The sequence below is a fragment of the Phyllobates terribilis genome, unplaced genomic scaffold (assembly GCF_046119375.1).
Source record: "Phyllobates terribilis strain yellow unplaced genomic scaffold, ASM4611937v1 Scaffold_13__5_contigs__length_258822181, whole genome shotgun sequence".
NCBI lineage: Eukaryota > Metazoa > Chordata > Amphibia > Anura > Dendrobatidae > Phyllobates > Phyllobates terribilis.
The window spans coordinates 157,016,404-157,088,492 of NW_027362773.1; the positions used below are offsets into that span (position 1 = coordinate 157,016,404).

The 72,089-nt window shown below is 45.0% G+C and overlaps 1 protein-coding gene across 1 annotated transcript; it reads right to left on the minus strand.

The window, feature by feature from the left end:
* Positions 1-19,046: 19,046 nt before the first annotated feature.
* CCND1 (cyclin D1) lies at positions 19,047-35,390 on the minus strand. The gene is made up of 5 exons (XM_073658829.1): positions 35,014-35,390; positions 33,011-33,226; positions 32,382-32,541; positions 25,696-25,844; positions 19,047-21,917 (listed from the first exon to the last, which is right to left on the minus strand). The coding sequence occupies exons 1-5, from the start codon at positions 35,203-35,205 to the stop codon at positions 21,759-21,761; spliced, it is 876 nt and encodes a 291-aa protein (XP_073514930.1). The 5' UTR covers positions 35,206-35,390; the 3' UTR covers positions 19,047-21,758.
* Between the last annotated feature and the right edge of the window lie 36,699 nt (positions 35,391-72,089).

Sequence of the window (72,089 nt, forward strand, 5' to 3'; positions counted from 1 at the left end):
ATCCTGCGCCCCCATCCTGTCATGTGCTTCTGCTGCCATCCTGCGCCCTCATCCTGTCATGTGCTGCTGCTGCCATCCTGCGCCCCCATCCTGTCATGTGCTTCTGCTGCCATCCTGCGCCCCCATCCTGTTATGTGCTGCTGCCATCCTGCGCCCCCATTCTGTCATGTGCTTCTGCTGCCATCCTGCGCCCCCATCCTGTCATGTGCTTCTGCTGCCATCCTGCGCCCCCATCCTGTCATGTGCTTCTGCTGCCATCCTGCGCCCTCATCCTGTCATGTGCTGCTGCTGCCATCCTGCGCCCTCATCCTGTCATGTGCTGCTGCTGCCATCCTGCGCCCCCATCCTGTCATGTGCTTCTGCTGCCATCCTGCGCCCTCATCCTGTCATGTGCTTTTGCTGCCATCCTGCGCCCCATCCTGTCATGTGCTGCTGCTGCCATCCTGCGCCCCCATCCTGTCATGTGCTGCTGCTGCCATCCTGCGCCCCCATCCTGTCGTGCTGCTGCTGCCATCCTGCGCCCCCATCCTGTCATGTGCCGCTGCCATCCTGCACCCCCATCCTGTCATGTGCTGCTGCTGCCATCCTGCGCCCCCATCCTGTCGTGCTGCTGCTGCCATCCTGCGCCCCCATCCTGTCATGTGCTGCTGCTGCCATCCTGCGCCCCCATCCTGTCATGTGCTGCTGCTGCCATCCTGCGCCCCCATCCTGTCGTGCTGCTGCTGCCATCCTGCGCCCTCATCCTGTCATGTGCTTTTGCTGCCATCCTGCGCCCCCATCCTGTCATGTGCTGCTGCTGCCATCCTGCGCCCCCATCCTGTCATGTGCTGCTGCTGCCATCCTGCGCCCCCATCCTGTCATGTGCTGCTGCTGCCATCCTGCGCCCCCATTCTATCATGTGCTGCTGCTGCCATCCTGCGCCCTCATCCTGTCATGTGCTGCTGCTGCCATCCTGCACCCCCATCCTGTCATGTGCTGCTGCTGCCATCCTGCGCCCCCATTCTATCATGTGCTGCTGCTGCCATCCTGCGCCCTCATCCTGTCATGTGCTGCTGCTGCCATCCTGCGCCCTCATCCTGTCATGTGCTGCTGCTGTCATCCTGTGCCCCCATCCTGTCATGTGCTGCTGCTGCCATCCTGCGCCCTCATCCTGTCATGTGCTTCTGCTGCCATCCTGCACCCCCATCCTGTCATGTGCTGCTGCCATCCTGCGCCCTCATCCTGTCATGTGCTCCTGCTGCCATCCTGCACCCCCATCCTGTCATGTGCTGCTGCCATCCTGCGCCCTCATCCTGTCATGTGCTCCTGCTGCCATCCTGCACCCCCATCCTGTCATGTGCCGCTGCCATCCTGCGCCCCCATCCTGTCATGTGCTGCTGCTGCCATCCTGCGCCCTCATCCTGTCATGTGCTGCTGCTGCCATCCTGCACCCCCATCCTGTCATGTGCTGCTGCCATCCTGCGCCCCCATCCTGTCATGTGCTGCTGCTGCCATCCTGCGCCCCCATCCTGTCATGTGCTGCTGCTGCCATCCTGCGCCCCCATCCTGTCGTGCTGCTGCTGCCATCCTGCGCCCTCATCCTGTCATGTGCTTTTGCTGCCATCCTGCGCCCCCATCCTGTCATGTGCTGCTGCTGCCATCCTGCGCCCCCATCCTGTCATGTGCTGCTGCTGCCATCCTGCGCCCCCATCCTGTCATGTGCTGCTGCTGCCATCCTGCGCCCCCATTCTATCATGTGCTGCTGCTGCCATCCTGCGCCCTCATCCTGTCATGTGCTGCTGCTGCCATCCTGCACCCCCATCCTGTCATGTGCTGCTGCTGCCATCCTGCGCCCCCATTCTATCATGTGCTGCTGCTGCCATCCTGCGCCCTCATCCTGTCATGTGCTGCTGCTGCCATCCTGCGCCCTCATCCTGTCATGTGCTGCTGCTGTCATCCTGTGCCCCCATCCTGTCATGTGCTGCTGCTGCCATCCTGCGCCCTCATCCTGTCATGTGCTCCTGCTGCCATCCTGCACCCCCATCCTGTCATGTGCTGCTGCCATCCTGCGCCCTCATCCTGTCATGTGCTCCTGCTGCCATCCTGCACCCCCATCCTGTCATGTGCCGCTGCCATCCTGTGCCCCCATCCTGTCATGTGCTGCTGCTGCCATCCTGCGCCCTCATCCTGTCATGTGCTCCTGCTGCCATCCTGCACCCCCATCCTGTCATGTGCTGCTGCCATCCTGCGCCCTCATCCTGTCATGTGCTGCTGCTGCCATCCTGCGCCCCCATCCTGTCATGTGCTGCTGCTGCCATCCTGCGCCCCCATCCTGTCATGTGCTGCTGCTGCCATCCTGCGCCCCCATTCTATCATGTGCTGCTGCTGCCATCCTGCGCCCTCATCCTGTCATGTGCTGCTGCTGCCATCCTGCACCCCCATCCTGTCATGTGCTGCTGCTGCCATCCTGCGCCCCCATTCTATCATGTGCTGCTGCTGCCATCCTGCGCCCTCATCCTGTCATGTGCTGCTGCTGTCATCCTGTGCCCCCATCCTGTCATGTGCTGCTGCTGTCATCCTGTGCCCCCATCCTGTCATGTGCTGCTGCTGCCATCCTGCGCCCTCATCCTGTCATGTGCTCCTGCTGCCATCCTGCACCCCCATCCTGTCATGTGCTGCTGCCATCCTGCGCCCTCATCCTGTCATGTGCTCCTGCTGCCATCCTGCACCCCCATCCTGTCATGTGCCGCTGCCATCCTGTGCCCCCATCCTGTCATGTGCTGCTGCCATCCTGCGCCCTCATCCTGTCATGTGCTCCTGCTGCCATCCTGCACCCCCATCCTGTCATGTGCTGCTGCCATCCTGCGCCCTCATCCTGTCATGTGCTGCTGCTGCCATCCTGCGCCCCCATCCTGTCATGTGCTGCTGCTGCCATCCTGCGCCCCCATCCTGTCATGTGCTGCTGCTGCCATCCTGCGCCCCCATTCTATCATGTGCTGCTGCTGCCATCCTGCGCCCTCATCCTGTCATGTGCTGCTGCTGCCATCCTGCGCCCCCATCCTGTCATGTGCTGCTGCTGCCATCCTGCGCCCCCATCCTGTCGTGCTGCTGCTGCCATCCTGCGCCCCCATCCTGTCATGTGCTGCTGCTGCCATCCTGCGCCCCCATCCTGTCATGTGCTGCTGCTGCCATCCTGCGCCCTCATCCTGTCATGTGCTGCTGCTGTCATCCTGTGCCCCCATCCTGTCATGTGCTGCTGCTGCCATCCTGCGCCCCCATCCTGTCGTGCTGCTGCTGCCATCCTGCGCCCCCATTCTATCATGTGCTGCTGCTGCCATCCTGCGCCCTCATCCTGTCATGTGCTGCTGCTGCCATCCTGCGCCCTCATCCTGTCATGTGCTGCTGCTGTCATCCTGTGCCCCCATCCTGTCATGTGCTGCTGCTGCCATCCTGCGCCCTCATCCTGTCATGTGCTCCTGCTGCCATCCTGCACCCCCATCCTGTCATGTGCTGCTGCCATCCTGCGCCCTCATCCTGTCATGTGCTCCTGCTGCCATCCTGCACCCCCATCCTGTCATGTGCCGCTGCCATCCTGCGCCCCCATCCTGTCATGTGCTGCTGCTGCCATCCTGCGCCCTCATCCTGTCATGTGCTCCTGCTGCCATCCTGCACCCCCATCCTGTCATGTGCTGCTGCCATCCTGCGCCCCCATCCTGTCATGTGCTGCTGCTGCCATCCTGCGCCCCCATCCTGTCATGTGCTGCTGCTGCCATCCTGCGCCCCCATCCTGTCGTGCTGCTGCTGCCATCCTGCGCCCTCATCCTGTCATGTGCTTTTGCTGCCATCCTGCGCCCCCATCCTGTCATGTGCTGCTGCTGCCATCCTGCGCCCCCATCCTGTCATGTGCTGCTGCTGCCATCCTGCGCCCCCATTCTATCATGTGCTGCTGCTGCCATCCTGCGCCCTCATCCTGTCATGTGCTGCTGCTGCCATCCTGCACCCCCATCCTGTCATGTGCTGCTGCTGCCATCCTGCGCCCCCATTCTATCATGTGCTGCTGCTGCCATCCTGCGCCCTCATCCTGTTATGTGCTGCTGCTGCCATCCTGCGCCCTCATCCTGTCATGTGCTCCTGCTGCCATCCTGCACCCCCATCCTGTCATGTGCTGCTGCCATCCTGCGCCCTCATCCTGTCATGTGCTCCTGCTGCCATCCTGCACCCCCATCCTGTCATGTGCCGCTGCCATCCTGTGCCCCCATCCTGTCATGTGCTGCTGCTGCCATCCTGCGCCCTCATCCTGTCATGTGCTCCTGCTGCCATCCTGCACCCCCATCCTGTCATGTGCTGCTGCTGCTATCCTGCGCCCCCATCCTGTCATGTGCTGCTGCTACCATCCTGCGCCCCCATCCTGCCATGTGCTGCTGCTGCCATCCTGCGCCCCCATTCTATCATGTGCTGCTGCTGCCATCCTGCGCCCTCATCCTGTCATGTGCTGCTGCTGCCATCCTGCGCCCTCATCCTGTCATGTGCTGCTGCTGTCATCCTGTGCCCCCATCCTGTCATGTGCTGCTGCTGCCATCCTGCGCCCTCATCCTGTCATGTGCTCCTGCTGCCATCCTGCACCCCCATCCTGTCATGTGCTGCTGCCATCCTGCGCCCTCATCCTGTCATGTGCTCCTGCTGCCATCCTGCACCCCCATCCTGTCATGTGCTGCTGCCATCCTGCGCCCTCATCCTGTCATGTGCTCCTGCTGCCATCCTGCACCCCCATCCTGTCATGTGCCGCTGCCATCCTGCGCCCCCATCCTGTCATGTGCTGCTGCTGCCATCCTGCGCCCTCATCCTGTCATGTGCTCCTGCTGCCATCCTGCACCCCCATCCTGTCATGTGCTGCTGCCATCCTGCGCCCCCATCCTGTCATGTGCTGCTGCTGCCATCCTGCGCCCCCATCCTGTCATGTGCTGCTGCTGCCATCCTGCGCCCCCATCCTGTCGTGCTGCTGCTGCCATCCTGCGCCCTCATCCTGTCATGTGCTTTTGCTGCCATCCTGCGCCCCCATCCTGTCATGTGCTGCTGCTGCCATCCTGCGCCCCCATCCTGTCATGTGCTGCTGCTGCCATCCTGCGCCCCCATTCTATCATGTGCTGCTGCTGCCATCCTGCGCCCTCATCCTGTCATGTGCTGCTGCTGCCATCCTGCACCCCCATCCTGTCATGTGCTGCTGCTGCCATCCTGCGCCCCCATTCTATCATGTGCTGCTGCTGCCATCCTGCGCCCTCATCCTGTCATGTGCTGCTGCTGCCATCCTGCGCCCTCATCCTGTCATGTGCTCCTGCTGCCATCCTGCACCCCCATCCTGTCATGTGCTGCTGCCATCCTGCGCCCTCATCCTGTCATGTGCTCCTGCTGCCATCCTGCACCCCCATCCTGTCATGTGCCGCTGCCATCCTGTGCCCCCATCCTGTCATGTGCTGCTGCTGCCATCCTGCGCCCTCATCCTGTCATGTGCTCCTGCTGCCATCCTGCACCCCCATCCTGTCATGTGCTGCTGCCATCCTGCGCCCTCATCCTGTCATGTGCTGCTGCTGCCATCCTGCGCCCCCATCCTGCCATGTGCTGCTGCTGCCATCCTGCGCCCCCATCCTGTCATGTGCCGCTGCTGCCATCCTGTGCCCCCATCCTGTCATGTGCCGCTGCCATCCTGCGCCCCCATCCTGTCATGTGCTGCTGCTGCTATCCTGCGCCCCCATCCTGTCATGTGCTGCTGCTACCATCCTGCGCCCCCATCCTGCCATGTGCTGCTGCTGCCATCCTGCGCCCCCATTCTATCATGTGCTGCTGTGGGATTGTGGCGCCAGAATCAGCACCTGCGCAGTCTGCGCTTTCAGGCGCCATTTTGTTGAAGATACACTGCAAGTGTGTCTTCAATAAAACGGCGCCGGAAGTGCGTTATGTGCATGCGCCGTTTCCAACGGCGGATTCATCTCCCGGCCTCCTGCCCCCTGCCCGAAGAGGCCCCGCGGCAATCACGGATAGGTAAGATTTTGTGCTGGAGATCGTGGTATGCGTTCAGTGCTTACGCATACCGCGATCTCCTGGGCCACAATCCTCATCCTCGTTTAGGATATGGATGCGTTCCTCTGTGGGGTCCAGACTGCGCAGGCGTGTCGCGCTTGCGCATTCTATAAAGGCTTTGGACAGAGGTACTCTTCCAGGATTATATTATAGAATATATATACATACCCCTCAGCCCACTAACTAGTATCCATATTGTGTGTGTGTATATACTGTATGTACGTATATGTTCTTTAATATATGTTCATTATATATTATCTGATCACCTATAGAGGATGCCTGGTCAGGTTCAGTAGTGGTCGGGCTACATAGGGGCGGTCGACGTGGAGCGGGGGATCCATACCGATACTAGGGTGCCAACCTCCGCTGTCAGGAAGGGGATTGTGAAGGGTAAAACTCGTCCCCATCTCCCCTCATTTCTGCAGTTTTTTTTAAATCACTGTTTTTCTGTGTGAATGTGTGCGCATTTCTATCTTTATATATGGGGTTTTTAAATTGAACTAATTAATGAAATTATTTTTTAAGGTCTTTTTTTGTTATGGTTTACAAGAATAAGGGCCCCCATAGGTTGATCGCTTTGGTTGTTGATTGAGGGGACTATGTGGGGGCTCATACTGTATATAGGAGGATGTCAGCATACTTAATTGTGCCCAATATTAAGTCATACAATTAATATAAAAAAATCATTAGAATTAATATCGTGTAAAATTAATTTCAGCCTATTCGTTCAGCCTCCACAACAGTCACTGTCTATCACCACTGCTCTATTATGTATAGTGCTGTACATAAGGGATAAATTTGCGCTGTGCGTTATGCACGCCTCTATCTCCGTCATTTCCCATCTACATATGTGCACCAGAGCACCTGTGTGTTACATGACCTATCACATGATCTATCAAAGGGGATCATGTGATAAGTCACGTGACACATCGGGTACCTGGGGGGGCCCACACCTTCTATACTGCCCGGGGCCCTGGCTACTCTTAATCCACCCCTGTAACCTGGCTCCCCTTAAATCCAACTTGGAGAATACCTTAGCTCCCACAACCTGGCTGAACAAATCATAGGAAGAGGGTATGGATCACAGATGGTAATTTGATTTAATTCCCGGAAATCTAAACAGGGGCGTAGACCGCCATCTTTTTTCTCCACGGGTAAAGATGAGGGTCTGATATGTCCCTTCTCCAGACTTTCCACAATGAAATCCTTCATGGCTTGTCTCTCAGGGCCAAAAAGATTATACAGTCTGGATTTCGGTAGTTTAGCTCCGGGGGTCAGATTAATAGGACAGTCATATGCACAGTGAGGAGGCAAATCCTGACACCCCCTCAGAAAAAACGTCCTCAAAACCAGACAGAGAAGCAGGTAATATTTCCGTAGAGACTGTAGCAAGGGAAATATCTAAACAGTTCTCATGGCAGTAATCTCCCCATTCAATAATCTCCCTGGTTTGCCAATCCACCAACGAATTATGTTTAACAAGCCAAGGGATACCCAAAACAATCGGTGTGGGAAGATTGTCCAGGACATAGCAAGGGATTATTTCACAATGAACCAACCCCACCCTCAGTTTTACATTATGTACAATCTGAGCAAATGCTTTCTGTGCAAGTGGTGCCGAGTCAATGGTAAAGATGGAAATAGGTTTATCTAAAGTACAGCAAGCGAGACCATGAGTTTTCACAAACTCCGCCTTCACCATGCTGACTCCGGCTCCACTGTCAACAAACACAGAAATTTTCTCGGTTTTGCTCTCTTGCACCACCATTGCTGTATGAACAAAGCGGGAACTGCAGTTTGGCCACAAATGCACCCCTTGTTTATCCAGCTCCAGACTACCAAGAGTTAATCGAGTCTCCTTTTGTTTAGGAATTGAAGGACAGGTCCCAACAAAATGTCTCTTTTTCCCACAAAAAAACATACGCCTTTTTTCTTGAGAATCACTGGGGAGATGTATGATGTAGAGACACCCCCCTAACTGCATGGGTTCCTCCACCTCCCCTAGTAGTGGTTCACCCCCAGACCGCTCCCCCGGCAGAGGTACACAACCCCAACAAGAAGGCCCCGGAGAAGGTGGTCTCACCCGTCTATCCCGAAGGCGTCTATCATGACATATGGCCAAAGACATGGCAGCCTCCAAGGACTGAGGGGTTTCATATACGGCCAAGGCGTCTTTCAACCTTTCAGTAAGCCCCTCACAAAGTTGATGTCTAAGGGCTGAGTCATTCCATTTAGAAACCGTTACCCATCTACGGAATTCAGAACTGTACGTCTCCACTGACCGATTCCCCTGCTGAAGGCGACGTAGCCTAGACTCAGCCAAGGCGACTCGGTCAGGGTCTTCATAGATGAGGGCAAGAGCTCCAAAAAACCCCTCCAGACTGGAGACAAACCGAGTCCTGCGGTAACGAAAACCCCCACGATTGAGGATCGCCCTGCAGTAGAGAGATCACAATACCAACCCGTTGCTCCTCATTACCGGAGGAATAGGGACGAAGTTTAAAATACAATTTGCATGCCACCTTAAATACAAAAAACTTGTCCCTACCTCCAGAAAACCTGTCCGGGAGGGCAACCTTGGGTTCAGGCTGGGCAGGTCTACCAGCAGAAACTCCTACATTGGCGGCCTGTAACCGGTGATGCTGCTGCTGAACTTCACAGCGGAGATCATTCACCTCCAGAGACAGACTGCGCAGCCGCTCTGCAACTGAATCCACACCAAGGGAGAAAGGAAAAAAAAGGTCCACGTCCAAAAACACACAGAGAGAAAAAAAACAAAATGTCAGTTTTTTTTTCCTTTTCAAAACGTGCTTGGTCGGCGATAAAGTCACGCAAGGTGTGGGAAAGACTAAGTGCAACACAAAGGGAAAGGGAGCCCAGGCTCTAGGGAAAGGGGGGAAGTGGAGACCTCCTAGGTTGATCTAGTGTCACCCTGTCTCAACTACCGTCCCTATATTGGCTCTTCACCAATCACCGCACGTGTGCCTCGTCCTGACTTTCCCTGGTGTATGGCTAAGGCTAGGGAAGGGAGGAGATGAGCACTAGGCCAGGGAGGTAATTAGCCAGAGGGAGGTAGCCACTGGGTCCTAGAGACAGCCAGCCTCAAAGAAGGTGTCTGTAATGCCAAACATAGAGATCTTCTGCAACCAACTGCAGGGCGACTGTCACCTGTGACACACCCGCGACATATAGGGGCTCACTGATTAGCATTGTCCGTATCCAACCTTGGCTAATATCTGCATGGAGTTTATATGTGTACACCAACAGGCTAAAGTAATGCCCCTCCTCCAGGGTGATAGATGGGGGATCCCTAAATCACCCCCTACTCCCACTCGATTATCCAAAATCTAGAGCGCCTATTTCTCTGGAGGACCCGACATTGCACGAACAATCCATGCAGCATGCAATCCTTCTATTCTCCTCTGGAGGCGCCGTAGGAAAAGTGCTGACTTGCTTCCAGGTTACAGATGATCCTCTTATTTTAAAGGGTTCCTGCCAAAGAAAAAGGGAGTGTGAAATATTGAAATTATTTTGAAAAGGGGTTTTGGACAATCCTGGAAGGTTTTCCTAAAAGTGACCTCCTGCCATTTTTCCCTATACATTTGTTCTTACATTTCCAGGAGGAATAACAGAGGGACGAATCAATGCAAATTTATACAAAAAAAAAAAATGCTCCAGAATTGTTGTTTTACTAACAGGAGGGGCGTGCAGACTTTTTTGTAAAGTGTTAATTTGCAGCTGAGTATAACGAGCGCCGATATAAGGGCCGTGAGGCAGGGGCCGTGTAATATTTAGGGTCCTATTGTCCCGGCAGAAAGCTTTGCTGCCATTGTCCAGTGTTGGTCCAGCTCACGTTTAGTGGACTGTGGGAACGGATTAGAGTTTCATGCTTTTTTTTTCTTTCCCCTCTTGCAAAAACTCCTGATCAAAGGCATTCCTCAGATGACAAAACACTGTATACGGTGTCACATGGCCTGAGCCGACTGCACCAGCACCAGTATAAAAACACACGCTGCCATTGTTCCCCCGCCCGGACATCGTACAATGTAATTGCAAGAAAAAGTCCTCAGAGGTTGAAGGAAGAAAGAATTCCTCTTCTCCATGAGACGAGCCGGCGAGTGGCTGCAGCTGCCGCATGGCGGGCGAGGACGTCAAAGGGAAGGAAAATGCGGAGAAAATCGGAATAAGGCCTCATTCACATGAGCAAGTACAAGTACCGAGCGGGATACAGACGTGGATATACCGTATTTAGCTTTCTGGTTATGTCCGTAATCTATGCAGGATTATATTTATATATAATATATATATATATACACAGCACTGTGCAAAAGGTTTAGGCAGGTGTGAAAAAAATGCTGCAGAGAAAGATGTTTTTATATAAGTGATAATAGTTTATATTTATCAAATAACAAAATGCAAAGTGAATGAAAGAGAAATGTAAATCCCATCAGTATCTGGTGACCGCCCGTCCCCTCCATCATCAGTATCTGGTGACCGCCCGTCACCTCCATCATCATTATCTGGTGACTGCCCGTCACCTTCATCATCAGTATCTGGTGACCGCCCATCGTCTCCATCATCAGTATCTGGTGACCGCCCATCGTCTCCATCATCAGTATCTGGTGACTGCCCGTCACCTTCATCATCAGTATCTGGTGACCGCCCATCGTCTCCATCATCAGTATCTGGTGACCGCCCGTCACCTCCATCATCAGTATCTAGTGACTGCCCGTCACCTCCATCATCAGTATCTCGTGACCGCCCGTCGCCTCCATCATCAGTATCTGGTGACTGCCCATCACCTCCATCATCAGTATCTGGTGACCGCCCATCGTCTCCATCATCAGTACCTGGTGACCGCCCGTCACCTCCATCATCATTATCTGGTGACTGCCCGTCACCTTCATCATCAGTATCTGGTGACCGCCCATCGTCTCCATCATCAGTATCTGGTGACCGCCCATCGTCTCCATCATCAGTATCTGGTGACCGCCCGTGTCCTCCATCACTTCTTCGCGTCACTTGTACACAGGTTATGAAGGGTCTCGGCAGGAGTTTGTGCCAAACATCTTGGAGACCTGACCCCAGATCTTCTGTGTATGAGGCTTGTTTTGGATCCTTCTGTGTCTCCATGTGACCCCAGACAGACGGGATGATGAGCGATCAGGGCTCCGTGGGGGTCGGATCATCACCTCCAGGACTCCTCATTCTTCATGATATTGGCTGGATGTTGGGGGTTGTTGTCAGTCTACAGGATAAGTTTGGAGCCAATCTAATCGTAGGCTTCAGCTCCATTGTTGTGTTTTCTGCACAGCGCCTCCTGCTGGGCCGGGTACTGCTGTACGGGTCCTTCTAATTGAATAGGGCACAGCCAGGTGACCAGGTCCGCAGCTGCGCTCTGAAAGTGTAGAAGTCGCGGCAGCGCTAAATGACAATCACATGGATTTGCACCATTTCCTTTACTCTACATTGCTAGAATACACCATCAGTTTATTATCAAGGTGAGCCGACCCCACTAATTGTGGATAAAGGGGCCGCAGCGCTGGCTTAGTGCAGTGTCCTCCTCTGTTGCTCCCTGCGCTCCCAGCCACCCGGCTGTGCAAGGAGCTGCAGTCGGCCCCTTATACTTGAATGGAGCCGCACCGTAATTACCTGCACAGTCGGAGGCCCGGGAAGAGGACTGTGCAGGGAAATAAAGAGGGCGCTGCGCTAATCTAGCACCGTGATCACTCTACTACATGCACTAGTCCCCCATATGTCATCACTTATTGGAAAAATCCCTTTAACTGAAGTAAGGGAAAAGGAACATGGAAAAATGCTCAGGTGGAGACTTAAAGGTCAAAAGACGCCAAATTTATTATGACCCATGCAGTGCATATCTTACCGTATTCCCTCTCCAATTCGATGTAAAATTATGAAACTATGAAAAAAAAAATAACAAATGATTAGAGAAATTTAATTGCAACAATGTGACATCTGATTTTCACAAACTGAGTCCTGCAGTTCCAGACACTGACCAGCAGAGGGAGCATGTCAGCAGTTATCTGCCCTTTACTCTGTTGCACCTGCTCAGTCACAGCTGCAGAGTCCGCTCTCCAGCACAATCCGTGGGTGAGCGTTCACTGAGCCATTCTTAAAGGGATTGTCTGAGAGTGTAAGAAATTAAAGTCTTTAGAATGATAAACCGACTCACTTATCACAGATGACGCTCTGTACATCCATGTGACCGCTGCGGCCAATCACCGATCTCAGAAGCGAAGCTTGCATGTATAGCGCGAGATTGCTGAAACCAGTGATTAGCTGCAGCGGTCACATTGATGTACGTGACATCATAACTGCAGTAAAAATACACAAAGCCCAGCCAGCGACTACCAGAGCAGAGTGTGAATGGCGGGGGGAGTCATAGGTAGGTCAATCAAGGGGGGAAATATAGATAGAATGTGAAGTGAAGGGGGCACTTACCAATGATTGTGGCATATGCAAAATCAAATTGGCAATCGGTAAGTTGACCGACTTCTGCCAGGTTCGCCCAGTAACCGATCCCGTCTGCATTATCAGCCGCACATCTGTTCCAGGACTTGTTTCATCCTCCGCATTCTGTCTGTGAGACCCTCATTACATGGATGCAGCGTAAAAATGCACACTTGTCCTGTGCGAGCAAGAATCCCCCCGAAAGGAGCCTTCCGCACAGCTGTCAGGTCCCTGGCGGATAATTCACTTAGAAGTCGTGCTCATCAACACAGGAATAGTAAGATCTGTCAGTAGTAACTACTGATGGTTTCTAAAGTCTGGTTCACAGACAAAGGTTTTAAGGGGGGCCTATGAAAAAGGGTATTGAGAAAGTACCCCTATAAGACTAGGACTTGGTCAGCAGAGAGTCATCTCTTTGCCAACTTGGATGAAACTGTATCTGACTTGCGCCTCCGTTCTTAAACGTGACACACGGGACACAAGCCGAGAACCTGTTTTTTTTGCCTTGAGCGGTGGCGTCCACATCACCCATTGCCGTTCCTTAAAGTACGGAATTACAACATTGGGGGCAAGGTGGGCGCCTCCGCTCTGCAGAACATCTGTAATCTAAAGCCTCTGTCCAGATTGTTTCTTTAAATCTGACCAAAAATGGTTCTGAATTACCGTGCAAAGAATTTTCCGCCAACTTATTTAATTCTTTTCCTGCATCAGCAAATAGCGGAGCATCAATCACTCGCCGCTGCCCACTCAACAATTTGTGACTGCATAAACCGGGGGAGGAGGAGGGATGACAAACTGCCCAAAAAGTCAAAAATTACCAGCCTGAGTCTGCGACTTAGCATCTAACCCATCAAATAAAAGGCCAAAACATGGAGGTGCACGGTCCAGGAAGCCGCCGAGTAGTGAAATATCAACTCATAGGTGCTGAGGTAGGATGCATTTTCAAGTACCCCATCAAGACCTTCTTCATAAATGATCCCTTTTTCTGGAGGACCCAACGCGTCCATGCATTACACAAGACATCCCATTGATTTCAAAAAGGTGTAATGCTCTACTTCTCCTGCGGGGGGCACTGCAGAGAAATCAAACATTTGCTGCCAAGTTCTCCCACATATTACAAAGCGGCAGGACACTTTTCATAAGATCATTTTTAGGGGAAACATCTAAAAATTAAGGGGTTGTTCAAAGCAAAAAAAAAAAAAATCCTTTAAAAAGAGGAGTTCTTAAAATTGCAGAATTGCTAGAATGAAGGGCTAGAGATCTCTTAAAGGGATTATCACAAGACTAACCTTGACCACAGGATAGATTATAGATGTATGATCTGTTTAGGGTCTGACTGATCCCTAGAAATGAGGTCCACAAGTCGAATGTAAATGGAGCATTAGCATTAGTGCGCATGCATGATAGTCAGTGAACGCACATGAGCACTACTGCCTAATTCCCATGGGGTACACAGGACCCTTTGGGGTCTCCCCACCTGATTATAAATATACAGTGGCTTACAAACTTATTCACCCCCATTGACATTTTTCGTGTTTTGCTACCTCACAACCTGGAATTTCACTGTTTTTTTAGGGCTTGCATCAGTTCATGTAAAGAACATGCCTACAACTGTGAACATTTGGTTTTATTTTTATTGTGAAGCAAACAACAAAAATAGGGCAAAATAACTGAAAACTTCAGTGTGCATAACTATTAACCCTAACCCTCTAAAGTCAGTACTTTGTAGAGCCTCCTTTTGCGGCAATTACAGCTGCAGTTCGCTTTGGATAAATCTCTAGGAGCTTTCTACATTTTGCCACTGGGATTTTTTCCCATTCCTCAAGGAAAAACTGCTCCAGTTCCATCAGGTTATTTGGTTTCTCTGGTGAACAGCAGTCTTCAAGTCTGACCATAGAGTCTCCATTGGATTAAGGTCTGGGCTGTGACTCAGCCACCCAAAACATTTCCACTTTTCCCCCTAAACCACTCAAGCGTTGCTTTAGCAGTATGTTGCTTTAGCAGTATGCTTTGGGTCATTGCCTTGTTGGATGGTGAACCTCCATCCCAGTCTCAAATCACCTACAGACTGAAACAGGTTTTGCTAAAGAATATCAGTATTTCGCACTGTCCAACTTCCCCTCGACTCAGACCATTTTCCCTGTCCCTGATGCCGAAAAACATCATCACAGTATGACGATGCCACCATGTTTCACTGTGAGGATGGTGTTCTTTGTGTGATAAAAACAAACAGCATAGCCAGAACAATAAACAGAATTTTTAAAAAAATTCCAAAGTCAAATTAGAAAACAGCAAAAAGGCAATGGTACTCACCAGCCAAGGGTTCAAGAAAAATGCACACCAGGACTCAGCCGGCCCCCTTTTGTAAGAAGGAGGTAACACAGGTGCAGAATGCTGATAAACAATCACTCTCAACCTCTCATTGGAGGAGCGACTACCTAGCATTAAAACTGCACAAGATGAAACTTCCACCTAATCGAATAGGAGGGGCGTGTAATAGGATGCTGACCAGGCACGGTTCCGTGAGTGTGAATTGCACCCTATTGCAAGTTTCATCTTGTGCAGTTTTAATGCTGCGTCCTGGTGTGCATTTTTCTTGAACCCTTGGCTGGTGAGTACCATTGCCTTTTTGCTGTTCTTGGGGTGATGAGCCGTGTTGGTTTGGCGCCAGACAGCGTTTACCTTGGTGGCCAAAAAATTACATTTTAGTCTCATCTGCCCATAGGACCTTCCGCCATACATTTTGGGAGTCTCCCACATGTCTTTTGGCAAACGAGCCTTACACACAAAAATTATAAGGAAAGACTTTATTCTACCCACTCTACTATAAAAGTCACCTCTATGGAGTGTACGGCTTATTGTGGTCGTATGGACAGATACTAGCGTCTCTGCTTGGGAACTCTGCAGCTTCTTCAGGGTTATCTTTGGTCTCTGTGCTGTCTCTCTGATTGATGCCCTCCTTGCCCGGGCTGAGCGTTTTGATGAGGCCTTTTCTTGGCTGGTTTATTGTGTTACCATGTTCTTTCCATTTGATTATATATATATATATATATATATATATATATATATTTTTTTTTTCTTATAACCCAGCCCTGTCTTGTACTTCAACAACTTTGTCCCTGACGTGTTTTGAGATCTCCTTGGTCTTCGTGGTGTTGTCCGGAGATCTCCTTGGTCTTCGTGGTGTTGTCCGGAGATCTCCTTGGTCTTCGTGGTGTTGTCCGGAGATCTCCTTGGTCTTCGTGGTGTTGTCCGGAGATCTCCTTGGTCTTCGTGGTGTTGTCCGGAGATCTCCTTGGTCTTCGTGGTGTTGTCCGGAGATCTCCTTGGTCTTCGTGGTGTTGTCTGGAGATCTCCTTGGTCTTCGTGGTGTTGTCTGGAGATCTCCTTGGTCTTCGTGGTGTTGTCTGGAGATCTCCTTGGTCTTCGTGGTGTTGTCTGGAGATCTCCTTGGTCTTCGTGGTGTTGTCTGGAGATCTCCTTGGTCTTCGTGGTGTTGTCTGGAGATCTCCTTGGTCTTCATGATGTTGTTTGGTTAGTGGTGCTTCTTGTTAATGGGTGTTGCAGCCTCTGTGGCCTTTCAGAAAAGGTAAAGTGTATATAGTGACAGACTCGTGACATTAGATTGCAGACGGGGACGTCCTGTCACTAAGCATGGGACTTATGAAGGGAATTGCTTGCACCAGAAATTTTTAGTGGCTTCATAGCAAGAGGGGTGAATACATTTGCACATGCCAATTTTTAGTTATTTGATCCCATAAATTTAATTTATGCCTATATTTTTCTCACTTCACCAACTTAAGACTATTTAGTGCGGATGCACTAAAGAACCACACCCACTTGGCTAAAATTAGACCAGAAATACACAAGGAAGAAGAGGCCATATCTCAGGAATGGAGATGCGCAGGAGCAAGAGAAAAACATTGTCGGATTCAGGAGAACAGTGGCTTTTACACCAGGTAAAAAAAATACTCATTTATTAAAACTCTTAAATAGTTTTGAACCTTTTCAGCTCTTTCAATTGAAAGTTTTCGATCTCTTGAGTGATGAATTTGGCCTCCACTTTGACTTCAGTGGGGCTACTGCGATTGGCGTGGAGCAATGTCTGACCATGACAAATCAGAAGACAAGTAAATATGCACATACGCAGACCACCACTAGTCCTATCGGACATCTCTGGTATTTTCATCAAGTGTGAAGAAGAAAATAACACCACAAGAAAATGTTTGGGTTTTTTTTGTACGGTTTATTCCTAGTTTTTTTTTTTTTTTTTTTGTCATTCAACTCAAAAAGTAATGCATTACATAACGGTCTGTTGGTGACAATGTGCGTTTCAGACCGGCGATCATGAACAGGATGCACAAAGACGACTGATTGGCTAATTAACAATAACATTAATTAACAAAAAAAAAACAAAACACAAACCTGTAAATAAAGTAACATTAACCATCTATTTAGAACATGAACCAACAGACTTTGGCCTTATAGGAGTTACAATAAGTGAGAACAAGAGTTGTTCACATGCTGCCCCAGCAAATAAAACAAAAATCAAACAAAAACATACACAAAAAAAAAAAAAAAAAAATTACCGGGACGTTATTATCACATTTGGTCCAGGAGAGAGAGAAAGGAAAAAAAAAAAAAAGTTTTCGATCATACGGAAGCTTTTGAGGTAAACGGTAAAATAAAAGCAAAAATATTCCTGGAATTTTTGGACAGGATGCGCCACCGACTCGTGGATCCTGGCAGTAGAAAATAAAAAAATTAAATTAACCCTTAATTATTTTTGTAAGTTATTACTCCCTACCAATTTGGATTTTGGTTTAGCAGCATGCAGAACCCAGCTGAGCTTTTTAAATATTTTATTTCCATGTAAGAGCATTAGCTGGTTTGCGGTAATATATTTGAGATGTTGGTGCCTTTTTTTTTTGTAAATTTTGGCACTGAGCACCTTCCATCCGATCCAGTCCAACAGTACCTACTCTACTGACATTTCCATGCGACAAACTTCATCTACAAAAACAGTGGTATCAAATGTAAAGTAACATTCTACGAACACCCCAAAACTGAACTTCAATCTCGAAGAGGTGCAACGTGGGGTCTCCCTCCCTCCCTCGGGACTGTGCGTAGGCCTTGTGTAACTCACTTTACTGTAGTCATGTAGCTATAAATTCCACCATGTGGGCTTACAACAGTCCCACAAAGTTCCTAAACTCACAATGGTCAATTTAATTATTTTTTGCTAATAGTATTGACCCTTAACAATCAATCCAAAAATTCCTAAAAAGTACTGGCCCATAGCGATGCTAATTCCTCCCTTGGATTGTGCACGTTGGCCATGTCCCAATTTATTCCACTGAAGTCATGCATCTAAAAGTTTTCACGTACTGGCCTCCTCAGCCCCACAATATCTAAAAACAAAAAAAAACACAATGTATTGGCCCACAATAGTCATTCCAAAAATTTCTTAATAGCGTTGACTCCTAATGATGTCATCCAACTCACTCTACAATCATTGAGTGGCTTAGATTTCCAGCATGCTGATCCACAAAGTCCACCAACGTCTAAAAAGTTAATTGACCCCAAAAGGTCAATCCAAAAAAGTATTAAATAGCGTTGACTCCTAATGAGGTCATTGGCCTTATCCAACTCACTTTATGATCATTGAGTGGCTACTAGTTCCCCCATGCTGAGCCACAAAGTCCAACACCATCTAAAAAGTTCATTGACCTCCAAACATCAATCCAAAAATGTCTTGATAGTGTTGACTATTAATGACGTCATTGGCCTTATCCAACGCAATCTATGGTCATTAAGTGGCTACTAGTTCCAGCATGATGAGCCACAAAGTCCAACACCATCTAAAAAGTTCATTGACCCCCAAAGGTCAATCCAAAAAATTCAGTGTTGACTCCCAATGAGGTCATCCAACTCATTCTACAGTCATTAAGTGGCTCCGATTTCCAGCATACTGAGCCACAAAGTGAAACACTATCTAAGAACTTCATTTACCTCCAAACACCAATCCATAAATTTCTTAATAGCGTTGACTCCTAATGACGTCATTGGCCTCATCAAACTCAATCTATGGTCATTGAGTGGCTATGAGTTCCAGCATGCTTGGCCACAAAGTCCGACACCATCTAAAAGGTTAATTGACTCCCAAAGGTCAATCCAAAACAAGTCTTGACCCTTTATGATGTCATTGACCTCATCCATGCCAATCTACAGTCATTGAGTGGCTAGGAGTTACAGCACGCTGAGCTACAAAGTTGGACCACATCTAAAAAAGTTCATTGATCCCCAAAAGTTAACGTAATCAAAAAATTCTTAAATAGTAATAACCCATAATGATGCCAATGCAACCTCTGGACTGTGCACGCTTCAGTTATTGAGTGGCTACAAATTGCAGCATGTTATCCTACCCAATCCAACAATATCCAAAAAGTTTCTACACCCACAATAGTTAATCAACAAAATACCTTCTTAGTAGCATTGACCTAAAATGATGTCTTGTTGGATTGTTTTTTTTTTTTTTTTTTAGATATTTCCAACTGTACAAGGTTACTAAAGAACGATGGCCGGAGGGTGTAGGCCTCAGTTGCACCTCAACAACCAACAATAATGGGCCCAACCAAAGTGAAGGCCGGTAAAACCAACTTTACATATATATATTCTGGACCCAGGATGCAATAAAAAAAAAAACCTGGACGTGACAACAATGAGACATGAGGTATTGTGAAACGAACTTTTTTTTTCTTTTTGGATTTGAGCAGTAATCACATTAAAGTAAAAACTGACATATTAAAGAAAAAAAAAAAAAAACATGGAAGTCAACAATATAATTTTCTATGAGAAAATTTAAATTCTAGAAAATGGCAGTATAAGACAATACATAACAAAAAAGGACTACAACATAATAGCAGCAAAATAAAACAATGACGTAAGATACAGAAAAGCACTGTTTTTTTTTTTTTTTCTAAACCATACTGGGAGTTTAAATCCATAGCAGCTTTAATAAAACTGGAGAAATCCCCCTTTTTGTTTTTCCTCTTTTTTTTCTTTTCCTCATTTTTTTGTTAAACAATCAACACCGTAAGGACATTTTCTCACATGCGCAGCTCATCATCAATACATTCTCCTCCGAAGTCAACCGCTACCCTTCAAAAAAAACGATTATTTTTTTTTCAATAAAATACAAAGGTTCAGAGGTTCATTGTGCAAATTTTTTTTTTTTGTTAGATTTTTTTATTTTTGTGTCTTTTAGCGAAGAACAAAAAATGGTGGGACAAGGAGTTGGGTGGGATGTGAGTAGAAGGGGCAAGAGGCCGATGGAGGGAGAATTTTGAGACGGCTAGTTTCAAGTACACATTCTCTACGATTAAAATTGACAGTGCTATGTGTAAGCGACGCTGAATCGTCAGTGTCGATAGCCGCGATGGGCCGTGTGAACCTCCAAAAAATATATTTCAAGGGGGAAGTTGCAATATTTTTTTTATATCTTTTTTTTTTATTTTTTTTTTAAGGTGATACTGGCCTTGTAAGGATCTCTTGCAATAAATATTTACTTAAGCCTTAGCGATAAATTATATAGTTTAGTGTTGAAAAAAAAAAAAAGAACAAAAGCTTCTTTGACATAGATCTGTGATAAAGCCTTAACGCTAACTTGCCCTTACGCAAACATATAAAACTGAACACAGCATATACCGTAGCATGGCGATGGGAGGAAATAGAATAGATCTGTGTATGCTGTGTTCACATTTTCTAATACCTAGGCATGATCCCGAGACCATACTCATCACAGACACCTAACAAAGACGGCCATTTTGAACCCGACATACTCAAAAATGCAACCCTGTCGCCAATCCTATCCCTTTAAGACAGCAACGGCCCACAATATGGCCCCTGATACAAACTACAACTCCAAGAATACTCTGAGCCTCAGATCTCTCCTTACCCCCTTCCCCGCCTATATGAGCTTAATAGTAGTAATCACTTTCTTTGCCGTTCGGTTCCGAATTCCATTTCCAAACCATTCCATTTTTATTTTGTTAATTCCCATGTATTCTCTCTAAAAAAAAAAAAAAAAAAAAAGGACCCAAAGTGCTTTGAAATGGAATGGTTTTAGAATAGAACACACAAAAATTGGTCTGTGGATTAAATTCCTGACTATTCTAGGCTTGGGAGGAGGGGTTAGGGTGAAAATCGGGTGCCCAAGGTGGGCCGATGACAGTTTTTGGAAATTTTTTTTTAAAACACAGAGAGGCAGCTACAATAATACCAAAGATTATAAAAATATATAATATATTACCATCACTATCTCTTAATAAGAGTAAAATAGAGGGCAGGAAAACTAAAGGCTTGAGACGTTGCAAAAGAAAAAAAAAAAAAAAAGTCCCCCCAAAAAAATAAATCAAAACTGGCATCCTAACAAGCCATAGACACAGGCAATCCACAAGGCCATACAATAATGATTAAACATATAGTAATGCACTATACTAACATATACTATAGTATGGGTTACATTAACCATTTATGAAGTGAAGAGGCTATAAAAACTAAAAAAAAAAAAAAAAAGAAGAAGGAGGTAAAATAATAATAAAATAACACAGAGATTATAAAGTGACTACATGCAATAGCAAGCAGATTATAGAGATGCCAAGAGCGGAAAAAGAAAAAAACAAACAAAAGAAAGAAAAAAAAACATGTTTTTCCAAATATTTCTAATGAAAAAAACCTCTTCTACAATAAAAATGGCTGCATACACATAAGGAACCATTTTTTTTTTTTTTTTTTTTTTTTTTTTTTTTTTTAGTACCTCCCCTGGAGACATTTGTCTTGTGTTAATGTCTATTTTTACAACATACAGACATGAACACGTAGAATATAAAACTAGTTGATTATAAAAATTCTCTTTTTTTCTAGCACAAACCCCCAACGTCGGCCTATGCGAATACTATTTTCACTTTTTGTTTTTTTGTTTGTTTTTGTTTTGTTTTTTTTAGAAGAAATTTTTTTTTTCAGGGTGTTATTTGTAGGTCACAGGTATATAGGAAAAAAAAAAAAAAAATGTAATATTTCTTCCCGAAGATATAGGTCCATAAGATTGGCTCTTTTTCATGCGGGTTATGGGTGAAGTTCATTCCCGGGAGAGGTATGCAAACCTCAAATTCCGTTGCCAGAAAGTCCAAAAAAATTTTTTTATCTTTAATTATTTTCTTCCCCATCCGTCATCAGATGTTCACATCCCTGACATCGGTTGGGGTGCAGGAAAGGTCTGTTTCGTCTATGACGGATTTTGTGTCTGATGAGCTATTGATCGGTTGGGATGCTTGGCGCAAACTGGACTCGAGGAGCAGCTCGATCTGTTCTTGGCATGCCCGTAAACAGTCCTAGAAAAGGGAAAGAGGAGAAGCCATTAGGATCCATCGTTCTACCAAAAAAACGGAGAGAAGCGTTCTCTGAATTTATTACAATAAAGCCTATTGGAACCAAAAATCACATGGGTCGCAATAGAAACCCAATCCTGGTGCCTTTAGCAACCAATCACAGCTCAGCTTTCATATAGGTTACCACCATTTTTTATGGTGGGTGTTTGGGCGGTACAGCAACCGGAAAACAGGAATTCTTGCGTTCCGATTCTTCTTTTTTTTTTTTTTTTTTTTTTTTTTTTACAGTCAGTGTTTAAAGCACAATTTAAATAGTTTTATATTTTGATAGATTACACTTTTACAGACGCGATGATACCAATTAGGTTTTTTTTTAAACATTTTTTTTTCACTTTTTTCTTCATTTTTTTATTTATATTTATTTTTTTTTTTTTACTTCCCCTCTAAGGGACTTGGACCCAGGATTCTTTAGTTGCATGTTCGATATACTGCATAAACGAAGGTTCTCCTATTAAACCTAGGCTGGACTTCGCAGAGGACCAAGATGGCGGCGACGTTGCTGCATTCCATAGCTTCTAGGATGACCGTCATGGTCACGTAACCGCCTTCTCAGTAGAAGTCGTAGTCACAGAGGAAAAAAAACAACAAAAAACAGCTAGGCTGGAAATGGTTGCTATGGGCAACAAGGTCCATTATAATTCTGATAAATTAAGGCCTTATTTTGTAATTCAGTATCGGGTGCATGTAAACACCCCGGCACGTGTAGTGACTGTCCCTGAACTCCGGACTCTGCGACTATATCAGCCCGGCCTATATTATATACAACGTTCAACCGCTTGAAGGTGCTTTTTTTTTTTTTTTTTTTACAGACATTATCAACAAAGTTTATTGATAACAGAACGGTGGAACAGTTGTATCATTACTGTCTTTATTGCCCACAGCAACCAATCACAGTGCAGCTTTCATTTTACCAGAGCACCTTGAGAAATTAAAACTGCGCTGTGATTGGTTGCTATGGCCGACAAAAGACTGGCCCTGTCAATAAACTTTATTTAAAGCAGAGACAATGTACAATAATATGTGAAAGTCCTTTTAAGTCATTTTTGTACAAATAATAAAAACAAAAACTGTTTGTCAAAATTAAATTGGCCCCTAGAAAGGTCTAATATGGTTAATATGACAACATTTTGTCCATCACAGAGTCATAACGTTCTGGACAGTTCCTTTAATTGTGCATGGGACTGCAGGATGCTGGACAGGCTATGGATATTTTTCACAGGAAAACGTTAAAATTTGTACTGACAGTAAAAAAAAATAAAACTTGTGCCGTTACTCTGTTATTCCTCCTGGTGATATAATGAATAATCTGACAACTGGGCGTTACCAGTTACCTAGTTGTCAGTTAACGCTCAACATAGTTGCATGAGAACAACAACAACAAAAAAAAAGCTTCAGGATTGATATTTTACAGGAATATAGTAATAAGTAAAAACAGCCATGATAGGATCAAGAGCACAACGTCCATAGTAAATGCCCTATAATAGAGCGAGGAAGGCAGATATTTTTCCGGATGATAACAGAGAACAATAAAACTAAACGTGGTGCAGTGATCCTCTCACCGCGCCGTCCTAATAAACCCGTGACACGTGTGCAGCCCCCCACGAGAGAACTCTGTGGTCAGATGGAAATCGCCGACGGCAGGGAAACAACGGGCGCTTGCTTTACCCTTCGCGACTTTCTGCCAAAAATGTTTCTGCTTGACTACTCAGATTTTCGCTGCCCACGATGTGTTCAACCCTAAAAGCCTCTGTAGATTAATTACAAAGACTGAAAGAAAAAAAATAAACTTAACTGGCCTTGCCTAATTACTTCTATGGCCGGAACGTTCTATGCCAATAAATGCACAGTGGATTAGGCCGAAAAGTCAGGGCACAAACAGGAGGGACTTTAAGTGGACAGGGATCATTAAGCCGGCGACCATATTGGCACCTGACGGTAGTGAGACACCTCACTCATCTTGTCAGGGCCCATGGCGCCTTTGAGCCAGGTTTCAATGCGCCACGTCTGCTATACATGCATGGCGGCTCAGGAGCTGCTAAACAACTGCCGGGATCGGAGTTAGCTCTGATCACAGGAGTCTAACTGCTTAGATGTCGCGATCAACCGTGACAGCGGCATTTAAGAGGTTGGAAATGGATAAAGATGTCTCTTCTGACGCTCATCGGCCCCGCCAAGACATTAATGTGAAATGCCAATGGTATTGTCGTGGCAGCTTGGGAGGGGGCTACTGAAGGCCCCGATTTCTGCCAAGTTTCATCAGGAAATCAGTAATTTTACAATGCACTGCAATATTACAGGACTGCAGTATATTGTACAAGTGATCACAGGTTTGAGTCCAATAAAAAAAAAAAAAAAAAAAGTATTAAACACCCATCTAAAAAATTAACAATTGCTATACCTGCATAGTCATCCGAATAAATAAACTATTAGAATAAATTTATCCCATACGGTGAATGCCAAAGTAGAAAAGAAAATCTAAATGGTGCACAATCAATGTTTTTCAATCACATCACCTCCCAAAAATATGGAATGAAAAGATCAAAAAGTCGTATGGACACCAAAATGGTAAAAAGAAAATGTAGAGCTTAAACTGCAAAAAATAAGGTTATTATCTGGAGAAATAAAAAGTTATAGATCTTGGAAGGCGAGGAAGAAAAATCGAAAAGTCGTACAAATTGGCATCCGGAAGGTTATTTTTAACGCTTGCCATTGTAAGCAGTCCTCAGATGAGTCTAAAGAGGTGTTTACCGAGGACGTGGCGTGAGTGGCCTAATGTGGAAAAATTACTTCAATTCCTAGAAAGTAAGAGGCAGATTCTGTTGTTTTCCAGCTCAAACGCTTATTGATCAGCAGACGCCATGTGTCAGGGGGTTGCGTTATTGATTAACTCTACACTTGGACGGCACATAGGACCGCTGCTCACAGTGTTGGCCCAAGAGCGGAAAAAACACGAAGAAGCTGACCAGGTTCCTGCTATGGGAAATTTGGAGAGGCGGCCCAGGGGAATCAGGCCATGAATTGGGGTATAGATGGTGAGACATTCACCAGATACTTTTGGGGGCCTATTTTTATCTTTACATTTGGGTCCTTTCTGTATGCACACCAACGACTTGGCCACCAGTAGAGAGGATGCCACAAAGCCCCCTGATGCACCACTGTTCCGCTTAGATTTTACACCTTTGTTTCCCATTGGATAAGCGGTGGTAAGAGTGCCTGACAGCTGCTTATCCTAGCACCGTCTAAGCTGAACAATGCAGTCAACTGCAAATGGCCGAGTTTACCCATCAGTGATTGACTACAGTCCTTTGAGCCTTTTTGGTCTTACAAGTCACTGGAGTACATTACTTAAGGCCTGAGAGGGCTACCAATCCATCAAAAAGTGAGCCACTGTGAACTACCGATCACCAACTATTAGGGATGAGCGTACCTGTGGAAATTTGGGTTCTGGTACCCAACCTAAACTTCATTCCACAACTGTTCCCAAACTTGAACCAGAACTCAAACACCATTAAAAACAATGGGGAACCAAACTTTTGATCTGGAAAATATTCTCTCTCACCTCTCTCTTCCCCCCGGAACTCCGAACATTCAAATGGACTTCCATTAGAAGTCAGTATTTGGCGTTTAGCACCGGATACAACCTGCCCAGTACAAACCCCGAACTTTTAGGTTCGGGATCGCTCATCTCTACCAATGATCTATAGATTTGTGGTGGACTTACCGGGTCGCATTTGATGACTTGTGCTAAGAATAGAGTGAGGTGTTGAGAAGAGAAGTCGCTGTCTGTGTTCCCCAAATTGAGACCCTGTATGGCGGCTGCTACGCTCCCAGCTGCAATCATTGAAGGGGGGTTGGAAATAAACTTTACATCTGCAATGAAAAGAAAATACGGATTAGTTAAAAAGTTGCAAAAACTTTTTGAAAAGTTTACAAAAAGTAAAAAAAAAAAAAAAGTATTTCTAGAAAACAAAAAAAGACCTAATCTAATCCCGGCTACGTCAATCATCGATCCTAATGATAAAGACTTTTTATTCAAGATATTATTGCCAAGGTGCCCGCTGGAGAACCTCAAGCAGATGTCAAATTGTCTTCTAATAGCCTAATCCAACGCTCGCACCCCCGCCGGTGCCCCTGCTCTGGGTACAGTAGAAGTCATGTAACACAATCGAGTCACTTTTGCTTCCCCGACACAAAAGAATTCGCTCTGCGCGGCTTTTCAAAGTGACCTGGTAACGCTCCCTCTCCTCTCCCGGGCACGGAACAGACGCCGCTTCCAGGATTAAGGACCTGAATTGTTTCTGGGCTTTCGCAAAGTGACAGCAAGCAGTTAGTAATAAATATCTGGACGCTTTCACAAGCCAGCAATGGCCTATTCCGACCAAGATGGCACCTTTAGAAAGGCTTTGTCGTGGCCTGAGCTGCCAGTCACTGGCCGTCATCCATCACGACAACAGAGGCTCAATGAAATGTGCCAGAGCTAAGTGTCGGGGGTCCCAACACAGGCGGCACTCGGCTCCATTCTGCTGTGACACAATGGTGCCAGGATACTGGGACCCCGTCCAAGCTGCATTGCTGTAGGTCTATACAAAGCCGGTCTCGTGTTTCCTGAAGAGGCCGGACTGCCACATTCAGCGGCCTCACCATTCTCTTAGGAATAATCCGCATTTTTAAAGCTTTTCTCCCTTGGTTTTTTATTTTCATTCCTTCCAGCAACAGATTGCAAGTAGAAAATCACTTAAAACGTCGGCAGAAGAGCTTACGATCCATCCAAACCCACCTAGTAAGGGACCAATTATTCGGCTGTACAAACTCAGAACTAATGGAGATAAGCGGCGCCGGGGTGCCCCCAATAGTGTTTTATTCATCAAGCTCCACTTATCCCATCAAATTTCACTTCCTCCTACAATCTCTGCAAATCGCACTCCCAGGACACCCAGGAACAGCTTGGGGATGCACAGTCGAAAGGCCCATCCAACGCTGAAATGTTTGCAAAGTCATTTCTGAAGTTTGTTTTAGGAACCTGCTCTGAAAAACGATCTGTTGACACAAAGCACCGACAGCGCCTCTCCATGTCAGCTCCTGTATATTTACTGTTCCTATAAGTCCTGTGATAAAATAATGAACTGCTGGCTTCAGTAATCACAGCGCACCGCCGATCAACCTACCGAGAGTGGAGGACGGTAACTCTTTAGAGGACCTGATCGCTGCCAAAGCCTCTCCTGATCTCATTCATTCTTATTCAGCGTACAAATATGGCTGCCTACAGGCAGTCACCCTCTAAACATTGTCCATAGAAGCCAATGTCATCATCTTATAAGCAGGTCATTACGTTCTGCGTAATCAAAAAGTGTACCAACATCCAAGCAGCTCATGCACCATCTGAGACAATCTTTTTAGGAAACTCCTGCACCATCTAAAGCTTGTGCACCATTGGAAAAACTAATTTTAAGAAGGTGATGCACCATCTAAAGAGCTCAAGTGCCATCCAAGAAATTCATGCACCATCTAACAAGCTCTTTTTGAGAAGATCATGCACCATCTAAGAGGTTCTGTTTGAGAAGCTGATAGACCTAAGAAATTCATGCACCATATGTGAAATTCATGCAGCAACTATGAAGCTAATTGATGTGCCATCTAAAAGTATATGCCCCATCTGAGAAGGGTCAATATTGACTCTTAGGATTGCTACATCCCATAGGTGGAACTAGAATTCGAGTCCTCTTCCATCGGAGTTCATTTATTCAGAAGAAACTTGCACCATCCATCAAAGAGGCCACTGACCCATCTAAGAAAGGTCTGCACCATCTGAGATGTTCATGGACTAAGATGGTGCAAGCTCTTCTCAAAAGACCTTCTAAGAGGCTGACGTGCCATCTAAAAAAAAATCCATGCACCATCTGAGATGTTTCTTTTAGGAAACACATGCACCATCTAAGAAGTTCACTTGAACAAGGTCATGCTCCCTCCGAGAAGTTCATTTTAAGAAGCTGATGCACCATCAAGGATATTCATTCACCATCTAAGAAGTTATTTTTGAGAACCATCCAAGAGGCTAATGCGCCATCTGAAAAATCCATGCACCACCTGAGATGTTCCTTTTAGGAAACTCATGCAACATCTAAGAGGCTGATGCACCATCTGAGAATTTCACTTGAAGAAACTCACGCACCATCTGAGAAGTTAATTTTAAGAAGCCTATTGCACCATGTAAAGAGCCCTCGCATCATCCGTGATATTCATTCACCATCCAAGTTCTTTTTGAGAAGATCATGCACCATCCAAGAGGCTAATGCACCTTCTAAAAAAATCATGCACCATGTGAGAAGTTAACTTGAAACTCAAGCACTAAGAAACTAATGCACTCATGTAAGAAGCAGATGAACCATGTTAGGAACTCATGACATAACGCCACTTCCCAATATACAATCTCCCCATTGATATTACATAACTATGATGTGCAACCATTGCATAATAACAACTGATGGGGGATGTCCGTCCCGTATGAAATATTCAGCAAAGCGCTGCATCTTGCTGAATCCTAACAGTGTGTAGTGCACGCACCTTCTGGACTGGACTCTGCCTGCCCGTCCCAGCGGTCATCACGTGATTTATATACTTGTGGCCATCTAGATTCTCAGCTGCGTATCTCAGTAGAACTTTGCAACTCGCGGCTGAGACTCAAGTCAGCAAACGACTACTGGAACCGGAGAGCGGAGCCAAATCCAAACGGTGCAAAAGACTACCAGGGATAGACAACCCCTTTAATTGTGAGTACCCTGAAAATCAGTCCATTTTCTTTCCTATTGTCCTGCAAGACATTTTTGTTTTAGGGATAGGAATTTCTCTCTTGTTTGCACCATTGCTTTCCTATATCCAATCTTGATTTCCGGGGGTCTCGCTACTGCATATTCCATAGGGGAAGGCGGAATCACAAAAGGTATTACTGGCCGACATCAATGGGCGTTTATTTATTCTGATGGACATCTGGGGTCCACCATACCCGAGAGGTGCTCTGGACATGGCGTCCCGTGACTGGTAAGTGACAACTCGTGGGCAGAATGGTGGCACAGTGGTTAGCACTATTGCTTTGCAGCACTGGGGTCCTGGGTTCAAATCCCACCAAGAGCGACATCTGCACAGAGTTCGTATGTTCTCCCCGTGTTGGCATGGGTTTCCTCCCTCAGTCCACAGACTGATAGGGAATCTAGATTGTGAGCCCCAATGGGGACAGCAATGACAATACCTTTAAAGCGCTGCAGAATATGATGGCACTATATGTGCAAAGCATAATAAATAACAGATATAAAAGGAAAAAAATTGAAAAATATTTTCTGTTTTTGCTTTCTCCATGGGTCCATTATAGCCCATCTCCACTCCAGACAAGCAGCACGTCTAGGCGGTATAATTTAGTTATTTTTTTACATTCAGGATGAAATGATCCGGGCCGATCCCACTAATTTCAGCAGATTAATCAAGGGGGCCCCGGCCCTGCAATCGGAGTGTGTCAGTATTGTCAAGACTCCATTGCTTCATCTTGCGCCATTGAAAGCTCCGAAACAAGAGAGAGAAGGGGCGAGATGAATTGAACCTGACACGGGCACAAAAGAGAAGGGGCCGCCACACATCCCCGGCAGCCCATCCGAGACTTCATCCAAAAAGAATAAACAAGTTCAGCGCCGATAGAGAAAAGAGAGTGCCAGCCACCATGAAGGGACACAAAGCAGCGGCCAGGCTGTGCAACGCTGAGGGCGGGGGAGGAGGAGGAAGGCGGGTGGGGGGTGAGTCCCATTTTACAGAGTGCCCCCCACTCCTCCCCTGCACCTTCTCCTGTAAAAGGAGCCGTTCCATCCGTCTGAGACCCATGAATGAAAATCCTTTCATGCAGCCAAATCAAACTCGAGGACATCAATCATGGCGAGAAGAGGCAACAGGCGGGAAAGGGCCTCATAACTCAACGTGAAGGTGCGCGCTGCTGCATGCCGCGTCCCGCGTTTGTTTAGACAGCGCACAATCACTGGCCCTTTATTGTACAAGACCCGCGACTCAAAGAAAGGATCAAGATTCTACATTTTAGTGGCACATGCCCAAAAAGCCTAAGCATGGCGGGAGCGGTAGATAGAGCGAAAGAAAAAGAGAAAGAAAGAGATAAAAGAGAAAGAAGGAGCGATAGGTAGAGAGCAAAAGAAAGGAAAGAAAGAGTCATAGGAAGATAGATATAGAAATAAATAAATAGAAAGATAGAGAAAGAAGAGAAAGAAAAAGCTAAAGAAAGAAAGATAAGAAAGATGGAGAAAAAAAAAAAGCGAAAGAAAAAGGATAAAGAGAAAGGAGAGATAGAAAGATACAGTACATAGAGAGAAAAAGAAAGAAAAGAGAAAGAAAGTTCTAGATATAGAAAGAAAGGAGGAAGGAGAGAAAAAGCAATAAAGACAAAGAAAGCTATACATAGATGAAGATAAATGGAAAGAGATAATATCTATATTTTTAGCTTTCTATCTACTTAAGCTATGTTTCTGTTTATCCAATAAATATGAGATAAGACAGAAAGTCTCATTTACTTGTTTCTTTCCTTCTCTTACTTTGTGTTTTTTCACTATATCTATCAATCATTAGAGAACGATTAGATATTTCTCCTTATTTTTCACTCTATCTCATAAATAGATAAGGAAAAAAGAAAAGAAATAGGAGATATAGATATGACAGACAGATAGTGATAGCTACTATAGATAATAGATAGATATATAGATGATATATAATAGATACATAGATAATAGAAAGATAGATAATAGATAAATAACAGACCTTTACTTCAGGCTCAATCTGGTGCAGACTTTAAACCTCATTACAGATAAGACACATAATAGAAATAAAGAACATTCCGCCCACAGAACATTCCGCCCACTCACAGCTTCTGAGCAAAATCATCATAAAATTCCAGATTCTTATCCATAATGTGACAATCACTCGGCCTCTCTGGCTATCACAGAACTACAACTCCCAGCCTGCAGCTTCCAGGGCATGCACACACTTATTTGCTAGAAGATGCCTGACTGCCTGCTGGGAGTTGTAGTTCTGTATGTTATTAGTGTGATCATATGTTATGGACCTCTGACTCCACAGTTTTTCTGGTGCCAGAATTAGGGGGGGGGGGGGGGTGATGACGCCACATGCACCTTAGCCTAAAACAACAGGGAAACAGATCAAAGTGCCGGAGTCTTAACAAGCCGAGCTGGCAACCTTTGAACCGCGTGTGCATTCAGCAGGTTCACTGGTCACAAAACAGGTCACCCCGGCAGGAGCGAGGCTGGAGAGCGAGCAGCAGGGCTCCAGGGCAATGTCATGGAGGGCTCCAGCACTTTGGGGGTTAACCAAAACATACATGATCTGAAGTCATTCGGCTCATCCGGTCCCTTCTGTGACTACGGACACGCTTATTTGGCACCGCGGAGAACGTCAAAGCACGTTATGTGACATTCCCAAAAACAAGAAAAAGGAGGGGGGGGGGGGGGGATAATCTGCAACCGGTTTAACACCGCTCATAAATCATTAAAAGGTTCCCAATGAGGCGAACTCTGCGACTCACGTGCCGCCTAATAGGGGTTTAAGTTGATGGGTGATAACAAAGTATCAAGATCGTCAGCAACTGTAACAAACTTTGCATTTGGATACAGTTATTAAAGGGACAGCTCCGATTATAAAAAATGTCTTCTAGTTTACAATCTCATGTGATCCTTGCCCATCTGAGGTCAAGCCGGCCATTATCTTAGGTCAACCCATGGACTCAGTACACGGTCAGTCTGCACAAGTGAGGCGCTACCCCACCCCCCCCCCGAAACATGCCTCCAGCACACAGCACAAAGCATTAGCTGTGCATCTAGCGGAGACGTCAGCGGCGGCGGACGTCAGCAGCGGGTGTCAGTTTCACCAGCACAGTCAGGAGTGTGCGGCGGCTGCACAGGGTCCGGGCCGCTGACCATTAGCGCACAATGATATGCTTGGCTGAGCTGACAACTTGCCGGGTGCTACAATGCATCTTTATTTATCCAATACGCTTCCAGATGGCAAAACAAAACGGTGGCACAAGCGCTGCCCCCTGCCAAAGACAAAAGCGGCGGCGCGCCTCTGACAGAAGCAGCTGGTATGGCATTCACACACTCGGATCTGCTACATCAAATTTCCACAAACATTTTTTTTTCTTTGTGCAATAAGTTAGGAAAAGTTTTGCTCCTTAACAACTTACCTTTTCCAGCACATTTTTTTAACCCCTTATAGTCAGTAATCCACAATATAACCTGACGGGGTGTAAATGTGCACATGAGGGGGGAGGGGGGTTCTGGTTTTACAGTAACAGTGAATAGCAGGGCGAGCATCAGCAATTCCAGAACATGCCTTTTATAACACCCGTACCTGTAGCACAGAGAGCCACAAAAGTCTGGGCGTGTTTGCGGATGATCTGCTTGGTGTCCTCAGTCAGTGGCATTTTGTAAAGAAAGTGTTCAATAAAGTCATGAGGAGTCACGGAGGCCATGTCCCACTTCAACTTGTTCAGTATTAACAGCTCCATGATCTGCAGGAAGAAAGAAAAAAAAAAAAAAAAAAAGACGACAGAGACAAAAAGTTACAAACAGGAAATAGACAATATATAAAGCAAAAAAGATAAAGAAATAGCTGCTGCAGAACTACAACTCCCAGTATGCCTATGGCCTGCCCCATACATGCAGCGGTGCAATTCCAGCATGCATTCACTAGGGGGAGCCAGATCCCAGCGGAATGTTCGCAGCATGCGGCAGAAGCGTGGTCTATAAATGTTACATTGTTCACCAGTTCATAGGAAATTGCATTATATGCTCTTTTTTTTCACCCCCTCTCCCATTCCCACTTTCGCACGAGGCATTGTGACCCACCACAAGCGGTGATCTAGAAAGGGTTCTCTCTTTCCAAAGTGCAAAAAAAAAAAAAAAAAAAAAAAGACCCCCTATCCCATTAATTGCACAAACATGAGCCTGGTCTGTTATGTACAGTAAACAGGAAATTACCAGCAACTCCTCTGGCCTGATGGAATTATCTGTGTAAATACAGAGTTTCTCCGCAGTTAAAGGGATGGTCTCCTTCATTTTGGATGCCAGGAACATGCAGGTCGCCCCCAGCAGTTGGAGTCGGTTTTTCTTTAGCGGCTCCACAGAAAGGAATCTGTCCAAATAGTTCATGGCCAGTGGGAAAACTTCCTCTTCACACTTTTGTTCTTCACAGACCTGGTGGTGGGGTGAAGGGAGACAAGTTGGTAGCACTGGTTAGAATGGGACTGTCTCATGCACATGATAACCCCCCCCACTAATGCATGTAGCAGAGCTGAGCTCGTAATGCAGCAGAGAGGAGCGCGTCATTTGGTGCAACTAGAGAAACACCCAGCAGATTATATTATATATACATTACACACACAACACACTCAGCTCTGCTGCATCCACCTCTATGCAAACACACTCAGCTCTGCTGCATCCACCTCTATGCAAGCACACTCAGCTCTGCTGCATCCACCTCTATGCAAGCACACTCAGCTCTGCTGCATCCACCTCTATGCAAGCACACTCAGCTCTGCTGCATCCACCTCTATGCAAGCACACTCAGCTCTGCTGCATCCACCTCTATGCAAGCACACTCAGCTCTGCTGCATCCACCTCTATGCAAACACACTCAGCTCTGCTGCATCCACCTCTATGCAAACACACTCAGCTCTGCTGCATGCACCTCTATGCAAACACACTCAGCTCTGCTGCATGCACCTCTATGCAAACACACTCAGCTCTGCTCCATGCACCTCTATGCAAACACACTCAGCTCTGCTCCATCCACCTCTATGCAAACACACTCCGCTCTGCTACATGCACCTCTATGCAAACACACTCAGCACTGCTCCATGCACCTCTATGCAAACACACTCAGCACTGCTCCATCCACTTCTATGCAAACACGCTCAGCACTGCTCCATCCACTTCTATGCAAACACGCTCAGCTTTGCACCATCCACTTCTATGCAAACACGCTCAGCTTTGCTGCATCCACCTCTATGCAAACACGCTCAGCTCTGCTGCATCCACCTCTATGCAAACACGCTCAGCTCTGCTGCATCCACCTCTATGCAAACACGCTCAGCTCTGCTGCATGCACCTCTATGCAAACACGCTCAGCTCTGCTGCATGCACCTCTATGCAAACACACTCAGCTCTGCTGCATGCACCTCTATGCAAACACACTCAGCTCTGCTGCATGCACCTCTATGCAAACACACTCAGCTCTGCTGCATGCACCTCTATACAAACACACTCAGCTCTGCTGCATCCACCTCTATACAAACACACTCAGCTCTGCTGCATGCACCTCTATGCAAACACACTCAGCTCTGCTGCATGCACCTCTATGCAAACACACTCAGCTCTGCTGCATCCACCTATATGATAGAAGCACATGGATACAATGCAAACACAATATTATGCAATAACCCCCAGTGCAGCCCTTCCCTCCCCCTCTGGCCTTGCAGGGGTTAATGCAATGACTTTGGAAAGTTCTGCACCTTCTTCTGCTCCCTTCGCTGAGGGCAGACGAGGCGGTTTTGTTTGCATTTTTTTTTAGGGTTTTTCTGGGGGGCAATGATGAAATATATTCACATGAAATCCTAATTCCCAGCAGAGGATGAAGGTGGCGGAGGCACAGACGGTGGCGCAGGCAGTGACACCTGAGGAAGAAGGCAGAGGTGACCCCGGGGCGCAGGCCCGGAGCGACAACCGGCGCATGCTGCGACTTTCCGTGTCCCCGGTGGGCGCCGGCATAGGGCGCTGCGGCGCAGGCCATCTGCTGACTACCCACCCAGCTGCAGACCCCGGGCAGAGCAGACCCCGGGCAGAGCAGACCCCGGGCAGAGCAGACCCCGGGCAGAGCAGACCCCGGGCAGAGCAGACCCCGGGCAGAGCAGACCCCGGGCAGAGCAGACCCCGGGCAGAGCAGACCCCGGGCAGAGCAGACCCCGGGCAGAGGCCGCACGCACCTCCAGCATCCATGTGGCCACGATCTTCCTCATGTAGGGCAGGATCTCCTTCTGCACACACTTGAAGTAGCTGGTGGACGGGCAGGCGGTCTCCTCCGCCTTCAGCATGGTCCGCAGCACCCGCTCAGTCAGGAGGTTCCGGTCCACATGGGCCCTGCGGATCGTGTCCACCTCACAGCACAGCAGCTCCATGCCTGTCCCGAGCCGCTGCTGCCGCCGCACAGTGTGACTGAGCCCCTTCCTGCAGGAGCCTCTGCCCCGGATCACAGAAAAGAGGGAATGAGAGAAAGAGAAAGAAGAGCAGGGGCCTGGCCGAGCTTAAACATGGCCCAGATCCTCCTCCTCCTCAACAATGATGATGAAGCCGGGGGAGGGCCACACACAGACACAGAAGACAGAGATGACAGCAGAGACCACTAGTGGGCGACAGAGCAGCAGCAGCCGAGATATACTGTATACTGTGCACCCTGCTGTATATACTGTATACTGTGCACCCTGCTGTATATATACTGTATACTGTGCACCCTGCTGTATATACTGTATACTGTGCACCCTGCTGTATATACTGTATACTGTGCACCCTGCTGTATATATACTGTATACTGTGCACCCTGCTGTATATACTGTACACTGTGCACCCTGCTATATATATACTGTATACTGTGCACCCTGCTGTATATACTGTATACTGTGCACCCTGCTATATATATACTGTATACTGTGCACCCTGCTGTATATACTGTATACTGTGCACCCTGCTGTATATACTGTATACTGTGCACCCTGCTGTATATATACTGTATACTGTGCACCCTGCTGTATATACTGTACACTGTGCACCCTGCTATATATATACTGTATACTGTGCACCCTGCTGTATATACTGTATACTGTGCACCCTGCTGTATATATACTGTATACTGTGCACCCTGCTGTATATACTGTACACTGTACACCCTGCTGTATATACTGTACACTGTGCACCCTACTGTATATACTGTATAGTGTGCACCCTGCTGTATATATCCTGTATACTGTGCACCCTGCTGTATATACTGTACACTGTGCACCCTGCTATATATATACTGTATACTGTGCACCCTGCTGTATATACTGTATACTGTGCACCCTGCTGTATATATACTGTATACTGTGCACCCTGCTGTATATACTGTACACTGTACACCCTGCTGTATATACTGTACACTGTGCACCCTACTGTATATACTGTACACTGTGCACCCTGCTGTATATACTGTATACTGTGCACCCTGCTGTATATACTGTACACTGTACACCCTGCTGTATATACTGTATACTGTGCACCCTGCTGTATATACTGTACACTGTACACCCTACTGTATATACTGTACACTGTGCACCCTGCTGTATATACTGTATACTGTGCACCCTGCTGTATATACTGTACACTGTACACCCTGCTGTATATACTGTACACTGTGCACCCTGCTGTATATATACTGTATACTGTGCACCTGCTGTATATACTGTACACTGTGCACCCTGCTGTATATACTGTACACTGTGCACCCTGCTATATATATACTGTATACTGTGCACCCTGCTGTATATACTGTATACTGTGCACCCTGCTGTATATACTGTGCACTGTGCACCCTGCTGTATATACTGTACACTGTGCACCCTGCTGTATATACTGTACACTGTGCACCCTGCTGTATATACTGTACACTGTGCACCCTGCTGTATATATACTGTATACTGTGCACCCTGCTGTATATACTGTATACTGTGCACCCTGCTGTATATACTGTGCACTGTGCACCCTGCTGTATATATACTGTATACTGTGCACCCTGCTGTATATACTGTATACTGTGCACCCTGCTGTATATACTGTACACTGTGCACCCTGCTGTATATATACTGTATACTGTGCACCCTGCTGTATATACTGTATACTGTGCACCCTGCTGTATATACTGTATACTGTGCACCCTGCTGTATATATACTGTATACTGTGCACCCTGCTGTATATACTGTACACTGTGCACCCTGCTGTATATATACTGTATACTGTGCACCTGCTGTATATACTGTACACTGTGCACCCTGCTGTATATACTGTACACTGTGCACCCTGCTATATATATACTGTATACTGTGCACCCTGCTGTATATACTGTATACTGTGCACCCTGCTGTATATACTGTATACTGTACACCCTGCTGTATATATACTGTATACTGTGCACCCTGCTGTATATATACTGTATACTGTGCACTCTGCTGTATATACTGTACACTGTGCACCCTGCTGTATATACTGTATACTGTACACCCTGCTGTATATATACTGTACACTGCGCACCCTGCTGTATATATACTGTATACTGTGCACCCTACTGTATATACTGTATACTGTGCACCCTACTGTATATACTGTATACTGTCCACCCTACTGTATATACTATGCACCCTGCTGTATATATACTGTATACTGTCCACCCTACTGTATATACTGTATACTGTCCACCCTACTGTATATACTGTGCACCCTGCTGTATATATACTGTACACTGTGCACCCTGCTGTATATATACTGTATACTGTCCACCCTACTGTATATACTGTATACTGTGCACCCTACTGTATATACTGTGCACCCTGCTGTATATACTGTATACTGTCCACCATACTGTATATACTGTGCACCCTGCTGTATATACTGTATACTGTGCACCCTGCTGTATATATACTGTATACTGTGCACCCTGCTGTATATCCTGTACACTGTGCACCCTGCTGTATATACTGTGCACCCTGCTGTATATACTGTACACTGTGCACCCTGCTGTATATATACTGTATACTGTGCACCCTGCTGTATATACTGTATACTGTGCTCCCTGCTGTATATACTGTATACTGTGCACCCTACTGTATACTGTATACTGTGCACCCTGCTGTATATACTGTACACTGTGCACCCTGCTGTATATATACTGTATACTGTGCACCCTGCTGTATATATACTGTATACTGTGCACCCTACTGAATATACTGTGCACCCTGCTGTATATATACTGTATACTGTGCACCCTACTGTATACACTGTGCACCCTGCTGTATATACTGTATACTGTGCACCCTGCTGTATATACTGTATACTGTGTACCCTGCTTTATATACTGTATACTGTGCACCCTGCTGTATATATACTGTATACTGTGCACCCTACTGTATATACTGTGCACCCTGCTGTATATACTGTATACTGTGCACCCTACTGTATATACTGTATACTGTGTACCCTGCTTTATATACTGTACACTGTGCACCCTGCTGTATATATACTGTACACTGTGCACCCTGCTGTATATACTGTATACTGTGCACCCTGCTGTATATATACTGTATACTGTGCACCCTGCTGTATATCCTGTACACTGTGCACCCTGCTGTATATACTGTGCACCCTGCTGTATATACTGTACACTGTGCACCCTGCTGTATATATACTGTATACTGTGCACCCTGCTGTATATACTGTATACTGTGCTCCCTGCTGTATATACTGTATACTGTGCACCCTACTGTATACTGTATACTGTGCACCCTGCTGTATATACTGTACACTGTGCACCCTGCTGTATATATACTGTATACTGTGCACCCTGCTGTATATATACTGTATACTGTGCACCCTACTGAATATACTGTGCACCCTGCTGTATATATACTGTATACTGTGCACCCTACTGTATACACTGTGCACCCTGCTGTATATACTGTATACTGTGCACCCTGCTGTATATACTGTATACTGTGTACCCTGCTTTATATACTGTATACTGTGCACCCTGCTGTATATATACTGTATACTGTGCACCCTACTGTATATACTGTGCACCCTGCTGTATATACTGTATACTGTGCACCCTACTGTATATACTGTATACTGTGTACCCTGCTTTATATACTGTACACTGTGCACCCTGCTGTATATATACTGTATACTGTGCACCCTGCTGTATATACTGTACACTGTGCACCCTACTGTATATACTGTATACTGTGCACCCTACTGTATATATACTGTATACTGTGCACCCTACTGTATATACTGTGCACCCTGCTGTATATACTGTATACTGTGCACCCTACTGTATATATACTGTATACTGTGCACCCTACTGTATATACTGTGCACCCTGCTGTATATACTGTATACTGTGCACCCTGCTGTATATACTGTATACTGTGCACCCTACTGTATACACTGTGCACCCTGCTGTATATACTGTATACTGTGCACTGTGCACCCTACTGTATATACTTTATACTGTGCACCCTACTGTATATACTGTATACTGTGCACCCTACTGTATATACTGTACACTGTGCACCCTGCTGTATATATACTGTATACTGTGCACCCTACTGTATATACTGTGCACCCTGCTGTATATACTGTATACTGTGCACCCTGCTGTATATACTGTATACTGTGTACCCTGCTGTATATACTGTACACTGTGCACCCTGCTGTATATACTGTATACTGTGCACCCTGCTGTATATACTGTACACTGTGCACCCTGCTGTATATACTGTATACTGTGCACCCTGCTGTATATACTGTATACTGTGTACCCTGCTGTATATACTGTACACTGTGCACCCTGCTGTATATACTGTATACTGTGTACCCTGCTGTGTATACTGTACACTGTGCACCCTGCTGTATATATACTGTATACTGTGCACCCTGCTGTATATACTGTACACTGTGCACCCTACTGTATATACTGTACACTGTGCACCCTGCTGTATATATACTGTACACTGTGCACCCTGCTGTATATATACTGTACACTGTGCACCCTCCTGTATATACTGTACACTGTGCACCCTGCTGTATATATACTGTACACTGTGCACCCTCCTGTATATACTGTATACTGTGCACCCTGCTGTATATACTGTACACTGTGCACCCTGCTGTATATATACTGTACACTGTGCACCCTACTGTATATATACTGTATACTGTGCACCCTGCTGTATATACTGTATACTGTGCACCCTGCTGTATATATACTGTATACCGAGCACTGTGCACTCTGCTGTATATATACTGTACACTGTGCACCCTGCTGTATATATACTGTATACTGTGCACCCTGCTGTATATACTGTACACTGTGCACCCTGCTGTATATATACTGTATACTGTGCACCCTGCTGTATATATACTGTACACTGTGCACCCTACTGTATATACTGTATACTGTGCACCCTGCTGTATATATACTGTATACTGTGCACCCTGCTGTATATACTGTACACTGTGCACCCTACTGTATATACTGTATACTGTGCACCCTGCTGTATATATACTGTACACTGTGCACCCTGCTGTATATATACTGTACACTCTGCACCCTGCTGTATATACTGTATACTGTACACCCTGCTGTATATATACTGTATACTGTGCACCCTGCTGTATATACTGTGCACCCTGCTGTATATACTGTATACTGTGCACCCTGCTGTATATATACTGTACACTGTGCACCCTGCTGTATATATACTGTATACTGTGCACCCTGCTGTATATACTGTGCACCCTGCTGTATATATACTGTATAATGTGCACCCTGCTTTATATATACTGTACACTGTGCACCTTGCTGTATATATACTGTATACTGTGCACCCTGCTGTATATACTGTATACTGTGTACCCTGCTGTATATACTGTACACTGTGCACCTGCTGTATATATACTGTATACTGTGCACCCTGCTGTATATATACTGTATACTGTGCACCCTGCTGTATATACTGTACACTGTGCAGCCTGCTGTATATACTGTATACTGTGCACCCTGCTGTATATACTGTATACTCTGCACCCTGCTGTATATACTGTACACTGTGCACCCTGCTGTATATATACTGTACACTGTGCACCCTGCTGTATATATACTGTATACTGTGCACCCTGCTGTATATACTGTGCACCCTGCTGTATATACTGTACACTGTGCACCCTGCTGTATATATACTGTACACTGTGCACCCTGCTGTATATATACTGTATACTGTGCACCCTGCTGTATATACTGTGCACCCTGCTGTATATATTGTATACTGTGCACCCTGCTGTATATACTCTGCACCCTGCTGTATATATTGTATACTGTGCACCCTGCTGTATATATACTGTACACTGTGCACCTTGCTGTATATATACTGTATACTGTGCACCCTGCTGTATATACTGTACACTGTGCACCTGTTGTATATATACTGTATACTGTGCACCCTGCTGTATATACTGTATACTGTGCACCCTGCTGTATATATACTGTATACTGTGCACCCTGCTGTATATACTGTATACTGTGCACCCTGCTGTATATACTGTACACTGTGCACTCTGCTGTATATACTGTATACTGTGCACCCTGCTGTATATATACTGTATACTGTACACCCTGCTGTATATACTGTATACTGTGCACCCTGCTGTATATACTGTATACTGTGCACCCTGCTGTATATATACTGTATACTGTGCACCCTATTGTATATATACTGTACACTGTGCACCCTGCTGTATATATACTGTATACTGTGCACCCTGCTGTATATACTGTATACTGTGCACCCTGCTGTATATACTGTACACTGTGCACTCTGCTGTATATACTGTATACTGTGCACCCTGCTGTATATATACTGTATACTGTACACCCTGCTGTATATACTGTATACTGTGCACCCTGCTGTATATACTGTATACTGTGCACCCTGCTGTATATACTGTACACTGTGCACTCTGCTGTATATACTGTATACTGTGCACCCTGCTGTATATATACTGTATACTGTACACCCTGCTGTATATACTGTACACTGTGCACCCTGCGATATATATACTGTATACTGTGCACCCTGCTGTATATACTGTACACTGTGCACCCTGCTGTATATATTGTATACTGTGCACCCTGCTGTATATACTGTATACTGTGCACCCTGCTGTATATACTGTACACTGTGCACCCTGCTGTATATATTGTATACTGTGCACCCTGCTGTATATACTGTATACTGTGCACCCTGCTGTATATATACTGTACACTGTGCACCCTGCTGTATATATTGTATACTGTGCACCCTGCTGTATATACTGTATAGTGTGCACCCTGCTGTATATATACTGTATACCGAGCACTGTGCACCCTGCTGTATATACTGTATACTGTGCACCCTGCTGTATATATACTGTACACTGTGCACCCTACTGTATATACTGTATTCTGTGCACCCTGCTGTATATACTGTATACTGTGCACCCTACTGTATATATACTGTATACTGTGCACCCTGCTGTATATATACTGTATACTGTACACCCTGCTGTATATGCTGTATACTGTGCACCCTGCTGTATATATACTGTACACTGTGCACCCTGCTGTATATACTGTATACTGTGCACCCAGCTGTATATACTATATACTGTGCACCCTGCTGTATATATACTGTATACTGTGCACTGTGCACCCTGCTGTATATATACTGTATACTGTGCACCTTGCTGTATATACTGTATACTGTGCACCCTGCTGTATATATACTGTATACTGTGCACTGTGCACCCTGCTGTATATATACTGTATACTGTGCACCTTGCTGTATATACTGTGCACTGTGCACCCTACTGTATATATACTGTATACTGTGCACCCTGCTGTATATACTGTATACTGTGCACCCTGCTGTATATATACTGTATACCGTGCACTGTGCACCCTGCTGTATATATACTGTATACTGTTCACCTTGCTGTATATACTGTATACTGTGCACCCTACTGTATATACTGTGCACTGTGCACCCTACTGTATATATACTGTATACTGTGCACCTTGCTGTATATACTATATACTGTGCACCCTGCTGTTTATACTGTATACTGTGCACCCTGCTGTATATACTGTACACTGTGCACCCTGCTGTATATATACTGTATACTGTGCACCCTATTGTATATATACTGTATACTGTGCACCCTGCTGTATATACTGTATACTGTGCACCCTGCTGTATATACTGTACACTGTGCACCCTGCTGTATATATACTGTACACTGTGCACCCTGCGGTATATATACTGTATACTGTGCACCCTGCTGTATATACTGTATACTGTGCACCCTGCTGTATATATACTGTATACCGAGCACTGTGCACCCTGCTGTATATACTGTATACTGTGCACCCTGCTGTATATATACTGTATACCGAGCACTGTGCACCCTACTGTATATATACTGTATACTGTGCACCCTGCTGTATATACTGTATACTGTGCACCCTGCTGTATATATCCTGTACACTGTGCACCCTGCTGTATATATACTGTATACTGTGCACCCTGCTGTATATACTGTATACTGTGCACCCTACTGTATATACTGTATACTGTACACTCTGCTGTATATGCTGTATACTGTGCACCCTGCTGTATATATACTGTACACTGTGCACCCTGCTGTATATACTGTATACTGTGCACCCTGCTGTATATATACTGTATACTGTGCACCCTGCTGTATATATACTGTACACTGTACACCCTGCTGTATATATACTGTATACCGTGCACTGTGCACCCTGCTGTATATACTGTATACTGTGCACCTTGCTGTATATATTGTATACTGTGCACCCTACTGTATATACTGTGCACTGTGCACCCTACTGTATATATACTGTATACTGTGCACCCTGCTGTTTATACTGTATACTGTGCACCCTGCTGTATATATACTGTATACTGTGCACCCTATTGTATATATACTGTATACTGTGCACCCTGCTGTATATACTGTATACTGTGCACCCTGCTGTATATATACTGTACACTGTGCACCCTGCTGTATATATACTGTACACTGTGCACCCTGCGGTATATATACTGTATACTGTGCACCCTGCTGTATATACTGTATACTGTGCACCCTGCTGTATATATACTGTATACCGAGCACTGTGCACCCTGCTGTATATACTGTATACTGTGCACCCTGCTGTATATATACTGTACACTGTGCACCCTGCTGTATATATACTGTATACTGTGCACCCTGCTGTATATACTGTATACTGTGCACCCTGCTGTATATATACTGTACACTGTGCACCCTGCTGTATATATACTGTATACTGTGCACCCTGCTGTATATACTGTATACTGTGCACCCTGCTGTATATATACTGTATACCGAGCACTGTGCACCCTACTGTATATATACTGTATACTGTGCACCCTGCTGTATATACTGTGCACCCTGCTGTATATATCCTGTACACTGTGCACCCTGCTGTATATATACTGTACACTGTGCACCCTACTGTATATACTGTATACTGTGCACCCTGCTGTATATACTGTATACTGTACACCCTGCTGTATATGCTGTATACTGTGCACCCTGCTGTATATATACTGTACACTGTGCACCCTGCTGTATATACTGTATACTGTGCACCCTGCTGTATATACTGTATACTGTACACCCTGCTGTATATACTGTATACTGTGCACCCTGCTGTATATGCTGTATACTGTGCACCCTGCTGTATATACTGTACACTGTGCACCCTACTGTATATACTGTATACTGTGCACCCTGCTGTATATACTGTATACTGTACACCCTGCTGTATATGCTGTATACTGTGCACCCTGCTGTATATATACTGTATACTGTGCACTCTACTGTATATATACTGTATACTGTGCACCCTGCTGTATATATGCTGTATACTGTGCACCCTGCTGTATATACTGTATACTGTGCACCCTACTGTATATACTGTATACTGTACACCCTGCTGTATATACTGTATTCTGTGCACCCTGCTGTATATATATTGTATACTGTGCACCCTACTGTATACACTGTGCACCCTGCTGTATATATACTGTACACTGTGCACCCTACTGTATATACTGTATACTGTGCACCCTACTGTATATACTGTATACTGTACACCCTGCTGTATATGCTGTATACTGTGCACCCTGCTGTATATACTGTATACTGTGCACCCTACTGTATATACTGTATACTGTACACCCTGCTGTATATACTGTATTCTGTGCACCCTGCTGTATATATACTGTATACTGTGCACCCTGCTGTATATACTGTATACTGTGCACCCTGCTGTATATATACTGTATACCGTGCACTGTGCACCCTGCTGTATATACTCTGCACCCTGCTGTATATACTGTATACTGTGCACCCTACTGTATATATGCTGTATACTGTGCACCCTGCTGTATATACTGTATACTGTGCACCCTACTGTATATATACTGTATACTGTGCACTCTACTGTATATATACTGTATACTGTGCACCCTGCTGTATATATGCTGTATACTGTGCACCCTGCTGTATATACTGTATACTGTGCACCCTACTGTATATATACTGTATACTGTGCACCCTGCTGTATATACTGTACACTGTGCACCCTATTAAAGTTAGGACTGTCCCATAAGGATTGTCGTGAAGTGGCGGGATGGCTTTCACATTATTTTGATCAAAATTATGTTAACTAAATACCCTTTATTATTTATTATTATTTTTGCACTGTGCGATTTATGCATTTACTTTTAGTTATTTGGGTATTTTTCTCTTTGGTCTCTCACTGTGCACCCTACTGTATATACTGTATACTGTGCACCCTGCTGTATATACTGTATACTGTGCACCCTGCTGTATATACTGTGCACCCTGCTGTATATACTGTACACTGTGCACCCTGCTGTATATACTATATACTGTGCACCCTGCTGTATATACTGTGCACCCTGCTGTATATACTGTACACTGTGCACCCTACTGTATATACTGTATACTGTGCACCCTGCTATATATACTGTACACTGTGCACCCTACTGTATATATTGTATACTGTGCACCCTACTGTATATATACTGTATACTGTGCACCCTGCTGTATATACTGTACACTGTGCACCCTGCTGTATATACTGTGCACCCTGCTGTATATACTGTATACTGTGCACCCTGCTGTATATACTGTGCACCCTGCTGTATATACTGTACAATGTGCACCCTGCTGTATATGCACTGTATACTGTGCACTCTGCTGTATATACTGTATACTGTGCACCCTGCTGTATATATACTGTATACTGTGCACCCTGCTGTATATACTGTACACTGTGCACCCTGCTGTATATACATTGTATACTGTGCACTCTGCTGTATATATACTGTATACTGTGCACCCTGCTGTATATACTGTATACTGTGCACCCTGCTGTATATACTGTGCACCCTGCTGTATATACTGTACACTGTGCACCCTGCTGTATATATACTGTATACTGTGCACCCTACTGTATATACTGTATACTGTGCACCCTGCTGTATATACTGTATACTGTGCACCCTACTGTATATACTGTGCACTCTGCACCCTGCTGTATATACTGTACACTGTGCACCCTGCTGTATATATACTGTATACTGTGCACCCTGCTGTATATATACTGTACACTGTGCACCCTGCTGTATATACTGTATACTGTGCACCCTGCTGTATATATACTGTATACTGTGCACCCTGCTGTATATACTGTATACTGTGCACCCTACTGTATATACTGTGCACTCTGCACCCTGCTGTATATACTGTATACTGTGCACCCTGCTGTATATATACTGTACACTGTGCACCCTACTGTATATACTGTATACTGTGCACCCTGCTGTATATACTGTACACTGTGCACCCTGCTGTATATACTGTACAATGTGCACCCTGCTGTATATACTGTACACTGTGCACCCTGCTGTATATACTGTACAATGTGCACCCTGCTGTATATACTGTACAATGTGCACCCTGCTGTATATACACTGTATACTGTGCACTCTGCTGTATATACTGTATACTGTGCACCCTGCTGTATATACTGTGCACTGTGCACCCTGCTGTATATACATTGTATACTGTGCACTCTGCTGTATATACTGTATACTGTGCACCCTGCTGTATATACTGTATACTGTGCACCCTGCTGTATATACTGTGCACCCTGCTGTATATACTGTACACTGTGCACCCTGCTGTATATATACTGTATACTGTGCACCCTACTGTATATACTGTATACTGTGCACCCTGCTGTATATACTGTATACTGTGCACCCTACTGTATATACTGTGCTCTCTGCACCCTGCTGTATATACTGTACACTGTGCACCCTGCTGTATATATACTGTATACTGTGCACCCTGCTGTATATACTATACACTGTGCTCCCTGCTGTATACACTGTATACTGTGCACCCTGCTGTATATACTGTATACTGTGCACCCTACTGTATATACTGTGCACTCGCACCCTGCTGTATATACTGTATACTGTGCACCCTGCTGTATATATACTGTACACTGTGCACCCTACTGTATATACTGTATACTGTGCACCCTGCTGTATATACTGTATACTGTGCACCCTGCTGTATATACTGTATACTGTGCACCCTGCTGTATATATACTGTACACTGTGCACCCTACTGTATATACTGTATACTGTGCACCCTGCTGTATATACTGTACACTGTGCACCCTGCTGTATATACTGTACACTGTGCACCCTGCTGTATATACTGTATACTGTGCACCCTGCTGTATATACTGTACAATGTGCACCCTGCTGTATATACTGTACACTGTGCACCCTGCTGTATATACACTGTATACTGTGCACTCTGCTGTATATACTGTATACTGTGCACCCTGCTGTATATACTGTATACTGTGCACCCTGCTGTATATACTGTACACTGTGCACCCTGCTGTATATACATTGTATACTGTGCACTCTGCTGTATATACTGTATACTGTGCACCCTGCTGTATATACTGTATACTGTGCACCCTGCTGTATATACTGTGCACCCTGCTGTATATACTGTACACTGTGCACCCTGCTGTATATATACTGTATACTGTGCACCCTACTGTATATACTGTATACTGTGCACCCTGCTGTATATACTGTATACTGTGCACCCTACTGTATATACTGTGCTCTCTGCACCCTGCTGTATATACTGTACACTGTGCACCCTGCTGTATATATACTGTATACTGTGCACCCTGCTGTATATACTGTACACTGTGCTCCCTGCTGTATACACTGTATACTGTGCACCCTGCTGTATATACTGTATACTGTGCACCCTACTGTATATACTGTGCACTCGCACCCTGCTGTATATACTGTATACTGTGCACCCTGCTGTATATATACTGTACACTGTGCACCCTACTGTATATACTGTATACTGTGCACCCTGCTGTATATACTGTACACTGTGCACCCTGCTGTATATACTGTATACTGTGCACCCTGCTGTATATACTGTATACTGTGCACCCTGCTGTATATATACTGTACACTGTGCACCCTACTGTATATACTGTATACTGTGCACCCTGCTGTATATACTGTACACTGTGCACCCTGCTGTATATATACTGTACACTGTGCACCCTGCTGTATATACTGTACACTGTGCACCCTGCTGTATATACTGTACACTGTACACCCTGCTGTATATACTGTACACTGTGCACCCTGCTGTATATACTGTATACTGTGCACCCTGCTGTATATATACTGTATACTGTACACCCTGCTGTATATATACTGTATACTGTGAACCCTACTGTATATACTGTACACTGTACACCCTGCTGTATATACTGTACACTGTGCACCCTGCTGTATATACTGTATACTGTACACCCTACTGTATATATACTGTACACTGTACACCCTGCTGTATATACTGTATATTGTGCACCCTACTGTATATATACTGTATGGTGTGCAACCTCCTGTATATACTGTACACTATGCACCCTACTGTATATACTGTACACTGTGCACCCTACTGTATATACTGTACACTGTGCACCCTGCTGTATATACTGTATACTGTGCACCCTACTGTATATACTGTACACTGTGCACCCTGCTGTATATACTGTACACTGTGAACCCTACTGTATATACTGTACACTGTGCACCCTCCTGTATATACTGTACACTGTGCACCCTACTGTATATACTGTCCACTGTGCACCCTGCTGTATATACTGTATACTGTGCACCCTGCTGTATATATACTGTATACCGTGCACTCTGCTGTATATACTGTATACTGTGCACCCTACTGTATATATACTGTATAGTGTGCAACCTCCTGTATATACTGTACACTGTGCACCCTACTGTATATACTGTATACTGTGCATCCTGCTGTATATACTGTACACTGTGCACCCTACTGTATATACTGTATACTGTGCACCCTGCTGTATATACTGTACACTGTGCACCCTGCTGTATATATACTGTATACTGTGCACCCTGCTGTATATATCCTGTACACTGTGCACCCTACTGTATATACTGTATACTGTGCACCCTGCTGTATATACTGTGTACCCTGCTGTATATACTGTATACTGTGTACCCTGCTGTATATATCCTGTACACTGTGCACCCTGATGTATATACTGTACACTGTGCACCCTGCTGTATATACTGTATACTGTGCACCCTGCTGTATATATACTGTATACTGTGCACCCTGCTGTATATATACTGTACACTGTGCACCCTGCTGTATATACTGTACACTGTGCACCCTGCTGTATATATCCTGTATACTGTGCACCCTGCTGTATATACTGTGCACCCTGCTGTATATACTGTACACTGTGCACCCTGCTGTATATACTGTACACTGTGCACCCTACTGTATATACTGTATACTGTGCACCCTGCTGTATATACTGTGCACCCTGCTGTATATATACTGTATACTGTGCACCCTGCTGTATATATCCTGTACACTGTGCACCCTGCTGTATATATCCTGTACACTGTGCACCCTACTGTATATACTGTATACTGTGCACCCTGCTGTATATACTGTGTACCCTGCTGTATATACTGTATACTGTGTACCCTGCTGTATATATCCTGTACACTGTGCACCCTGATGTATATACTGTACACTGTGCACCCTGCTGTATATACTGTATACTGTGCACCCTGCTGTATATATACTGTATACTGTGCACCCTGCTGTATATATACTGTACACTGTGCACCCTGCTGTATATACTGTACACTGTGCACCCTGCTGTATATATCCTGTATACTGTGCACCCTGCTGTATATACTGTGCACCCTGCTGTATATACTGTGCAGCCTGCTGTATATACTGTACACTGTGCACCCTGCTGTATATACTGTACACTGTGCACCCTACTGTATATACTGTATACTGTGCACCCTGCTGTATATACTGTGCACCCTGCTGTATATATACTGTATACTGTGCACCCTGCTGTATATATCCTGTACACTGTGGACCCTGCTGTATATATACTGTACACTGTGCACCCTACTGTATATACTGTACACTGTGCACCCTGCTGTATATACTGTACACTGTGCACCCTACTGTATATACTGTATACTGTGCACCCTGCTGTATATACTGTGCACCCTGCTGTATATATACTGTATACTGTGCACCCTACTGTATATACTGTATACTGTGCACCCTGCTGTATATATTGTACACTGTGGACCCTGCTGTATATATACTGTATACTGTGCACCCTGCTGTATATATACTGTATACTGTGCACCCTACTGTATATACTGTATACTGTGCACCCTGCTGTATATACTGTACACTGTGCACCCTGCTGTATATATACTGTATACTGTGCACCCTGCTGTATATATTGTACACTGTGGACCCTGCTGTATATATACTGTATACTGTGCACCCTGCTGTATATACTGTATACTGTGCACCCTACTGTATATACTGTGCACTCTGCACCCTGCTGTATATACTGTATACTGTGCACCCTACTGTATATATGCTGTATACTGTGCACCCTGCTGTATATACTGTATACTGTGCACCCTACTGTATTTATACTGTATACTGTGCACCCTGATGTATATACTGTATACTGTGCACCCTACTGTATATACTGTATACTGTCCACCCTACTGTATATACTGTGCACTCTGCACCCTGCTGTATATACTGTATACTGTGCACCCTACTGTATATATACTGTATACTGTGCACCCTACTGTATATATACTGTATACTGTGCACCCTGCTGTATATACTGTATACTGTGCACCCTGCTGTATATACTGTACACTGTGCACCCTGCTGTATATACTGTATACTGTGCACCCTGCTGTATATATACTGTATACTGTGCACCCTGCTGTATATACTGTACACTGTGCACCCTGCTGTATATACTGTATACTGTGCACCCTGATGTATATACTGTACACTGTGCACCCTGCTGTATATATCCTGTATACTGTGCACCCTGCTGTATATACTGTATACTGTGCACCCTGATGTATATACTGTACACTGTGCACCCTGCTGTATATATCCTGTATACTGTGCACCCTGCTGTATATACTGTATACTGTGCACCCTGCTGTATATATACTGTACACTGTGCACCCTGCTGTATATACTGTATACTGTGCACCCTGATGTATATACTGTACACTGTGCACCCTGCTGTATATATCCTGTATACTGTGCACCCTGCTGTATATACTGTACACTGTGCACCCTGCTGTATATACTGTATACTGTGCACCCTGATGTATATACTGTACACTGTGCACCCTGCTGTATATATCCTGTATACTGTGCACCCTGCTGTATATACTGTACACTGTGCACCCTGCTGTATATACTGTATACTGTGCACCCTGATGTATATACTGTACACTGTGCACCCTGCTGTATATATCCTGTATACTGTGCACCCTGCTGTATATACTGTATACTGTGCACCCTGCTGTATATATACTGTACACTGTGCACCCTGATGTATATACTGTACACTGTGCACCCTGCTGTATATATCCTGTATACTGTGCACCCTGCTGTATATACTGTACACTGTGCTTCCTGCTGTATACACTGTATACTGTGCACCCTGCTGTATATACTGTATACTGTGCACCCTGCTGTATATATACTGTACACTGTGCACCCTGCTGTATATACTGTACACTGTGCACCCTACTGTATATACTGTACACTGTGCACCCTGCTGTATATACTGTACACTGTGCACCCTACTGTATATACTGTACACTGTGCACCCTGCTGTATATATACTGTACACTGTGCACCCTGCTGTATATATACTGTACACTGTGCACCCTCCTGTATATACTGTACACTGTGCACCCTGCTGTATATATACTGTACACTGTGCACCCTGCTGTATATATACTGTACACTGTGCACCCTCCTGTATATACTGTATACTGTGCACCCTGCTGTATATACTGTACACTGTGCACCCTGCTGTATATATACTGTACACTCTACTGTATATATACTGTATACTGTGCACCCTGCTGTATATACTGTATACTGTGCACCCTGCTGTATATATACTGTATACCGAGCACTGTGCACCCTGCTGTATATATACTGTACACTGTGCACCCTGCTGTATATATACTGTATACTGTGCACCCTGCTGTATATACTGTACACTGTGCACCCTGCTGTATATATACTGTATACTGTGCACCCTGCTGTATATATACTGTATACTGTGCACCCTGCTGTATATATACTGTACACTGTGCACCCTACTGTATATACTGTATACTGTGCACCCTGCTGTATATATACTGTATACTGTGCACCCTGCTGCATATACTGTACACTGTGCACCCTACTGTATATACTGTATACTGTGCACCCTGCTGTATATATACTGTACACTGTGCACCCTGCTGTATATATACTGTACACTGTGCACCCTGCTGTATATATACTGTACACTCTGCACCCTGCTGTATATACTGTATACTGTACACCCTGCTGTATATATACTGTATACTGTGCACCCTGCTGTATATACTGTGCACCCTGCTGTATATACTGGATACTGTGCACCCTGCTGTATATATACTGTACACTGTGCACCCTGCTGTATATATACTGTATACTGTGCACCCTGCTGTATATACTGTGCACCCTGCTGTATATATACTGTATAATGTGCACCCTGCTTTATATATACTGTACACTGTGCACCTTGCTGTATATATACTGTATACTGTGCACCCTGCTGTATATACTGTATACTGTGTACCCTGCTGTATATACTGTACACTGTGCACCTGCTGTATATATACTGTATACTGTGCACCCTGCTGTATATACTGTATACTGTGCACCCTGCTGTATATACTGTATACTCTGCACCCTGCTGTATATACTGTACACTGTGCACCCTGCTGTATATATACTGTACACTGTGCACCCTGCTGTATATACTGTATACTGTGCACCCTGCTGTATATACTGTGCACCCTGCTGTATATACTGTATACTGTGCACCCTGCTGTATATACTGTGCACCCTGCTGTATATACTGTACACTGTGCACCCTGCTGTATATATACTGTACACTGTGCACCCTGCTGTATATATACTGTATACTGTGCACCCTGCTGTATATACTGTGCACCCTGCTGTATATATTGTATACTGTGCACCCTGCTGTATATACTCTGCACCCTGCTGTATATACTGTACACTGTGCACCCTGCTGTATATATACTGTACACTGTGCACCTTGCTGTATATATACTGTATACTGTGCACCCTGCTGTATATACTGTACACTGTGCACCTGTTGTATATATACTGTATACTGTGCACCCTGCTGTATATACTGTATACTGTGCACCCTGCTGTATATATACTGTATACTGTGCACCCTGCTGTATATACTGTATACTGTGCACCCTGCTGTATATACTGTACACTGTGCACTCTGCTGTATATACTGTATACTGTGCACCCTGCTGTATATATACTGTATACTGTACACCCTGCTGTATATACTGTATACTGTGCACCCTGCTGTATATACTGTATACTGTGCACCCTGCTGTATATATACTGTATACTGTGCACCCTATTGTATATATACTGTACACTGTGCACCCTGCTGTATATATACTGTATACTGTGCACCCTGCTGTATATACTGTATACTGTGCACCCTGCTGTATATACTGTACACTGTGCACTCTGCTGTATATACTGTATACTGTGCACCCTGCTGTATATATACTGTATACTGTACACCCTGCTGTATATACTGTATACTGTGCACCCTGCTGTATATACTGTATACTGTGCACCCTGCTGTATATACTGTGCACTCTGCTGTATATACTGTATACTGTGCACCCTGCTGTATATATACTGTATACTGTACACCCTGCTGTATATACTGTACACTGTGCACCCTGCGATATATATACTGTATACTGTGCACCCTGCTGTATATACTGTATACTGTGCACCCTGCTGTATATACTGTACACTGTGCACCCTGCTGTATATATACTGTACACTGTGCACCCTGCGATATATATACTGTATACTGTGCACCCTGCTGTATATACTGTACACTGTGCACCCTGCTGTATATATTGTATACTGTGCACCCTGCTGTATATACTGTATACTGTGCACCCTGCTGTATATACTGTACACTGTGCACCCTGCTGTATATATTGTATACTGTGCACCCTGCTGTATATACTGTATACTGTGCACCCTGCTGTATATATACTGTACACTGTGCACCCTGCTGTATATATTGTATACTGTGCACCCTGCTGTATATACTGTATAGTGTGCACCCTGCTGTATATATACTGTATACCGAGCACTGTGCACCCTGCTGTATATACTGTATACTGTGCACCCTGCTGTATATATACTGTACACTGTGCACCCTACTGTATATACTGTATTCTGTGCACCCTGCTGTATATACTGTATACTGTGCACCCTACTGTATATATACTGTATACTGTACACCCTGCTGTATATATACTGTATACTGTGCACCCTGCTGTATATATACTGTACACTGTGCACCCTACTGTATATACTGTATTCTGTGCACCCTGCTGTATATACTGTATACTGTGCACCCTACTGTATATATACTGTATACTGTGCACCCTGCTGTATATATACTGTATACTGTACACCCTGCTGTATATGCTGTATACTGTGCACCCTGCTGTATATATACTGTACACTGTGCACCCTGCTGTATATACTGTATACTGTGCACCCAGCTGTATATACTATATACTGTGCACCCTGCTGTATATATACTGTATACTGTGCACTGTGCACCCTGCTGTATATATACTGTATACTGTGCACCTTGCTGTATATACTGTATACTGTGCACCCTACTGTATATACTGTGCACTGTGCACCCTACTGTATATATACTGTATACTGTGCACCCTGCTGTATATACTGTATACTGTGCACCCTGCTGTATATATACTGTATACCGTGCACTGTGCACCCTGCTGTATATATACTGTATACTGTTCACCTTGCTGTATATACTGTATACTGTGCACCCTACTGTATATACTGTGCACTGTGCACCCTACTGTATATATACTGTATACTGTGCACCCTGCTGTATATACTATATACTGTGCACCCTGCTGTTTATACTGTATACTGTGCACCCTGCTGTATATACTGTACACTGTGCACCCTGCTGTATATATACTGTATACTGTGCACCCTATTGTATATATACTGTATACTGTGCACCCTGCTGTATATACTGTATACTGTGCACCCTGCTGTATATACTGTACACTGTGCACCCTGCTGTATATATACTGTACACTGTGCACCCTGCGGTATATATACTGTATACTGTGCACCCTGCTGTATATACTGTATACTGTGCACCCTGCTGTATATATACTGTATACCGAGCACTGTGCACCCTGCTGTATATACTGTATACTGTGCACCCTGCTGTATATATACTGTATACCGAGCACTGTGCACCCTATTATATATATACTGTATACTGTGCACCCTGCTGTATATACTGTATACTGTGCACCCTGCTGTATATATCCTGTACACTGTGCACCCTGCTGTATATATACTGTATACTGTGCACCCTGCTGTATATACTGTATACTGTGCACCCTGCTGTATATATTGTATACTGTGCACCCTACTGTATATACTGTATACTGTACACTCTGCTGTATATGCTGTATACTGTGCACCCTGCTGTATATATACTGTACACTGTGCACCCTGCTGTATATACTGTATACTGTGCACCCTGCTGTATATATACTGTATACTGTGCACCCTGCTGTATATATACTGTACACTGTACACCCTGCTGTATATATACTGTATACCGTGCACTGTGCACCCTGCTGTATATACTGTATACTGTGCACCTTGCTGTATATATTGTATACTGTGCACCCTACTGTATATACTGTGCACTGTGCACCCTACTGTATATATACTGTATACTGTGCACCCTGCTGTTTATACTGTATACTGTGCACCCTGCTGTATATATACTGTATACTGTGCACCCTATTGTATATATACTGTATACTGTGCACCCTGCTGTATATACTGTATACTGTGCACCCTGCTGTATATATACTGTATACTGTGCACCCTGCTGTATATACTGTACACTGTGCACCCTGCTGTGTATATACTGTACACTGTGCACCCTGCGGTATATATACTGTATACTGTGCACCCTGCTGTATATACTGTATACTGTGCACCCTGCTGTATATATACTGTATACCGAGCACTGTGCACCCTGCTGTATATACTGTATACTGTGCACCCTGCTGTATATATACTGTACACTGTGCACCCTGCTGTATATATACTGTATACTGTGCACCCTGCTGTATATACTGTATACTGTGCACCCTGCTGTATATATACTGTACACTGTGCACCCTGCTGTATATATACTGTATACTGTGCACCCTGCTGTATATACTGTATACTGTGCACCCTGCTGTATATATACTGTATACCGAGCACTGTGCACCCTACTGTATATATACTGTATACTGTGCACCCTGCTGTATATACTGTGCACCCTGCTGTATATATCCTGTACACTGTGCACCCTGCTGTATATATACTGTACACTGTGCACCCTACTGTATATACTGTATACTGTGCACCCTGCTGTATATACTGTATACTGTACACCCTGCTGTATATGCTGTATACTGTGCACCCTGCTGTATATATACTGTACACTGTGCACCCTGCTGTATATACTGTATACTGTGCACCCTGCTGTATATACTGTATACTGTACACCCTGCTGTATATACTGTATACTGTGCACCCTGCTGTATATGCTGTATACTGTGCACCCTGCTGTATATACTGTACACTGTGCACCCTACTGTATATACTGTATACTGTGCACCCTGCTGTATATACTGTATACTGTACACCCTGCTGTATATGCTGTATACTGTGCACCCTGCTGTATATATACTGTATACTGTGCACTCTACTGTATATATACTGTATACTGTGCACCCTGCTGTATATATGCTGTATACTGTGCACCCTGCTGTATATACTGTATACTGTGCACCCTACTGTATATACTGTATACTGTACACCCTGCTGTATATACTGTATTCTGTGCACCCTGCTGTATATATATTGTATACTGTGCACCCTACTGTATACACTGTGCACCCTGCTGTATATATACTGTACACTGTGCACCCTACTGTATATACTGTATACTGTGCACCCTACTGTATATACTGTATACTGTACACCCTGCTGTATATGCTGTATACTGTGCACCCTGCTGTATATACTGTATACTGTGCACCCTACTGTATATACTGTATACTGTACACCCTGCTGTATATACTGTATTCTGTGCACCCTGCTGTATATATACTGTATACTGTGCACCCTGCTGTATATACTGTATACTGTGCACCCTGCTGTATATATACTGTATACCGTGCACTGTGCACCCTGCTGTATATACTGTGCACCCTGCTGTATATACTGTATACTGTGCACCCTACTGTATATACTGTGCACTCTGCACCCTGCTGTATATACTGTATACTGTGCACCCTACTGTATATATGCTGTATACTGTGCACCCTGCTGTATATACTGTATACTGTGCACCCTACTGTATATATACTGTATACTGTGCACTCTACTGTATATATACTGTATACTGTGCACCCTGCTGTATATATGCTGTATACTGTGCACCCTGCTGTATATACTGTATACTGTGCACCCTACTGTATATATACTGTATACTGTGCACCCTGCTGTATATACTGTACACTGTGCACCCTACTGTATATACTGTGCACTGTGCACCCTGCTGTATATACTGTACACTGTACACCCTGCTGTATATATACTGTACACTGTGCACCCTGCTGTATATATACTGTATACTGTGCACCCTACTGTATATACTCTACACTGTGCACCCTACTGTATATACTGTATACTGTGCACCCTGCTGTATATATACTGTATACTGTGCACCCTGCTGTATATACTGTATACTGTGCACCCTACTGTATATACTGTACACTGTGCACTCTACTGTATATACTGTATACTGTGCACCCTGCTGTATATACTGTATACTGTGCACCCTACTGTATATACTGTGCACCCTGCTGTATATACTGTATACTGTGCACCCTGCTGTATATACTGTACACTGTGCACCCTACTGTATATACTGTACACTGTGCACCCTGCTGTATATACTGTACACTGTACACCCTGCTGTATATACTGTACACTGTGCACCCTACTGTATATACTGTGCACCCTGCTGTATATACTGTATACTGTGCACCCTACTGTATATACTGTGCACCCTGCTGTATATATACTGTATACTGTGCACCCTACTGTATATACTGTATACTGTGCACCCTGCTGTATATACTGTACACTGTGCACCCTACTGTATATACTGTACACTGTGCACCCTGCTGTATATACTATACACTGTACACCCTGCTGTATATATACTTTATAATGTACAACCTGCTGTATATACTGTATACTGTGCACCCTGCTGTATATATACTGTATACTGTGCACCCTGCTGTATATACTGTATACTGTGCACCCTGCTGTATATATACTTTATAATGTACAACCTGCTGTATATACTGTATACTGTACACCCTGCTGTATATACTGTACACTGTGCGCCCTACTGTATATATACTGTATACTGTGCACCCTATTGTATATACTGTATACTGTGCACCCTGCTGTATATATACTGTATACTGTGCACCCTGCTGTATATACTGTATACTGTACACCTTGCTGTATATACTGTATACTGTGCACCCTGCTGTATATATACTGTATACTGTTCACCCTGCTGTATATACTGTATACTGTGCAACCTACTGTATATATACTGTGCACTGTGCACCCTGCTGTATATACTGTACACTGTACACCCTGCTGTATATACTGTATACTGTGCACCCTATTGTATATACTCTACACTGTGCACCCTACTGTATATACTGTATACTGTGCACCCTGCTGTATATATACTATATACTGTGCACCCTGCTGTATATACTGTATACTGTGCACCCTACTGTATATATACTGTATACTGTGCACCCTGCTGTATATACTGTATACTGTACACCTTGCTGTATATACTGTATACTGTGCACCCTGCTGTATATATACGGTATACTGTTCACCCTGCTGTATATACTGTATACTGTGCAACCTACTGTATATATACTGTGCACTGTGCACCCTGCTGTATATACTGTGCACTGTGCACCCTGCTGTATATACTGTACACTGTACACCCTGCTGTATATACTCTACACTGTGCACCCTACTGTATATACTCTACACTGTGCACCCTACTGTATATACTGTATACTGTGCACCCTGCTGTATATACTGTATACTGTGCACCCTACTGTATATACTGTATACTGTGCACCCTGCTGTATATACTGTACACTGTGCACCCTACTGTATATACTGTATACTGTGCACCCTGCTGTATATACTGTACACTGTGCACCCTGCTGTATATACTGTGTACTGTGCACCCTGCTGTATATACTGTATACTGTGCACTCTACTGTATATACTGTATGCTGTGCACCCTGCTGTATACACTGTACACTGTGCACCCTGCTGTATATACTGTACACTGTGCACCCTACTGTGTATACTGTATACTGTGCACCCTGCTGTATACACTGTACACTGTGCACCCTGCTGTATATACTGTACACTGTGCACCCTACTGTATATACTGTATACTGTGCACCCTGCTGTATATACTGTATACTGTGCACCCTGCTGTATATATACTATACACTGTGCACCCTGCTGTATATATACTGTATACTGTGCACCCTGCTGTATATACTGTATACTGTGCACGCTGCTGTATATACTGTACACTGTGCACCCTGCTGTATTTACTGTATACTGTGCATCCTACTGTATATACTGTGCACTGTGCACCCTGCTGTATATATACTGTATACTGTGCACCCTGCTGTATATACTGTATACTGTGCACCCTGCTGTATATACTGTATACTGTGCACCCTACTGTATATGCTGTATACTGTGCACCCTGCTGTATATACTGTATACTGTGCACACTGCACCTTACTGTATATACTGTATACTGTGCACCCTACTGTATATACTGTACACTGTGCACCCTGCTGTATATACTGTATACTGTGCACCCTGCTGTATATATACTGTACACTGTGCACCCTACTGTATATACTGTATACTGTGCACCCTGCTGTATATACTGTGTACTGTGCACCCTACTGTATATACTGTATACTGTGCACACTGCACCTTACTGTATATACTGTGCACCCTGCTGTATATACTGTATACTGTGCACCCTGCTGTATATACTGTATACTGTGCACCCTACTGTATATACTGTGCACTCTGCACCCTGCTGTATATACTGTATACTGTGCACCCTGCTGTATATATGCTGTATTCTGTGCACCCTGCTGTATATACTGTATACTGTGCACCCTATTGTATATACTGTATACTGTGCACCCAACTGTATATACTGTATACTGTGCACCCTGCTGTATATATCCTGTACACTGTGCACCCTGCTGTATATATGCTGTATTCTGTGCACCCTACTGTATATACTGTATACTGTGCACCCTACTGTATATACTGTGCACCCTGCTGTATATACTGTATACTGTGCACCCTATTGTATATACTGTATACTATGCACCCTACTGTATATACTGTATACTGTGCACCCTGCTGTATATACTGTGCACTCTGCACCCTGCTGTATATACTGTATACTGTGCACCCTACTGTATATACTGTGCACTCTGCACCCTGCTGTATATACTGTATACTGTGCACCCTGCTGTATATATGCTGTATTCTGTGCACCCTGCTGTATATACTGTATACTGTGCACCCTACTGTATATATACTGTGCACCCTGCTGTATATACTGTACACTGTGCACCCTACTGTATATACTGTATACTGTGCACCCTGCTGTATATACTGTGCACCCTGCTGTATATACTGTACACTGTGCACCCTACTGTATATACTGTACACTGTGCACCCTGCTGTATATACTGTACACTGTGCTCCCTGCTGTATATACTGTATACTATGCACCCTGCTGTATATACTGTGTACTGTGCACCCTGCTGTATATATGCTGTATACTGTGCACCCTGCTGTATATACTGTATACTGTGCACCCTACTGTATATACTGTATACTGTGCACCCTGCTGTATATATACTGTATGCTGTGTACCCTGCTGTATATACTGTATATTGTGCACCCTACTGTATATATACTGTATACTGTGCACCCTGCTGTATATACTGTACACTGTACACCCTGCTGTATATATACTGTACACTGTGCACCCTGCTGTATATACTGTGCACCCTGCTGTATATATACTGTACACTGTGCACCCTGCTGTATATACTGTACACTGTTCACCCTGCTGTATATGCTGTATACTGTACACCCTGCTGTATATACTGTATACTGTGCACCCTACTGTATACTGTATACTGTGCACCCTGCTGTATATACTGTACACTGTGCACCCTGCTGTATATACTGTACACTGTGCTCCCTGCTGTATATATACTGTATACTGTGCACCCTGCTGTATACAGTATATACTGTATACTGTGCACCCTGCTGTATATGTACTGTATACTGTGCACCCTGCTGTATATACTGTATACTGTGCACCCTGCTGTATATACTGTACACTGTGCACCCTGCTGTATATATACTGTATACTGTGCACTCTGCTGTATATACTGTACACTGTGCACCCTACTGTATATACTGTATACTGTGCACCCTGCTGTATATATACTGTATACTGTGCACCCTGCTGTATATACTGTACACTGTGCACTCTGCTGTATATACTGTACACTGTGCACCCTACTGTATATACTGTATACTGTGCACCCTGCTGTATATATACTGTATACTGTGCACCCTGTTGTATATATACTGTATACTGTACACACTGCTGTATATACTGTGTACTGTGCACCCTGCTGTATATATGCTGTATACTGTGCACCCTGCTGTATATGTACTGTATACTGTGCACCCTACTGTATATACTGTATACTGTGCACCCTGCTGTATATACTGTGCACTGTGCACCCTACTGTATATACTGTATACTGTGCACCCTGCTGTATATACTGTACACTGTGCACCCTACTGTATATACTGTACACTGTGCACCCTGCTGTATATACTGTATACTGTACACCCTGCTGTATATACTGTACACTGTGCACCCTGCTGTATATACTGTATACTGTACACCCTGCTGTATATACTGTACACTGTGCACCCTGCTGTATATACTGTATACTGTGCACCCTACTGTATATATACTGTATACTGTGCACCCTGCTGTATACAGTATATACTGTATACTGTGCACCCTGCTGTATATATACTGTATACTGTGCACCCTGCTGTATATATACTGTATACTGTGCACCCTGCTGTATATACTGTACACTGTGCACCCTGCTGTATATATCCTGTATACTGTGCACCCTGCTGTATATACTGTATACTGTGCACCCTGCTGTATATACTGTACACTGTGCACCCTGCTGTATACAGTATATACTGTATACTGTGCACCCTGCTGTATATATACTGTATACTGTGCCCCCTGCTGTATATACTGTATACTGTGCACCCTGCTGTATATATACTGTATACTGTGCCCCCTGCTGTATATACTGTACACTGTGCACCCTGCTGTATACAGTATATACTGTATACTGTGCACCCTGCTGTATATATACTGTATACTGTGCACCCTGCTGTATATACTGTACACTGTGCACCCTGCTGTATACAGTATATACTGTATACTGTGCACCCTGCTGTATATATACTGTATACTGTGCACCCTGCTGTATATACTGTATACTGTGCACCCTGCTGTATATATACTGTACACTGTGCACCCTGCTGTATATATCCTGTACACTGTGCACCCTGCTGTATATATCCTGTATACTGTGCACCCTGCTGTATATACTGTATACTGTGCACCCTGCTGTATATACTGTACACTGTGCACTCTGCACCCTGCTGTATATACTGTACACTGTGCACTCTGCACCCTGCTGTATATATACTGTATACTGTGCACCCTGCTGTATATACTGTATACTGTGCGCCCTACCGTCTATATACTGTATACGGTTAACCCTACTGTATATACTGTATACTGTGCACCCTACTGTATATACTCTGCACCCTGCTGTATATACTGTGCACCCTACTGTATATACTGTGCACTCTGCACCCTGCTGTATACTGTGCACCCTGCTGTATATACTGTATACTGTGCACCCTGCTGTATATACTGTGCACCCTGCTGTATATATACTGTATACTGTACACCCTGCTGTATATATTGTACACTATACACCCTACTGTATATACTGTACACTGTGCACCCTGCTGTATATACTGTATACTGTGCACCCTGCTGTATATACTGTGCACCCTGCTGTATATACTGTACACTGTGTACCCTACTGTATATACTGTATACTGTACACCCTGCTGTATATACTGTATACTGTACACCCTACTGTATATACTGTACACTGTGTACCCTACTGTATATACTGTATACTGTGCACCCTGCTGTATATACTGTATACTGTACACCCTACTGTATATACTGTAAACTGTGTACCCTACTGTATATACTGTATACTGTACACCCTGCTGTATATACTGTATACTGTACACCCTACTGTATATACTGTACACTGTGTACCCTACTGTATATACTGTATACTGTGCACCCTGCTGTATATACTGTGCACCCTGCTGTATATACTGTACACTGTGCACCCTGCTGTATATACTGTATACTGTGCACCCTGCTGTATATACTGTACACTGTGCACCCTGCTGTATATATACTGTATAATGTACACCCTGCTGTATATACTGTATACTGTGCACTCTGCTGTATATACTGTATACTGTGCACCCTGCTGTATATACTGTACACTGTGCACTCTGAACCCTGCTGTATATACTGTATACTGTGCACCCTGCTGTATATATACTGTATACTGTGCACCCTGCTGTATATACTGTACACTGTGCACCCTGCTGTATATATACTGTATACTGTGCACCCTTTTGTATATACTGTACACTGTGCACCCTACTGTATATACTGTATACTGTGCACCCTGCTGTATATACTGTGCACCCTGCTGTATATACTGTATACTGTGCACCCTACTGTATATACTGTATACTGTGCACCCTGCTATATATACTGTGCCCCCTGCTGTATATACTGTACACTGTGCACCCTGCTGTATATACTGTATACTGTGCACCCTACTGTATATATACTGTATACTGTGCACCCTGCTGTATATACTGTGCACCCTGCTGTATATACTGTACACTGTGCACTCTGCTGTGTATACTGTATACTGTACACCCTGCTGTATATACTATATACTGTGCACCCTGCTGTATATACTGTACACTGTGCACCCTGCTGTATATACTGTATACTGTGCACTCTACTGTATATATACTGTATACTGTGCACCCTGCTGTATATACTGTACACTGTGCACCCTGCTGTATATACTGTATACTGTGCACTCTGCACCCTGCTGTATATACTGTACACTGTGCACCCTGCTGTATATATACTGTATACTGTGCACCCTGCTGTATATATATACTGTATACTGTGCACCCTACTGTATATACTGTGCACCCTGCTATATATACTGTATACTGTGCACCCTGCTGTATATGCTATATACTGTGCACCCTGCTGTATATACTGTACACTGTGCACCCTGCTGTATATATACTGTATACTGTGCACCCTGCTGTATATACTGTACACTGTGCACTCTGCACCCTGCTGTATATACTGTATACTGTGCACCCTGCTTTATATATACTGTATACTGTGCACCCTGCTGTATATGGTGCATACTGTGCACCGTGCTATATATACTGTAAACTGTGCACCCTGCTGTATATATACTGTACACTGTGCACCCTGCTGTATATACTGTATACTGTGCACCCTACTGTATATATACTGTGCACCTTACTGTATATACTGTGCACCCTGCTGTATATACTGTATATTGTGCACCCTGCTGTATATATACTGTATACCGTGCTATATATACTGTATACTGTACACCCTGCTGTATATACTGTATACTGTGCACCCTGCTGTATATACTGCATACTGTGCACCGTGCTATATACTGTATACTGTAAACTGTGCACCCCGCTGTATATATACTGTACACTGTGCACCCTGCTGTATATACTGTATACTGTGCACCCTACTGTATATATACTGTATACTGTGCACCTTACTGTATATACTGTGCACCCTGCTGTATATATTGTATACTGTGCACCCTCCCTGTATTTACTGTGCTCTCTCCCTGTATATACTGTGCACCCTCCCTGTATATACTGTGCTCTCTCCCTGTATATACTGTGCTCTCTCCCTCTATATACTATGCATCCTGCCTGTATATACTGTGCTCTCTCCCTGTATATACTGTGCACCCTCCCTGTATATACTGTGCTCTCTCCCTGTATATACTGTGCTCTCTCCCTTTATATACTGTGCACCCTCCCTGTATATACTGTGCTCTCTCCCTGTATATACTGTGCACCCTCCTTGTATATACTGTGCTCTCTCCCTGTATATACTGTGCACCCTCCTTGTATATACTGTGCTCTCTGCCTGTATATACTGTGCACCCTCCCTGTATATACTGTGCTCTCTCCCTTTATATACTGTGCACCCTCCCTGTATATACTGTGCTCTCTCCCTGTATATACTGTGCACCCTCCCTGTATATACTGTGTTCTCTCCCTGTATATACTGTGCACCCTCCCTCTATATACTGTGCTCTCTCCCTGTATATACTGTGCACCCTCCCTGTATATACTGTGCTCTCTTCCTGTATATACTGTGCACCCTCCCTGTATATACTGTGCTCTCTCCCTGTATATACTGTGCACCCTCCCTGTATATACTGTGCTCTCTCCCTGTATATACTGTGCTCTCTCCCTTTATATACTGTGCACCCTCCCTGTATATACTGTGCTCTCTCCCTGTATATACTGTGCTCTCTCCCTGTATATACTGTGCACCCTCCTTGTATATACTGTGCTCTCTGCCTGTATATACTGTGTTCTCTCCCTGTATATACTGTGCACCCTCCCTGTATATACTGTGCACCCTCCCTGTATATACTGTGCTCTCTCCCTTTATATACTGTGCACCCTCCCTGTATATACTGTGCTCTCTCCCTGTATATACTGTGCACCCTCCCTGTATATACTGTGTTCTCTCCCTGTATATACTGTGCACCCTCCCTCTATATACTGTGCTCTCTCCCTGTATATACTGTGCACCCTCCCTGTATATACTGTGCTCTCTCCCTGTATATACTGTGCACCCTCCCTGTATATAGTGTGCACCCTCCCTGTATATACTGTGCTCTCTCCCTGTATATACTGTGCACCCTCCCTGTATATACTGTGCTCTCTCCCTGTATATACTGTGCTCTCTCCCTTTATATACTGTGCACCCTCCCTGTATATACTGTGCACCCTCGCTGTATATACTGTGCTCTCTCCCTGTATATACTGTGCTCTCTCCCTTTATATACTGTGCACCCTCCCTGTATATACTGTGCTCTCTCCCTTTATATACTGTGCACCCTCCCTGTATATACTGTGCTCTCTCCCTGTATATACTGTGCTCTCTCCCTATATATACTATGCACCCTCCCTGTATATACTGTGCTCTCTCCCTATATATACTGTGCACCCTCCCTGTATATACTGTGCTCTCTCCCTGTATATACTGTGCACCCTCCCTGTATATACTGCGCACCCTCCCTTTGTATACTGTGCACCCTCCCTGTATATACTGCGCACCCTCCCTTTGTATACTGTGCACCCTCCCTGTATATACTGCGCACCCTCCCTTTGTATACTGTGCTCTCTCCCTGTATATACTGTGCTCTCTCCCTGTATATACTGTGCACCCTCCCTGTATATACTGTGCTCTCTCCCTGTATATACTGTGCACCCTCACTGTATATACTGTGCTCTCTCCCTGTATATACTGTGCTCTCTCCCTGTATATACTGTGCTCTCTCCCTGTATATACTGTGCTCTCTCCCTGTATATACTGTGCTCTCTCCCTGTATATACTGTGCTCTCTCCCTGTATATTCTGTGCTCTCTCCCTGTATATACTGTGCTCTCTCCCTGTATATACTGTGCTCTCTCCCTGTATATACTGTGCACCCTCCCTGTATATACTGTGCTCTCTCCCTGTATATACTATGCATCCTGCCTGTATATACTGTGCTCTCTCCCTGTATATACTGTGCACCCTCCCTGTATATACTGTGCACCCTCCCTGTATATACTGTGCTCTCTCCTTGTATATACTGTGCACCTTCCCTGTATATACTGTGCACCCTCCCTGTATATACTGTGCTCTCTTCCTGTATATACTGTGCACCCTCCCTGTATATACTGTGCTCTCTCCCTGTATATACTGTGCACCCTCCCTGTATATACTGTGCGCTCTCCCTGTATATACTGTGCTCTCTCCCTATATATACTGTGCACCCTCCCTGTATATACTGTGCTCTCTCCCTGTATATACTGTGCACCCTCCCTGTATATACTGTGCTCTCTCCCTGTATATACTGTGCACTCTCCCTGTATATACTGTGCTCTCTCCCTGTATATACTGTGCTCTCTCCCTGTATATACTGTGCACCCTCCCTTTATATACTGTGCACCCTACCTGTATATACTGTGCTCTCTCCCTGTATATACTGTGCTCTCTCCCTGTATATACTGTGCTCTCTCCCTGTATATTCTGTGCTCTCTCCCTGTATATACTGTGCTCTCTCCCTGTATATACTGTGCTCTCTCCCTGTATATACTGTGCACCCTCGCTGTATATACTGTGCTCTCTCCCTGTATATACTGTGCTCTCTCCCTTTATATACTGTGCACCCTCCCTGTATATACTGTGCTCTCTCCCTTTATATACTGTGCACCCTCCCTGTATATACTGTGCTCTCTCCCTGTATATACTGTGCTCTCTCCCTATATATACTGTGCACCCTCCCTGTATATACTGTGCTCTCTCCCTATATATACTGTGCACCCTCCCTGTATATACTGTGCTCTCTCCCTGTATATACTGTGCACCCTTCCTGTATATACTGTGCTCTCTCCCTGTATATACTGTGCACCCTCCCTGTATATACTGCGCACCCTCCCTTTGTATACTGTGCACCCTCCCTGTATATACTGCGCACCCTCCCTTTGTATACTGTGCACCCTCCCTGTATATACTGCGCACCCTCCCTTTGTATACTGTGCTCTCTCCCTGTATATACTGTGTACCCTCCCTGTATATACTGTGCTCTCTCCCTGTATATACTGTGCACCCTCACTGTATATACTGTGCTCTCTCCCTGTATATACTGTGCTCTCTCCCTGTATATACTGTGCTCTCTCCCTGTATATACTGTGCTCTCTCCCTGTATATACTGTGCACCCTCCCTGTATATACTGTGCTCTCTCTCTGTATATACTGTGCTCTCCCCCTGTATATTCTGTGCTCTCTCCCTGTATATACTGTGCACCCTCCCTGTATATACTGTGCACCCTCGCTGTATATACTGTGCTCTCTGCCTGTATATACTGTGCACCCTCCCTGTATATACTGTGAACCCTCCCTGTATATACTGTGCTCTCTCCCTGTATATACTGTGCACCCTCCCTGTATATACTGTGCACCCTCCCTGTATATACTGTGCACCCTCCCTGTATATACTGTGCATCCTCCCTGTATATACTGTGCTCTCTCCCTGTATATACTGTGCTCTCTCCCTATTTATACTGTGCACCCTCCCTGTATATACTGTGCTCTCTCCCTGTATATACTGTGCTCTCTCCCTGTATATACTGTGCTCTCTCCCTGTATATATTGTGCACCCTCCCTGTATATACTGTGCTCTCTCCCTGTATATACTGTGCTCTCTCCCTGTATATACTGTGCTCTCTCCCTGTATATACTGTGCTCTCTCCCTGTATATTTTGTGCTCTCTCCCTGTATATACTGTGCTCTCTCCCTGTATATACTGTGCTCTCTCCCTATATATACTGTGCACCCTCCTTGTATATACTGTGCTCTCTCCCTGTATATACTGTGCTCTCTCCCTGTATATACTGTGCTCTCTCCCTGTATATACTGTGCACCCTCCCTGTATATACTGTGCTCTCTCTCTGTATATACTGTGCTCTCTCCCTGTATATTCTGTGCTCTTTCCCTGTATATACTGTGCACCCTCCCTGTATATACTGTGCTCTCTCTCTGTATATACTGTGCTCTCTCCCTGTATATACTGTGCTCTCTCCCTATATATATTGTGCACCCTCCTTGTATATACTGTGCTCTCTCCCTGTATATACTGTGCTCTCTCCCTGTATATACTGTGCTCTCTCCCTGTATATACTGTGCTCTCTCTCTGTATATACTGTGCTCTCTCCCTGTATATTCTGTGCTCTCTGCCTGTATATACTGTGCACCCTCCCTGTATATACTGTGCACCCTCCCTGTATATACTGTGCTCTCTCCCTGTATATACTGTGCACTCTCCCTGTATATACTGTGCACCCTCCCTGTATATACTGTGCACTCTGCCTGTATATACTGTGCACCCTCCCTGTATATACTGTGCACCCTCCCTGTATATACTGTGCTCTCTCCCTGTATATACTGTGCACTCTCCCTGTATATACTGTGCACCCTCCCTGTATATACTGTGCATCCTCCCTGTATATACTGTGCACCCTCCCTGTATATACTGTGCACCCTCCCTGTATATACTGTGCTCTCTCCCTGTATATACTGTGCTCTCTCCCTGTATATACTGTGCTCTCTCCCTGTATATACTGTGCACCCTCCCTGTACATACTGTGCACCCTCCCTGTATATACTGTGCTCTCTCCCTGTATATACTGTGCTCTCTCCCTGTATATACTGTGCACCCTCCCTGTATATACTGTGCTCTCTCCCTGTATATACTGTGCTCTCTCCCTGTATATACTGTGCACCCTCCCTGTATATACTGTGCTCTCTCCCTGTATATACTGTGCTCTCTCCCTGTATATACTGTGCACCCTCCCTGTATATACTGTGCTCTCTCCCTGTATATACTGTGCTCTTTCCCTGTATATACTGTGCTCTCTCCCTGTATATACTGTGCACCCTCCCTGTATATACTGTGCACCCTCCCTGTATATACTGTGCTCTCTCCCTGTATATACTGTGCACCCTCCCTGTATATACTGTGCACCCTCCCTGTATATACTGTGCTCTCCCCCTGTATATACTGTGCACCCTCCCTGTATATACTGTGCTCTCTCCCTGTATATACTGTGCTCTCTCCCTGTATATACTGTGCTCTCTCCCTGTATATACTGTGCTCTCTCCCTGTATATACTGTGCTCTCTCCATGTATATACTGTGCACCCTCCCTGTATATACTGTGCTCTCTCCCTGTATATACTTTGCACCCTCCCTGTATATACTGTGCTCTCTCCCTGTATATACTGTGCTCTCTCCCTGTATATACTGTGCACCCTCCTTTTATATACTGTGCACCCTACCTGTATATTCTGTGCTCTCTCCCTGTATATACTGTGCACCCTCCCTGTATATACTGTGCTCTCTCCCTGTATATACTGTGCACCCTCCCTGTATATACTGTGCTCTCTCCCTGTATATACTGTGCTCTCTCCCTGTATATACTGTGCACCCTCCCTGTATATACTGTGCTCTCTCCCTGTATATACTGTGCACCCTCCCTGTATGTACTGTGCACCCTCCCTGTATATACTGTGCACCCTCCCTGTATATACTGTGCTCTCTCCCTGTATATATTGTGCACCCTCCCTGTATATACTGTGCTCCCTCCCTGTATATACTGTGCACCTCCTTGTATATACTGTGCACCTCCTTGTATATACTGTGCTCTCTCCCTGTATATACTGTGCTCTTTCCCTGTGTATACTGTGCACCCTCCCTGTATATACTGTGCACCCTCCCTGTATATACTGTGCACCCTCCCTGTATATACTGTGCTCTCTCCCTGTATATACTGTGCACCCTCCCTGTATATACTGTGCACCCTCCCTGTATATACTGTGCTCTCTCCCTGTATATACTGTGTACCTTCCCTGTATATACTGTGCTCTCTCCCTGTATATACTGTGCTCTCTCCCTGTATATACTGTGAACCC

What these genes read in the sequence shown, in the direction of transcription:
- CCND1 (XM_073658829.1), bottom strand. Translation starts at nt 35,205, where the DNA reads ATGGAGCTGCTGTGCTGTGAGGTGGACACGATCCGCAGGGCCCATGTG. An exon ending in TGGCCACATGGATGCTGGAG is followed by an intron (nt 33,227 to 35,013) that starts GTGCGTGCGGCC and finishes CCCCACCACCAG; the next exon opens with GTCTGTGAAGAACAAAAGTG. An exon ending in TCAGGCCAGAGGAGTTGCTG is followed by an intron (nt 32,542 to 33,010) that starts GTAATTTCCTGT and finishes TTCTTCCTGCAG; the next exon opens with ATCATGGAGCTGTTAATACT.